We start from the raw sequence: 72,089 nt of genomic DNA, 5'->3' as shown, positions 1-72,089 counted from the left end.
TGAAATAGTAATTCCCAATAATGATGGTACTAAGCACATATGCTCTTACTTAGAAATTAAAATCATGGCAATTGAAAGAATGATAAATACACATATTGCTAATTCATGAAAAATATGACTGTGGAATGTGTTTAAAGTAGTTTTTCTTGCAATGAAAAGATAGCTAGAAAGCTTAGCAGCAGGATGTAATTGCAAAAAAACATTCAATGTGACTATTCTGCTGCAGGCAGCTCCCCTTCCTTACACACATGTATGACTTCCAACAATTCAAAATTTACTCTGATAAAGAAAAGAACATACGTATGTAAATTCTTCTTTCTTGTTGACAAAAAAGTCACAAATTTGATTTTTTAGTTTTAAAATTTTTAACTATTACTGTGATCAGAAATACAATAAATCTTCATGTTGAAGAAAAATATGATCAAATCAAATCAAATCAAAATACACATCGATATTCACAATAATTGGGAGAGTGAACACAACAATATCTTTCCATCAGTTAATGTACGGAGCCATAATTCCACTGTTATACCCCTTACTGGAATTAATTAGTGGATCTATTATTAGATATTATAAATAACTAAATTATTAATATGCTGTCAGTGAACTGAATATTAATGAGAAATCTCACATTGCTGTTTCAACGAGCAATTTGTCGAACTAAACAGTAATTATTACTGAAATGTCTTAGATAGCTCTTAATCAATGAGGCTGCTATTACTTTGATTGTTGAAACGAGTAGCATTCAGATATTTATAATGAGCATTGGCTGGAAATCAATGCTTTTTGATGTAGACCTGAAAGATTTTGTTATTGTAGTATTGGCAGTAAGAAATAATTGATTAAATTATGATGTGCATCTCACCTTACTGAATATTTTCAAGTTTTCTAAAAGGTTTCTGGTCCAGTCTTCAATTTAACAAGGGTAATTTTGGGTCAGCACATCAGTAACTGCAAACATTTTCGAAACATCTCCATCAAAGTTATTAATCTGATAATTCAGAACGAATATCATAAAAACTCTGTAAATTTAACTGACTATATTTTTAGATTGTAGTCAAGTTCGTTCTCTACTTATTTCCTTCCTATTTCTGACACCAGTGCCTCAATATTAATTAGATTAAGTGTCGTATGAGTTCGACGTTAGTTTTCTCTCAAAGATCTGTGCAGCACAGGAATTGGTCATTTGGCCCATAACGTTGTGTTGAACGTAATGCAAAAGAAACTCATCCCTTCTGCCTACTCTTGGTCCATATCCTACCAAATTATCGAAATGAACATTAAAGAGCCTTAATGTATCCGCTTTCAGCACCAACCCTGGAAGTTCATTCCAGACAGCTACCACTACCTGTGTAAAAACAAATTGCCCCTTACATGCCCCTTGAACATTCCCCCTAACCTTAAACGCATGTGACATAGTTTTTGATGTTTCAACTCTGGGAAAAAACTCTCTGACCGTCAACCCTATCTATGTATCTCATGATTGTACAGCTATCCATCAAGTATTCCCTCAGTTTCCGCCATTCCACAAAAAGGAATCTGAGTTTTTCTCGCCTCTCCGAATCCAGGCAGCATCCTGGTAAACGCCCTCTGTACCCTCTCCAAAGCCTCCATACCCTTCCTGTAATGTGGTGAACAGAAGTGAATACAATACTTCAAGTATGCCTTAACCAAAGTCTTATAAAGTTACAATATGTCTTCCTGACTCTTGTAACCAGTTTCCTAACCAATAAAGGCAAGCATGCCATTTGCCTTCCTAACCACCTAATTACTTGCATGGTCACTTTCAGGGAACCATGGTCTTGAACGCCAAGATCCCTTTGAATAATAAAGCTATTAGGGTCCTGCCATTAACTATCCGCTTTTCCTTAACATTTGAGCTTCCAAAGTGAAACACTTCACACTTGTATGGATTAAACTTCACCTTTAATTTATCTGGCCATATCTGCAATTTATCTTTTTCCTGCTCAACATTGTCCTCAACTACACTGAACGCTATATCATCTGCAAATTTATTAACTCCCCCAATTAGATTTTAATCCATTTCACTTCTATATATTTGTATTGCAAACAGAAGGGTTCCAGTACTGATACCTGTGGAAAAAAGGCATAAAATGAGGGAAATGCAGAATTCTTGAAGAAATGAGGTTATTTCAATGACAGAACAATTCTGATGAATAATCTTCAAAGGTGTGAGTTTTGGTTTTAAATTAACCCGATGTTTTAATTCTCAGTATACTGATCTTTATGGATATCAAGGACAAACTGCTTTGAATACATTGAATCATTTTAAGTGTTGAGTTCTAACATTAATTATTATTTAATTGTTATTTCAATTCACACACCATCATGAGATTAACACTTTTGTTGAATCCATTATTTCTTAGTGCCAGTATCGTAATGAAATATTAACATTCTTTTCAGGTCAACACACCTGCAATCAACCAAAGTTTTCTCATCCAACAATCATTCTAATTATCTCATTCGCTTTCATTTGAATTCTCATATTAATGGAAGGATCATTAATCAGTCTTATCAATTAAGAGATGGTGAATTATTTTCACATAAATACTTCTTTTTTTTCCTCAACATATTGCAGAATTACATTGCAATAAGGGTTTTCTCATCATTTACAAATTTGTTATGAGCCATTTTAAAACTAATTATTGACAATATCTAATCGGTAATCATTGTTGAAATCCAATATCTCCAGCTGTAGATGAGGAACTATGTCTCAGTACATCAACTGGTACAAACAATATTGCACTCTACAATCTCTTAAGCTTAGCAAAAATAATTTTAAGTGTGGAAGCTTAGCTGGATTGAATTGGTTGTGAGCAAAAATGCAGTCTGAGGAAAGGTAACTGGCCCAAAAGTATTAACACTTACTTCTTTCCACAGATGCTGCCAGATCTGCTGAGTTATTTTCCAGCAATTACTGATTTTGTTTGTGATTTTCACCATCCACAGTTTTGTTTACATTCTTGTATCGATTGTATTTCACTTCAATTCTAACATTTCTTTATTTCTGATTATTACAATAAGAACTCAGTATTTTTCATGTTAAACATTATTTAAATTTTACGAGATTCTTGTGTAAATAAACCAGAATTGACAAATGTTTGTTCTATGCTTTTACAATAGATCTTGAATTCTTAGAAATCACAATTTTTTGAAAATGAGGGAAGTTGTCTTTCGCTGAGTAGTCATATTGAATGACTAATGCTTTATTTCCAATTCATGTGCATTACAAAGCAGGTTAATTTTTATTTATGCAGATGAATAACTGCTTCAAACATATTGACTTACTTGATTATCATGAGATCTATGCTTATTTAAGATCATTGTTAACTCGTTCCTTCATTATTAGAAATGACTAATTCTTTATATCGGTACACTACACTATGGAACTGTCTAATGCAATCCTTGTCCAATTCGAACAATAAATATCTGAGTAGTTTTCCCTGTGAATAAACACAGTAAGTATGTGATTATACTCCTGCCCTTCCTGCAGGGGAATATTATGGAGGACTCCGGTAATATCTGTACTAGTAGACCAGGGGGCATGGATTCAATTCCCACCTTCAACAGCGATGTGTAAAAACACCTCAGAGTTGATCGAAAAATATCTAAGTGTCGATTGAATTGCTTTTCAGCCAACATTGTCTCAACTTGTAACTGTTGTTCATTATAATGATCACAACATCTTGAATTTCTTTGCTTCACATCACTGATTGAAGTATGAATGTTATGACGCTGCTTCTAAATACCTCTCAACTTTTAATAATTTTGCAGTTCTAAAGATTCTGCGGTGTAAATAATATTTAAGGTGAGGGGGAAAGATTTAAAAGGGGTCTGAGGGGAAACTTTTCCACACAGTGTGTTTCACATATTGGGATGAGTTGTGAGAGGAAGGGCAGTGGCTGGTACAATTACAACATCTAAAAGACTTTTGGACAGTTTATTGGATAGAAAACTTCCAAACGGGTATGGGGCAAACACAGGGAAATGGGACTAGTTTAGTTTAGGAAAACTGGCCGGAATGCTAAGTTGGGCTGAATGGTCTGTTTCTGTGCTGTGTCAGTCTAGCATTCTACAATTCAAACTTCACTGTGATTGGTAAAGGAAAGAACAAACGGGTGTTAATTGTATTTTGTGTCCATAAAAAAGTGACATGAATTTTAAATAATTTTGTCACATGAAATATTTCGCTCTTATTGTGATTAGAAGTACAATGAACGTGAGCATCGAAGTGAAATATAATTAAATCAATTCAACTGGTTCCATGGTTAAGATAAAAATTGATATTCACAATCATTGTGAGTTTGTACATTGCAATATCTTCACATTACTTCATGTACTGAGCCATTATTACACATTTATACCCCCTACTGAATTGCACAATACTTAGATATTAGCAACACTTAGATTTTCTAAAATCTATCAGTACACTTAGAAGGAGAAATCTAATTTTGCTGCATGACTGTGCAATGCGCAGACATGAACAGGAAGTATTGCAGAGAAAAGTAGTTACAGTTCTCTGAACTCATAAGGCTGAGACTACTGTGATTATTCAAATGAGCAAAAGTCAGTTTTCGAAGCGTGTTGGATGCAAAATGATTGATTCCATTGTGGGATAGTTGACCTGAAAACAATAAGATTGTTGCAATGGATTAAATTAAAATATGAAATTAAATAATATATGGATCTGATGATACACGTTAGAAAGCCAAATAACTTATTCAGCAATTATTAAAAGGATAATGAATTCCTAATAAATGTTATATTCTGAACAAATAAATTGACTCAGTATTTTAAAAACACTTTGCTCTAGTGTTGATTAGACGCACATTAAGATCTGCAAACTGAAGACTGAAATATAAAATCTAGATTGATGGATTGAGGACAATAAATCAGCCATTCATTAGTTTTTGAAAAGAATTTATTTTTTTGTCAAAATGCAGACAATACAGAAGTAATGTATTTCATTCAATTAGTTTACTTGTAGAAACATGTGTTTTTAATTTATGTAATTTTATTCTGATCGATGTTCAAACATTTGTGTCTGAATTAGGAAGCAAATAAAAAGATAATGAAAGTGAATATGATAGTGGCCACAAGATACAGTCCATGACATTTGATAGAAAAAGGAATTTGCATAATCTCATGACTATTTAATGTTCATAAATAATTAACTCCTCAGGTACTGAAGCAGTCCAAATCCAACTACAACAATATCTGGACAATATCCAGGCTTGGGCTGACAAAGGCTAAGTAACATACATGCCACACAAATGCAGGCTATGACCATCACGTATAAGAAATAACCTAACAACCATCCCTTGACATTCGATGGTGTTACCATCACTGAACACCCACTATCAACACTATCCTGGGGATAATCGTTGATCAGGAACTGAATTGGTCTCACCACATAAACACAGTGGCTACAAGAGTAATTCAAATCCTGGCTCTGAAATCCTGTCCAAACGCTACCAGGCACAAGTCAGGAGTATGTTGGAATACTCCTCACTTGCCTGGTTGAGTGCAGCCCTTACAACACTCAAGAAACTTGATACCACCCGGAATAAAGCAGCCCACTTGATTGGCACTGCGGCTACTGAGCATCAGTGGTGCAATCTCTACCTCTTCTTATTATCAAGGATAAAAGAATTTTACATTGTTCAACTTTCTCATCAAAACCGAGTACAGTATTCACCGCAGCCCTCTTTTATACTAACCAGCAGCATTTCCATCACCAATAGCAGCTCCTCTTAAAATATTTTGTCAGTAACTTGTAATTAACTGATTGCTACAATTACAACTGAAAGCGTGTTGCTGGAAAAGCGCAGCAGGTCAGGCGGTATCGAAGGAGGAGGAGAATCGACGTTTCGGGCATGAGCCCTTCTTCACGAAGGTCCTGAAGAAGCAGTGAACCAAATTTTGAAATGATCTTTCGGAACATAATATATATCAGGTTAAAACTGAAGTAGGTGTCTTACACAACTTGCTGCAAGGACACAGACAGTAGAATCTGAGGTGATCATGAGTATGTGGAGATGAATTTGGGAGACAAGCTGAGACTGTATTGGAGTAGTCACGGTGAGAGGGAACAAATGCTGGATGCAGGGTTTCAGCAGCTGATGGACTGACACTGAGGTGAGCCATCGGAAACTGAGCAAGTGACCACCATCTAATAGGACAGAGAAACTGATCCATCAGCCTGAAACTGACTGACCACGTGGCTGTCAGTGACTCCAACACAAGGGAATGGAAACATTGCTCAGAGCCTGTTACTGTAACATTCAACACAACCAGGAAATGGAAAGTGAATAATTAGCTGAAAACAAAGCCACTGCTCTGTTAGAGTCTAAACCATTCAATGTTCAGTTATTGAACAGTATTGATTCTCAGAATATTCTAACCTGCAGAATCACAGTAAAAGGGGAAAGTAAACAACATTCTTGGCAAAGACATAATGAACCAACTGCTTATATAAAAACAGCTCAGCAAAAAGGGCTGAATCCTCCACAAACTGACAAACAGTTACCATCAGATTTATAGATAGACAATGAAATTCTTCAGAAAATCACTTCCCTGCTTATGGTGTGTGGGAGAAACCATTCTCAGTGAGAACTGCCACTTATTTCCTTTGAAAAGAGTCTCATGTTCCCCTCAGAAAAGCAGGTGTGCCCCAAACTTACAGACTGACTTACAGACAAAGGAAACCTGATCAGGGACTCGCAGGTTAATTAAGCTATTAGTGAGAGTCCATTGCACACAACAAGAGCTTAGACCACAACAGATCCTAGTGAAACCAACAATGCAATGAAAAAGGTTTATTAGTCTTTATAATCATGCAGCCTCTCTCAATCAAATAATCCCAGTCAACTTCCAAACATTTTAAAACTATTAATACCAATGTATACATATTTATTTCCTTTCCTAATTTCCTCCAAAAAATATATCTGATTATTCTCTTCGAAGTATATTTTAAATGGTTAATTCATAATCACAATTCATTTCCAATTATTCTTAGAGCAAAACAACTTGCAAACTAAAATAGTTTTCATGTCAATAATGACACTGGAAACTTTGTTATGTAGTTTACCCATATTTCCAAATATTGTTTTGGTTCATTATTGCAGTGAAGCTAAAATTAAAGTCTACTTATTTTCTCTGATATCCTTCCATTACTTTATTCCCTAATAACAATGCCCATGGTGTAATGGGTTACAAGCATTGAATAAAATTGAATTTTCATTGCAAGAACTGGTACAAATAATCACATGTTGTCGTTGATTATCATTTATTTTCATTGTATGATCACATTAAATTCACTTAAATAATCACAGTACAATTCTCACCTCGATAGATATGTCGAGTGAATGTCAAATTATTCTTATTTCAAGTAAAACCAAATTACATTTTGCTCTGTTTTATTCCAGGAATGACGGAATATGTTGCATTATTATGATAAACAGGAACAGGTGAATGTAGTGGCTCTCAGACGTGAGGCCTTAAAGCCAAAGAACCAGGTGGTAGTTACAGTGGGGGAGGTACCGAGTGCCCCGCTCTCCTCAGAAGGCAGTGAGGATGGTGACACTGACTGGAACGGGTTAGATGACAAAGCGCACACGAATGGACAGAGAGACGGCAATGAGTGGGATCACCCATTGCCCTATAAGGTCCAAAAGGCCCTGTCTATGGCACCACTGGGCATCGTAGCTCAACTTGGACAGACAGTAGGGAGCAACAAACGGAACTGACAGAAACCAAACATGAACCGTTCATCTGCTGAATGACAGAAGTTGGTGAGTTAACACCCGGCCTGAGAGAGAAATGGTAATATTGGGCCTTATTGGGAGAATATGGATGAATTAATTGAGGTACAGTCTCACCGATGATGGTGTCAGGCCAAAAGCTCCTAGGCCAAGATGCCCCGACATGTACATCAGAACCTGTCTCTGCAATGAGAGGGTGCAGGTGCGAGCCGATTCCCCCCAGTTCCCAGCTGATCAGTGTCTCCAGGAATTTACAGATATTACAGGGACACACTGGGGACGGGACAGGCCGAATGGGCTAAAATAACCTGGTGTCTCAGGGAACCAAGGGTAATATCGAGGATCATACAGAGAGGAAGCCTGAGGTGTGTAAGGGCCACGGGGGATTACCAAATCCCAATCTGTGATGATGATATCAGTTTGTTGTTTTTAAACTGGGACCCCATTTAACTATAATTATAAACATGTGACTCCCAGTGGGAGATCATTCTAACCACCTTCTGAATTGGACCATGAGTGCTGAGACAAGTACAGAAACACAGTGGAATAGCTGCAGTACAGGGAGGGTAACCAGACTGGCAATTTTACAAGTGAAGCAGTAAAGGACATATTGCCAAGGAACGTAGGCAGAGAGAGGGAGATAGATATTCACATTGTGTGTGTGCATGTGTTCACCTAGGCACATGAATATTCTTTGATGCTGTGTTTGGGAACCAGCAGAGCATAATATTAATACAGGAGCATCTATATCAATTACCAGTATGGATTTGCCCCATATCACCTCAATTGCTAAAATGAGAGCAGTCGGAGAGGGAATCGAGGAAGCTGGATGAAATGAACCTCTCCCGACGCAGATCACGGATGTGGCAAAATATATTCAGATATGGGAGTGGGAAACTGAGGAAGGGACCATTCTGGGAGTTGCCAGTTTAGAACAGTTCGGACCAACTCTTGATGTCGAGACACAAACTGTAATATGGGAACAACCTGAACAGGCCTGGGACAGGAAGCAAAGGAAAGGCGACATCTGCAGAGTAGTTACCTTGCAGGGAGACTGGAACAGTCAGGGAATCTGGGGAGTTATAGCTAGGACCCAAACAGCAGTGTGGATAACTTAAACAGGAATGTGGGTTATTACCTGTAGATACTGTAAAGATCTAGGGCCCTCTCACACCCCACACAAACAGGATCTCATTAAAGCTGAGGAGGCAGTAATTGTGACAGTAACAGATTGACAGAAGCAGGGAATAGTCAGACGGACAGTATCCCAGACTAACTCACAGAAGCCGGACAGCTCATCCCACCTCACTATTTAGTATACCTCACTCAGTAAATCCGCCACTAAAGAGTATCCTACATTCGCGAACCCCACCACTGTATTTAATGGACTGAAATCGCAACAGTATATATATTCTCAGCCCTTGATATTGTGAATGGGTTCTGGTTCATACCTGTGGACCTGGAATCCCAGAATAAGCTGGCGTTTACTGGCTGAGGAAAACAGTACACCTGGATCCAGTTACCTCAGGGATCCCATAATATTCCACTATATCCCATGGTTGATGGAGTTAGTCACATTGATCCTACCAACACGTCATTACCTCAGTTGGTGAGAAAGAACATATCCAGATATTAAACAGAATATAGTGCCAGGTCAGGCAGGCCGGGCTTAAAATTAACCCACAGACAGTGGGAAGGTAGGGGACCTGGGACATCACATCAGGGAGATCAAATCAGGAAGGGAGAGAGGACAATCCCAGCGGAACGACAGACCATGATTTTAAAACTATCCACCCCCACAGCGTGAAGGGGGTAAGGCAAACATTAGGATTGTTTAATTACTGTGGGAATTTTGAGGAAAATTCTCCAGAATTGGCAGAATCATCGCAAACCCTGACAGAAGCACGGACATTAGCCAGGGGTCAGGGAGTCAACATCTACACACACAGTCAGCATGCCTTTGGTATTGTTCATGACCATGTGCTGGCCTGTGCTCGGTGAGGGTACATCACCCTGTCTGGGGGCCACATAGAGCACGAAGCACAGGTCAGATAGTTAGTGGGAGCAGTTAACTATCCCAGTGAAGCAGCAATAATGAAGATTAGAGCTCACAGGGAAGTAGAAACCCCACACCAACGGGGTAGTAAGTATGTGGGGAACACGAGTGAAATACTGACTGAAACAGGGCAGATATTTGGGGAAGTGGCAGTGGCAGTAACTGCAGAAGTGAGTAAGGAAAGTTTAAAGACCTTCGCAGATACAGCCCCACAACAGGAGAATGAGGAATGGGAAAAGGGTGGGGCAGTAATAGGACACGTCAGAGTCTGGATGACCCAGCAGTGCCACTACACTGCATAAGACAAACAGTATTAAAAACATATCATGGGCTGGCACATATTGGGGAGGATAAAATGCAATATCAGATGATCCACTACAATCCTTGCCTGGAACAGGAAGAAATACAGCAAGGTTTTGTCGAAGGTGTGTAGTCTGTTCACAGTGTGAGCCAGGGAAAGCAATCAGGATAAAATGGAGGCAGCAACAGGGACCCAGGGGCCCACGGGAACAAGTACAGATGGGTTTTACACACACACCCATCCCAATCCCAGGGAAGGAAGTCCTGCTGGGTTTTAATAAATAGGTTTACTCAGTGGGTGGAAGCATTCCCCTGCAGATTCTGACCAAGGGACACATGTTACAGGGAACATAGCTAAAGAGCTATGTGCTCTGTTTGATACTGAACAGAAATCCCATCACCATACCACCCCCAGAGCTCTGTGACAGTAGAAGGAATGACGCAGACACTTAAAGCTCGTCTGACTAAGGCTCTCTCAGAGACAGTACAGCGATGGGTTAGAGTACTCCCCACCAGCCTAATGAAACTGAGGACAAGCCCAGAAAAGGGGACGGGGCTGTCCCCCTTTGACTTAATAACTGGATGGATGATGCAGATGGCACAGTGTATAGTAGTGGGAGAACCGGAGATGTGTGGTAGTGGGAGGGCTGGAGATGTGCAATGATAAGGTTAGGGTTAAACCATTTGTGAAAGAGCTAACAAAGCAGCTGCATGAGCTGAGAGAATCAGACTGTGAAAGGGAACGCGGAAATATCGGAGCTGAAATTCCAAACCCTGGAGTTCAGGTCAGGGGGCAAATATTACTGGAATGTATGAAGTAAACACATCAAAATGCTGGACTTATCTGGGGGAGCCAGAGAGGGACCTCTCCCATCATGTATTAGTAAGGAGCTCTGAATAAACGTTGGTTGTGCTGCTCAACACAGAACTCAAGGCTCCTCTTTGATAATTCTCTCAGCAACAGTTGTGCAGGGGTATGTTGCTGGCTGGAGGTCTATGGCTAGTGCTGTTCCACAAGGATCAGAACTGGGACATCAGTTGTTTGTAATGTATATAAATGAAAAGTTTGAAAATGTAAATGATTTAATTAGCATGATTCGGAGATGCCGGTGTTGGACTGGGGTTTAATTAGCAAGTTTGGAGATGGCGCAAACTGTTGAAGTTGTGAATTGTGAAGAATGATGTCAAAGGATACAGCAAGAAAAAGGTGAGTCGGAAAGTTTTGTGGAGAAATTGCAGATATATGTTAATTCAGACAAGTGTGAGGTGATGCGTTTTGGAAGACACAAAGCAAGAGGAATGTATACAATAAACGGAAGGGTCCTGAGCAGCTCTGATATACAGAGTGATCTTCAGTTGCAAGCTGAAAGGTCCCTGAAAGTGGTGAAGGAGGTGAATGGCAGGCTTGCCTTCTTCTGTCAGGGGAGTGATAATAAAACTATAATCAGGCCACCTTTGGGGTATTGTGTGCCGTTTTGATCACCACATTATAGGTAAAATGTGAAGGCGTTTGGGAAGGTGGAAGCAAGTTTTCCAGGAGGTTTCCTGGATTGGGAGAGGTTGGAAAATCTTGGATTGTTGTCTTTGGAAAGTCAATGGCTGTGCGGTGACACAACTGGCACAGACAGAGTTTGTAAACCATGGTTTACTACAGAAATTGCATCCCTTGTTAAGAAGAAGAAAGAGGCTTCTGTGTTGATGAGGCAAAATGGTACAGATGAAGCAATAGAGATTACAGATCAGCTAGGAAGGATTTAAGGAGAGAGTTAAGGAAAGCAAAGGGAGGACACAAGCAGTCTTCAGCAAATAGAACAAAGGATAACCCTGAAATTTTCAATAGGTATGTGAAGAATAAAAGGATGTTTAGGTTAGGAATAGAGCTAATCAAAGACAGAAGTGAGAAGTTTTTATGTTTTTTATGTATTGTTATTTTTATGGGCGGCACGGTGGCACAGTGGTTCGCACTGTTGCCTCACAGCACCAGAGACCCGGGTTCAATTCCCGCCTCAGGCGACTGACTGTGTGGAGTTTACACATTCTCCCCGTGTCTGCGTGGGTTTCCTCCAGGTGCTCCGGTTTCCTCCCACAGTCCAAAAATATGCAGGTTAGGTGAATTGGCTCTGCTAAATTGCCCGTAGCGGTCGGTGAAGGGGTGAAATGTAGGGGAATGAGTCTGGGTGAGTTGCACTTCAGCGGGGTCGGTGTGGGCTTGTTGGGACGAAGGGCCTGTTTCCACACTGTAAGCAATCTAATCTCAAAGTTGAGTGTGGACCCTGCAGACATCAGAAAAGTGCTAAATGAACATTTCTCATTGGTGCTTACACAGGAAAAGGAGAATATTATAGAGGACAAAAATGACGTACGCGATACTAGACTAGAAAGGATTGAGGTTAGTTATGCACAGGTGCTATCAATTCTAGAAGGAGTGAAAGTAGACAAGTCCCCAGCCCGGATGGGGTTTATCCGTGGATTCTCTGCAAAGCTAGGGAAGAGATAGCAGAGCCTTTGGCTTTGGTATTTGAGTCATCATTGTCAATGGGTTTAGTACCCGAGGACAGGAGGATTGCAAGTGTTGTGTCCTTGTTCAAGAAGGGCAGCAGAGATGACCCAGGTCATTATAGACCAGTGAGCCTTAATTCCATTGTAGGAAATGTTTTGGAAAGGATTATAAGAGGTAACAGTTATAATCATCTAACAAGCAAAAATTTGATTTCAGATAGTCAACATAGTTTTGTCAAGGGCAGGTCGTGTCTCACAAACCTCGTTGAGTTTATTGAGAAGGTGACCAAGCATTTAGATGAGACTAGGGCAGTTGACGTGGTATACATGGACTTCAGTAAAGCCTTTGATAAGGTTCCACATGGTAGGTTGTTAGAGAAAATGCAGAGGTATGGAGTTGAGGGTGATTTAGCAGTTTGGATTAGAAACTGGCTTTCTGAAAGAAGGCAGCGAGTGGTGGTTGATGGAAAATATTCAGTCTGGAGCCCAGTTACTTGTGGTGTTCCACAAGGATCTGTTTTGGGACCACTGCTGTTTGTCATTTTTATAAATGACTTAGACGCAGGCATAGGTGGATGGATTAGTAAATTTGCAGACGACACTAAAGTCTGTGAAGTAGTAGACAGTTTGGAAGAATGTTACAGGTTGCAGGGGGATTTAGATAAACTGCAGAATTGGGCTGAGAGGTGCAAGTGGAGTTCAATGCAGCTAAATGTGAGGTGATGCACTTTGGGAGGAATAACAGGAAGGCAGAGTACTGGGCCATTGGAAAAATTCTTGGTAGTGTGGGTGTGCAGAGGGATCTTGGTGTCCATGTACATAGATCCCTGAAAGTTGCCACCTAGATTGATAGTACTGTTAAGGCGGCATACGGCGTGTTAGGTTTCATTGGGAGAGGGATTGAGTTCTGGAACCACAATATCATGCTGCAACTATACAAAATGCTGGTGCGGCCACAGTTTTAATATTGTGTACAGTTCTGGTCGCCCCATTACAAAAAATATGTGGAAGCATTGGAAAAGGTGCAGAGGAGATTTATCAGGATGGTGCCTGGTGTGGAGGGAATGTCTTAAGAGGAAAGGCTGAGAGACATGGATCTGTTCTCATTGGAAAGAAGGCGGCTAACGGGGAATTTGGTAGAGACATACAAGATGATCAGAGGATTAGATATGGAAGACAGTGAAAGTCTTTTTCTTAGGATGATGACGACAGCTTGTATGAGAGGTCATAACTACAAATTGAGGGGTGATAGATTTAAGTCAGAGACAAATTCTTTACACAAAGAGAATGGTAAGTGTGTGGAATGCCCTACCTGCTAAGGTAGTCAACTCAACCACATTAGGGAGCTTTAAACAATCCTCAAATAAGCTCATGGATGATGTTAGGATAGTGTAGGGGGACGAGTTGAGAAAATTCCACAGGTCGGCGCAACATTGAGGGCCGAAGGGACTGTTCTGCACTGTATTGTTCTATGCTCTATGTTCTATAATCTGAATCTTCTTCCAAGGTAGAAATGACAAATTCTAGAGGCCATAGATTTCAGGGGACAGGGGGAAAGTTAAAGAAAATCAAAACCGGGAGAACAGCAGATGCGGTAAATCAGAAACAAAAACAGAAGTGTCTGGAAATGCTCAACAAGTCTGGAAGCATCTGTAAAGAGAAATCAGAGGTCACATTTCTGAAGAAGGACCCGAAACATTAACGGATTTTTATTTTCACAGATGCTGCAAGACCTGCTGAGCATTTCCAACAACATGTGAAAGTTTAAAGGGAGTTATATCAGGCAAGTCTCGTATGCAAAAGGTGATAGATGACTGGAAATGTACTTTCCTGGGAGGTGGTAAATGCAGAAACAATCACAATGCTTAAGAGGCATTTGGGCAGGCACATAAGCGGACAGGGGTTGGCAGAGATATGGATCATGTCCAGGCAGGTGGAATTAGTTTGGAATGGCATCATGGTCTGCACAGACATAATGAGCCAATTATTCAGATGCTGTACTTTTCTGTTTTCCAGGGGGTACTGTGCATGGAGCGAGAGGTAATATTTTTTTCTAACACACAGTGAGTTGATACATTTTGAGAGAAGCAATGTAGAAAGGAAATATATATTTGGATAGCACAGACACGAAGAGTAGAGACTGAGGGAAGGGGGGTGGGTGGGTGGGGAGGAATGTGTACAATTCTTTAAAGGAGAGAAAACATAATCATAGTGTTTTGACCAAAACATATGGGAACCTGGGTTTCATTAATAAAGGGAATGAGAACAAATTCATGGAAACAATTTCATTGACTGATTAGGTCACAATCAATCATTGTATCCAATTCAGGTCAACAAATTCCTGCTCAGGAAGGATCTGAGTGATCTTCAGAGTGTGCAGTACAGACTTACTGGTGTGGTGCACTGATGAAGAAAATGCAGTCACTGGATTGATTTGGAAAAAAGATTGTTATTTTCTTTGAAGAAATCAAGTTGAATATATCTTGATAGATTAAAATGGATAAGATTATAACACACCTAGATAGAGCAGACAATAAAATAAATTGCACTCAATAGGTGATGGCTCAAAATTTAAGATCAAATATAATGTTTTGAGAAAGTGGAAGATTGCAATGTTCCGCTGACTGTATTGGCTGGAAATATGCAGAACGTGCTGCCTATTTTAGTGTTGCAATTAGATATGATCAAAGATGAACAAATACGATTATATCAGATCTGAGGGAAATAAACTTTCAGGGTTTTGAGGACAGTTGGAGAATGAGAATAAGGGATTCTGCTGCAGAGAGCCAGCTTGAATTTGATGGGCCCCTTTCTGTGCCATAACATTTTTTTTTGTTCTTGCTTACCTTGTTCTGGTTATTTGTCTTCAGGGGTTAAATTATCATTAAGGTAAATCTGCTCTGTGCTCATGCTCAGACCAACACAGGTTGTCCTTCCACAGCAGGAGATAATGTTTACTCCTTTATAATTGGTTCTGGGGGAGTCCCCAGGTAGGGTACCCAGAACTGAAAATCTGCTCCAGGGTGTTTTAGCCAGGATTGTGAATAACTTGGAACATCTAGTGCCACACCAATACCTGAAATACTTTCCGACTGACTGACTAAATGAAATATGTTCCTTCCACAACATGTTGGTGGCTGGAGTTCTGTGGTCAGTGTTGTTCCACAAGGATCAGAATTGGAACATCTATTGTCTGTAACATATATCAATGATTAGCATGGAAATGTAAACGATTTGATTAGCAGGTTTATAGATGGAAGAAATTGATGAAGTTGTGAATCGTGAAGAATGTTGTCAAAGGATACAGCAAGAAAGAGATCAGTTGGAAAACCTGTACGGAGATAGATTTTAATCCAGACAAGTGTGAGGTGATGTATTTTGTGAGGCTCATTGCAAGAGGAATGTATTCACTAAACTGAAGGGCTCTCAGCAGCATTGATGTACACAGGGATCTCCAGGGGCAAGTTCACAGCTCCCTGAAAGTGGTGAAGGAGGTGGATGGCATACTTGCCTTCTTGTGTCAGGGACTGAATATAAAACTGTCATTAGGCAACATTTGGAGTATTGTGTGCTGTTTTGATCACCACATAAAAAGGAGGATGTTGAGGCTTTGGACAGCGTGAAAACAGGTTTACCAGGATGTTGCTTGGATTGGGAGAGGTTGGAAAGACTTGGATTTTTGCGTTGGGAAAGTCAGTGGCTGTGGGTGATCCGAAAGGCTCAGACAGAGTGAATAATCTGAATCTTTTCCCAAGGTGAAAACGGCAAACTCTACAGGCCAGAGTTTTAAGGGGAGTGGGGGCAAGTTTAAAGGAAATGAAAACTGAACCAACTGCAGATGCTGTAAACCAGAAACAAAAACATTTTCTGGAAAAGTTCAGCAGGTCTAGCAGCTTCTATGAAGATAAATTAAAGTCAACGTTTCTGAGGAGGGGTGACCAGACCCGAAATATTAACTGATTTTTCTTCACAGATGCTGCATGATCTGCTGAGCATTTCCAACAACACCTGAGCAAGCTTAAAGGGAGTTGTGTCAGACAAGTTTCTTATGCAGAAGCTGGTAAGTGACAAGAATGTACTTTCCTGAGAGATGGGAAAAGCAGAAACAATCAGAATGTTTAAGAGACATTTGGACAGACAGATAAGCAGGCATGGATTGGCAGGGATATGGACAGGCAGATGGAATTAGTTTGGAATGGCATCATGGACCGCACAGACACGGTGGGCCAATTATTCCGGTGCTGTCCTGTTCTGTTTTCTAGCAGGTAGACTGTGTGGAGCGAGAGATAATATTTTGAGTGGAATATGTCTCTTCTTTAGAACACACAGTAAGTTGATACATTTTGAGAGAAGCAATGTAGAAAGGGAATATATATTTGAATGGCACAGACACAGAGAGCAGGACAGCAGGAATGGGGGACAATGTGTACCAATCCTTAAAGGAGAGAAAACATGTATTTTGGGTAAAACAAATGGGATGCTGGGCTTCATTAATGGAGGAATGATAACAAACTCACGGAAAAGATTCTGACCCTTGACAAAGCTTTGAGTTAGGTCACAGTCAATCATTGCATTCAATTCTGGTCAACAGATTCCTGGTCAGAATGAGGAAGTTAAAATACCATAGAGGGACCAGTTCCATACCTTTTGCTTCTCTTTCAGGACACCGTGGGGTCTCAAGGGTTAAACATTACCTTGCAAAAGGCCTTATTTGATCAACTGAAGGCCTGTACTCTTAGAATACAGACAGAACACCACAGAATGGTGGAGGCTGACAGTATCTCAAAATAGAACCTCTTGCAGCCAGACATGTGGATTGCCCCGTAATCCCAGACAGAGGAATTTGCCCTTTCCAGACGAGACTGGTAGCCCTGGGCACAACTCTGTTAAACTGCCTCCCACTCCCATTGTCTTACCTCCCCTCCATATTAGCATAGGTAAGTGATTCCCTTATTTACTGAAGGAAGAACCATTCTGCCTTAATCTCCTCCCATCAACATATAATCATGAACAATACGATCATCAGTTTCTGTAATCCATCACACGTTATCACAGGACATCGCCATTCATCAAGCTTTGTAAGGTCATAATTACCTACTTTAAACTATGTAATGACAATCGTCCATGTGACTGATATGCCTTTGTCTAATTCCTATTAAATATACTGTCTCTGTGGGTAAGGCAGAGATTTGTGAAGAAGAGTGTCTACAAGTAGACACTCAGCTACTTTCGAGACATTTTGAAACTCTCGCCGGCTGTCCAATAATAAAGTTACTGCTGTTGTGCATAAAACTTGCATCCTCTGGATTTGTGGAACAAAATAGCCATCAACAATGAAGGATATGAGTGATCTTCAGACTGTGGCGTACAGGCTTACTGGAGTGGCTCACTGATGAAGAAAATGCAGTCACTGGATTGATTTGAAAAAATTGCGATTTTCTTTGAAGTGAAAAAGTTGGATATATTTTTGATAAAGCTGCATAAGATTATAACAGACCTAATACAGCAGACAACAATATCTGCATTCGATAGGTGATGACACAAGAGTTAAGGTCAGATGTAAGGTTTTGAGACAGTGGGAGATGAGCAAGTGTTTCTGCTGACTGTATTGGCTGGAAATATGCAGAACATGTTGCCTATTATGGTGGTGCAAGTAGAGAAGATCAATGATTGATAAAAACAATTAGATCAGTTCTGAGGGAAATAAACTTGCTGAGTTTGGGGTACGTATGGGGAATGAGAGTATGGGATTCTGCTACAGAGAGCCAGCTTGGATTTGATGGGCGTCTTTCTACGCTATAATGCATTTTATTTGGACTTGCTTAACTTGCTCTGGTCACCGATTAAGTTGTCATTGAGGTAAATCTGCTCAGTGTTCCTACTCAGACCAATACCGGCTGTCCCTCCACAACAGGAGATAATGTTTACTGCTTTATACTGGGTTCTTGTGGTGGGGGGGGGGGGGGGCTATCGGTGTGTGTAACAGTCTGTCAGCACTTATCTGAAATGGCACAACACCAGTGCAGCCACACTAGGGATCGACTCTGGAAATGTGGGGAATGTCAGAAGGAAATTCTTTACCCATCCCACCTGGAAACTGGCCAAACCAGTCAGACTGGGGAGCTGTTCACCTGCTGTGTGTGTGTGTGGGGGGGGGGGTGGGGGAGTGGGGGGGTAGAGGAGGGATTCACTCAGGCATCCATCCTGCTGAGACACCAGTCAATTTACTGATAGCCACAGTTGAAGGATTTTTTCCTCTTTTTCACGCCAAATAATGAACAATGGTTTTGACAGCTCATAAAGTTGTGCACATAGAAATTAGCTTTGGAAATGTTCACAACATTGTTGAACATGCACAGATTCAGACTGGGTACAGACTTTTATTTTCCTTTATTCATTCACAGGATGAGGGTGTCGCTGGCCCGGCAGCATTTACTGCCCATCCCTAATTACCCAGGGGGCAGGTAAGAGTCAACCACATTGCTGTGGGTCTGAGGTCACAATGTTGGCCAGACCAGGTAAGGATGGCAGCTTCATTCCTGAAAGGGCATTAGTGAACCAGATGGGTTTTTCTGACAATCGATTAATGGTCATCATTAGACTCTAATTTCACAAGTTTTTTTTATTGAATTCAAATTCCCCCATCTGCTGCAATAGGCTTTGAACCCAGGTCTCCAGAACACTATCTGGGGTTTTAGATTAACTGTCTCGCGACAATACCACGAGACCAATACTTCCCCACATCGCTGTCCATCTGCACAGAGTGAGCAGTGATTTTCTCGTTCATCAGAACTGGGTAATCACACATATGTTTGCTCAATGATTGCAGGAGTTGGATGTTGATTGGCTATTGACATCCATTTCCGAACCATGTACTCTGGGGTTTGTTTCTGATGATGACTGGAAGCATCATCAGTCTTGTTATCTTTTGGGGATAAAAACAGTTTCAATTAGCTTTCTGCTAAATGCATGGCAATCAATTCTATCTCACAACTCTCAGGCAGATTAGTTTCTTTTGAAGGGCTCTCCATCTCCCCAACCTCCTTCATCCTCACCTCCAACAATACAATAATCTCACAGAGTCTCTTTGTGACTATGAATGAGACAATCTGATCAGCTGCTTCTTCCCCAACTCCTATGTCAAGTTGCATCTTAAACTCCCCTTACTGCAGTTGTGGTCCTGCATCATTGTACAGTGTTTCTTGTATTTCGTGTCTTGGCCTATCAGTGTTCATGATACTGCATGTATTATATGGGGCCAACAGTGTAAGAGTTTAGCTCACTCCTTCCAAGAACTGCAGTAGAATTGTACTCCAACAAATCTTATACAATCAGGGCTCCGCATATTCCCCAACTTGCCTTTTACCATCAAACCAGAGTATCAGTCCTCATTCAACTGAGAGAATTCAGGAAGGCATGTCGGTAAAAGCAGCATGAATACCTAAAAATGAGGTGTTAACCTGATGAAGTTCCCAAAGAGGACTAAAAGTGTGTCTAACAGCATAAGCAGCAAGTGATAGACAGAGTGAAGCAATCCGGGAAACAACAGAACAGATCTAAGATTTGCAGTCCAACCAAATGCAATTGTGAATGAAGTCAGAGCACAGCTGGAGTTCTGAGGACAGTTCTCTTCAAGATATTAACCAACAAGAATGTCAGACTGGATTAATTATCATAAAACTCAAGTCCATTTGATATTCATATATTTACAATCAGTGTTCAATTCACCAAATGTAGCTGAAGGTAAAGATAATCTTCAAGTAATTGTCACAGTGGAGACATCTGAATACTTGGTCAGCAACTTAAAGCCTGTTGTGTTTAGAAAGTAATATTTTTAAAGAGATTTTAAAAAGTAAGGAGATTTGAGTATAATGGAAGAAGTTGATTGGTAGTTAGCTGATAATGTTGTTTTAATCTGAAGTTAATTTAGGATGTGTTAACAAATAAACACATGGTAGGGAATCCCAGCCCCATGGAGTGCACATCCAGTTCCAAGTGGGAAAACCAGGACACGTCTTGTGTGAGCGACAACCACAAGAACACGGAGGTGACATGGGAAATATCAGCAACACTCATTTGACTGCAGTGAATGTACTGCACACACTTCTGATCCCCTTATTCCAGGGTTACTGTGATCACACCAGAGAGGATACACAGGAGATTGATCAGAATGTTTCTACAATTGGAGAATTTCTGCTCTGAGGAAAGGTTGGATAGGCTGGGGATGATTTCCGAGGAGGATGAGCTGAGATTTAATTGAAGTGATAAAATGCTGAGGAATCCAGATTGAGTGGAGAGGAAGGAGCTATTCATTAACTGAGAGGTCAGAAACTGGACGATTTAGATTGAAACAAATTCCCAGAAAGAAGGGGAGGGAAGAATTCATTTCACTCGGAGATGGTGGGGAGCAGGAACTCATTGATGGGGTGGCAGAGGCAGTAACCAGCATCACATTAGAATAAAAGGACATGGATGTAACTGCGATGCTGGAACATGCAGGGCTGCGGACTAAAGTCTGCAGAATGGGATCATTGTGATTTATTTAACATTTCTCCAGAATATTAAACTCAAGTCCAATTTGAGAATTTATGAACATCATCCGACCTGAATTCCAAATGTCAGAATAAATTTATCAGAAAGTTACAGCACAGATCGAGGCCACTTGGCCTATCCTGCATATGTTGGCTGAAATAGAATGACCCAGGCTTTACAGCGTTCTGTACTCACCAATGAGAGCAACAATTTCAGACTGCATACTCTGCCCTCTATGTTGTTATAATTTGCTTTTTCAATGTATTTCTTTGACAGCTGCTCACCTTGTTTCCTGGTTTCTTTCCCAGCTCTAACTCCATTCCCCATGGCCTTGAGGGACTACCATTTCTGTAATTTAATCTCTCCTGCCTTCCCCCGTGTGACAGATTGTCTTTTTGTCCTTGTCTCCCTCCCACCTTGCTCACAACTTGTTTCAGTTCTGATGGTTCCCAGACCTCTGTGACTTCACTGCGCCCCCGGGTCAGTGGCACGAGTTTTGAATTCTCTTCCTCATGAGATAATCGGAAATTTTTCTGGCTGCAGTTTCCCCCAAATTTTATTTTGAAAAAAAAGAGGATTTGCGTCAGAGTCAAGTATTTCTGAGCCTTCATCCCAAAATCGTGAGCACTTAGACATAATATGTGACCCTCCCACAGATGTGCAGGTTTGATGGATTGGCCGTGCTAACATGGCCAGTAGTGTGTAGGTTAGGTGGGTTGAGTTAGCCATGCTAAATGTGGGGTTATGGAGGTAGGGTAGGACAGCAAGTCATTGCAGACTCGATGGACCAAGTAGTCTCTTTGTGCGCCGAAGGGATTCTGTAATTCTAACTAGTTGTGATTGTTGTCACATTTTCCGAAGTCCAGGTTCATTCAACTCAGGTACACATGCTGCCTTTTGTGTTTCTGTGGGTGCTCACTCAATCCTTTCCTTCAGTTTTACATCAATTTCACACTGTATGAGAGGGTGGGAATGAATGTGTAAATATAAATACTCCAACCGAAACCCCTCACAAGTCAGGAACTGTTTCTGGTACTAGCATCACTCACAACAGGAAAATAAAGGTTCAGTCACAAATCTGACAGAAACACAGAGGTTATAATTACCAGGAAAAACTTAACAGCTTAAAACTCTTAAGAAAAGAGGAGGCTGAGAGACAACCTGGTACAAGTAGGAAGCTTTGTGTCTGTGTTTTCAGAGATTTGAGGTTGAAATCATTGGGTTGGAAGCATGTTTCATTGCCCCGGGTATTCAAAGGTGCTATCTAAATGTGCATCTTTCTTTCTGCCTATCTGTCTGAGTCAACAATCAGATGGATATGTCATTGTCTGAGTGTTTTCCCAAATCCCTGATTGAATCTACCTCCCCCCACAATCTCAGGTGCCAGCTGCCTCTAGTCCACCCACATGGGCATGTTGAAGAGCATGACAGGAGAATGGATTGAAACCGAGAGTTCAATGCCAGAATTAAATAGGAAGAAGGAAATAAACGGGAATTTTGGATCCCACGGGATACAGACTCCAGGATTAGTCCTTGTGGGCATTCCCACAGTAACACGAGACAGCACTCCATGATGAGAGTGAAATCAGAATGGCAGTGGAGGGAGCCACTGAACATGAGCAGGTTTCATTCGAACACAGGAGGTTTGTTCAGTCAGTAACAGTGTGTTAGACATGGAGGTGAAGTGAGCAGTGAGGGGAAATGTTACCACAAGCTGCAGATGGATAACTTTCATTGGAACAGGAGGAGGCCATTCAGCCCTTCAACCCTGCTCTGCCATTCAATAGATCATGGCTGATTTGTGGCCTATGTTGCACTGTTCAAAACCTCCAAACTCATCAATAAACTCCTCTGCAACAGACAAGATCAATATTAAAAAACGAAACATCTTCAAATGCTGGGAAATCAGGAACAAAAACAGAAAATGCTGGAAAAAAAATCAGCAGATCTGGCAGCATCAGTGGAAAGTGAACCTTTGGGTCCAGTGACCGGTCAGGTGACAACCTGCAGCTGACCATTCTGCCTTTTCTGTAACACTCTCTGGAGCAGTTTCTGGTGCGAGGGGAATGAGACTGTCAATAACAACTGAGAAAATATGAGGATGTGCTCAATCAGAATAAAACACATTTTGGTCTTTCACCTATAATTCAACTGCAAAAATTATTCATTATCATTTCGGAAATAAGATAATAGGCCAGAAATCATCTCTTCATGTCATTGGGTCTGAGAAACTGCTAATTCTGACCTGGTCCAGCCGACATGTGAATCTAGACACTGAATAACGTGGTTGAATCTGAACCATCTCCTGGGCCGTTAGAATGGATGACAAATGCTATGCCAGCAAGTGATGCCGTGATCCTACGAACAAACAAAACAAATCTGATCACTGTGGTTACTTGTGAACTCGCTGGTGTTATTCAAATAGGACGAATGGGAAGGTTTTTGGGTTAAAGGGAGAATAATAGCATTCAGTGAGGTGATCCTTTGGAGAGCTGATGAGCCAATCAGCCTCCTTTTGCACAGTAACAATTCTGTGAATATTTCATTCTGAGCCCTCCAAGGAAATATCAGGGCAGGGTTTGTAAAGAGGTCAGATTGAATGGGTGTCTTGGAGAACACAAGGGAGACACAGGTACAGAGAGCTTTTGGGATGGATTAAATTTTATTTTATACATTTGCATAGTCATCAACATTACAACAGTTAAAACTGGGAGTGTAATTAGAGCAGCAAATACATATTAAACTTTTATGCAGATAAAGGGGATGCTGGGTAAAGATACCGTAGTTAGTGTTTATTTTATTCCAGGCACACCAGCCTTGGAGCACATCCTTCCTGTATCTATCCTCTCGAGCTCTTGAAGATTTTTGTTCCTTCGAAGTGTTTCATGTTTAGATACTCCAGAGAGGATAGCTTCAAGCTCCTCAATCTCTCCTGCCAGGGCAATGCTGCTGTTGGAATTCAATTCACTGGTGCATGTTACTGGCTGCTTCATGGACTGGAACTGGCAATTGAGACTGAATGGTTACTGTATAAAATATCTTCAATGGTATTGCCAGACGTGAGTGGTTTTAGGAAAATGACCTTGGCTTACGGGCATTAAGTGTCAGAGCACTTCCTGTTGTGGGGCATCCTGTTTAGATTCAATCTATTGATAACTATTAGAACTGACTTGCACTGGCTCCGTCAAAGTGGTCAGAGCATTATGGCTGTCATCGAAGGTGGTAACAAACTTCCCATGGGTTAAAAATCGTAAATGATAGAGTAGGTACGAGGTCTGATGGCACTGTTGGAGTATTGATGTTGTTGCTAATCACATTAACTCGGCTGGAGTTGACTGAATTTATATTGTCTCTTTCTGAATCTCAGGATCTCTCTCTGGGCAATAAGTCTCCACAAACAGCAACGTGACAGTGAGCAGGGATCATGTTTTTTGATTTAAATTGTGACTGTAGCACTGCTATGGATCAGCCATGGTAAATACGGTGTTACAAGGGTGGAGTGCTCCAGGTGGGATGCACTTTGGATGGTTGGTGGAATTTGATGGGCCAATTCTCTCCTGCCACACAGTTGGGATTCTATTCTATGATTGAGGATAAAGCAGGGTGCCCTTGGAGAAGGAGCATGTGGTATGTATCAATGCTCTCGATGCCTTTAGATAGAGGTGGGCATCGCAGGGGACACAGTGCTTTATCTCCACTGCTGCCCCCTCCCCCCTAACTCTACTTTGATTTGGTCCCTTCCCAATCTGTCATTTGTAATGGTTTGCTTTGCCCGTAATGGGCTTTGTTTGTAAATATTCAATTGGTTACACGGGTGGTTTACTGCTGGTGATTATATATTGACAAAACCCAAAATGGTGTAATGATGAACGTGGGAAGGTTGCTCAGCTTGTGTGATAACATGTCTGGGTAGGAGAAATGGGGGGAAAAAGAACACTTCATAGCTCACAGAAGGAGAACTGAAAAGCAGTGAAATCAAACCAAAAGGTTCAGACAAGGAGGGAATATTTCCCTGGAGCTTGAGTAACTGGAAAGTGATGGTGTCCGGGAATGGACAGGATTTTGTTTTACAAGGCGTTTAATATTTTTAAAAACTGTTATATTCAGATAGTTTCATTTCTTTTAGTTTTATATATTGTGGAATAAATAGCTACAATATTCACAAACCTTGTGTTAAAGACAAGTGTTAAATAAAATCCATCAAACCATCTCTCTCTGAAAACTGATGTGGAGGTGCAATCTCCTGGAGAATCCCTGCCCCCTTCTTCCTACCTGGTAGATAGCAGCAGGAGGCCATTCAGCCTTTCAATCCTGCTCCACCATTCAAGGGGAAACAGCTAACCATGCAGCTCTATCTCCTGTTCCTGCTGTGTTCCAATCCTCTTTCATGACTTTAACTCGAAGAACTATATCCAAGTCCCCCTTTGGCTTCACTGCCTTTTGTTCCAGTGGTGTTGTGGTGTTACTGTGTGGGTGTAGGCAGGGGTAATGTGATGGTGCTGCCTCCTGGAGGATGCACTCAGCCTCCCTCTTCATCCTGTAGTAACAGCAATTGGGTTTCAGCAACGAGGGTTAGAAACCGTTTCCAGGATATGGGAATCACTGGCTCAGCCAGCATTTATTCCCCATCTCTCGTTACCCTTGAGAAGATGGTAGTGAGCTGCTGTCTTGTACCATTCACAGTCCGTTTGGCGCAGAGAGACCGACAATGCTGGGAGGAGAGTGTTGCAGGATTTTGGCCGAGTAATTCTCCATCTTTGGTTCTTCAAATTCTGGGTAACTTTATCATGATTGGCAAATGATGTTGAGATTTCAGTCTGCATATCTTCATCTAGCACCCTGTGTAAAGGAATATGTACAGATTAGAAATTCAGAACAGACTATTCTAGTTTCTCTGGAATACCCTTTTCCCCCTTTCTTCCCCCAAAGCTGTAACCCTCCAGCCCACTTACTGTCTCCCACCATTCTGATTCTACTACCCCCTCATGTACACCCTCCCCATTCTCATGGAGTTGTTGATAAACAGGTCTATGCCACCACTTCCCATCCTTGGTTAGACTCTGCACCCTTTCTGGGTTCATTTCCTTTCCCTTCAGTTGCTGCAAGTCAATAATGTAACAGCAGAATGAAACAAAAGGAAACAGAAAGGGAGGTGGCAGATCCTGGACAGAAGAGGAACTTTCAGTCTGGGAGAATTGGTCACATCCTTTGTTTCTCATTGGTAGATTCCAGTGTTATGACAAGTTGGGAATGTAACTTGTGGGTGTGGTGACACTTTGACCCTCCAACAGATCAATACTACAAGCAAATGCGTTCCTCCTCCAGACAATCAGAGTGTGAAATACTTTCCACTAGTTACCCCAAAGCACATGCTCGAAAGCTCACCCACATTCTGTACTTGTGCAGTGCCAGGCTTACCCACAGACGTGCGGTCCCTGCCTCGTAATTTGGGAGTTGCAGTCCTCATGCAGCCACTGGAGCCCTGTCTCTGGAACGTGAATGAAAAGTGTGAATGGAGGATGTTCTGTATCGGATCCCCATTCAGACACACAGGACATGTGGGCTGTCACTGGGATTTACTGAGACATCCGCTTAGACAACCTGATTTCTGATGTAAGGAATATAGATTCAGCCAACTGGGGGATAGGGAGGTTAATAAGGTGCAGTAGGTTTTAAGCAGAGGTGGCTCAGTGGCTAGCACTGCAGCCTCACAGCGTCAGCGACCTTAGGCGACTGTGTGGAGTTTACACATTCTCCCCATGTTTGCATGGTTTCGTGCAGTTGTCCAGTTTCCTCACACAGTCCAAAGATGTGCAGGTTAGATGGATTGTCCATGCTAAATTGCTTACAGTGTCTATGCACGTGCCGGTTAGACAATTAGCCATGGGAAATGCAGTGTTACAGGGAATGAGTGGGTCTGAATGGGATGTTCATCATAGGGTTGGTGTGGACTCGATGGATGAATACTGGATTAGTGGTGCTGGAAGAGCACAGCAGTTCAGGCAGCATCCAACGAGCAGCGAAATCAACGTTTCGGGCAAAAGCCCTTCATCAGGAATAAAGGCAGTGAGCCTGAAGCATGGAGAGATAAGCTAGACTGCCTTTATTCCCGATGAAGGGCTTTTGCCCGAAACGTTGATTTCGCTGCTCGTTGGATGCTGCCTGAACTGCTGTGCTCTTCCAGCACCACTAATCCAGTATTTGATTTTCAGCATCTGCAGTCATTGTTTTTACCTCGATGGATGAATACCCTGTTTCTGCACTATTGGGACTCTATTCTATTCTCATGAGGAAGAATGTACTTGTCTCGATGTGTTGTGAATCTGTGGAATTCCCTGTTCAAAATGCAGTGGATGCCAGGACAATGAGCAAATTTACTGAAGAGATACAGATGTTGAATTTGCAATGAGATGAAGGGTGAGAGAGAGCAGGCGGGAAAATCCAGTTGAAACCGAGCTGAGCTCAATCATCACCGTATTAAATGGTGGAGCTGGTTCGAAGGGCTGCATTGCCTCTCCTGTGCCCAGGGCTTATCTTCTTACAGTAATAACTGGAAAGATGAATCCAAAACTCACCACCTTCACCAAAGGAGATTTTCGGAAAATGACAGATAGTCAGGTGGATTAGCATTCCAAGCTTAGATAGTGAGGAAGCGTGTAGGAGATCATAATTTAGCAATTTTAAACAAAGGAGAGACAGTGATTTATGGTTTTAGACTGTGTCTTACATTCACACCGTCCAGAATACTCTGTTGTGATTACCTACCCTGTACTTTATTACAAAGCCAAGGTCTCTGACAATGAAAACCAAAACTCCCAGGAAACATCGCCTCCCCTCGTAATCTGATAAACAGACTTGATAAATCTGGTTGAATTTAGAACACAGATGGAAAGCTGGAAGATTAGATCCACTCCCAAGATCCAGTGCTTAAACAAAAGGAGACTACAATAGGATGAGGCAGGAGTTGGCTAATGTAGACTGGAAGCAAAGAGTTTAGGGTGGGACAGTTGACGGACAGTGCGAGAATATCAAAGACATTTTTTGAAGTGCTCAGCAAAAGTATATATCAGGGAAAAGGAAGGACTAAGGAAAAGAATAATCTGCCGTGGGTGGCTCAGGAAATAAGGGAGTCTAGCAAACTGAAATAGAATGCATACAGATTGGCAAAGACCAAGGAGACACTAGGAGATTAGAAAAACATTAAAGATCAACAGAAAGCGAGATAGGATTGGGGGAGAAAAGTGATGAGTAGCTATTCCCAGGGCCAGAATAGCAGTTTACACTGCTCGAGGGGAACCTATTGTGTGGAGAACACATGGCCTCTGTAATTGTTGAAGCACTTAACTGTTACCATAGAGATAATCCTGATCAGGTTAAAAATCACAGCACACTCCAAAAGCTTGTACTTCCAAATAAACCTGTTGGACTATAACCTGGTGTTGTGTGGTTTTTAAACCTTGTCCACCCCACCACCGGCTCCTCCACATCAGAATCCTGAGAGATACCCCACTGAAACTGAAGCACCTGTCAGATACTTGAGGGAGCCACGGGGGCATGGGGTAGGGGTGTGTGGTTTAACCACAAAGTGCTGAACTGAACTCGACTTTCTAACTGTCGTTGCCATAGAGATAATACTGAGAGACAGTCTCCATTCAAAGTCCCAAACCACAATGGGAGCTGTACATCGGACAGGCAGGGAGTTACCTGATGCTGCCTGGAGGTGTTCTTCATGTACACTATCCATGTAACTGCCATGTCTCATCAATAAAGACTCAAAGAAGACCTCTCCCAGTTCTGTGCCGAGTTATTCCTATCCAGCAGGGTTCAGAAATATGAGTACACAGCAGTCAGTCTTCACAGTGGAGGATACGAAGAGTATGGCTGTAATGGATAAGGAGACTGAGGAAGGTGAGGACCTAGATAATGACCATTATCGTGAAAGAGTTAGAACTGGATATGCTAATGGAGCTAAAGGTAGACAGGTCTCATTGCCCTGATGGAATACATCCCAGGATACCAGAGTTAGTGGGAGAAATAGCAGATGCACTTAGGAGTTGTAGAATCCTACAGCAGAGTCAGGCCCTTTGGCCCAAACTGGCCCATGCCGACCAGAATGTCCATCCACGCTAACCCCATTTCCCTGCACTTGGCCCATCTGCTTCTGACCCTTTCCTATCCATGTATTTGTCCAAATGTATTTTACCTGTTGAGAGTGTTCCTGCCTGAACCACTTCCACTGCCAGCTCAGTCCATATACATACCACCCTCTGTGTAAAACAGTTGCCCCCTCAGCTTCCCTTTTATTCTTTCTCCTCTAACCTTAAACTGATCCAATCAAGCCGTCCAATCCTTGAATTCCTGGGGAAAAGACTGATTGCATTCACCTTATCCATGCCTCTCATGGTCTTATACACTTCTAAAAAAGAACCCCCTCTGTTTCCTCTGCTCTAAACATAAAATCCTCACTTGTCCAACCTCTCCCTATAACTCAGACCCCTGAGCCCTGACAACATCCTTGTAAATTGTTCTGCACTTTTTACAGTTTAATAACTGAAACCTCCATTACATTCCTCATATTTCCAGTATTTCCCCGCGGGGCTGGAACCGACGGGACAATGCCAATGGATTACAATCCATGATCGAGAATGAACTCCTTTACAACAATCCCGTTTTCATAGTGTTTCCCATGGTGCAGGTATCCTTGTGTCTTTCTGGTTGTATGGTTAATTAAAGACTTGTCCTTCTACAAAGCAAAGTTGTGGCTTAATTGTTCCTGGGAAATGTGCCATGATTTTCTAGACTTACAAAAACAAATGAAATCTCTCTCCACACTCACCATGCTGACATGGACTTGGCTGTGTCTCAGTACTTTTGCAGTCACACCGAGATTTGAAATATTCGCCCACGGACAGAATACACACCTTTCCTTCCAGATGAAAAGGCCAATGATATTCAGATCGGCACCGATCAAGAAACTATCAGATCGGAACATGAAGTTCAATTTGTATTTCTCATCCGCAACTCCACCCTTTCAGTACCATACAACAGAGCACACAAGTTACCACTGTTAATACAGGATGGAAATTCATAAGATAATTGTAGTATTAAACTGTAGTTTCCTTGTTCCCCCAAAGCATTAAACCCCAGTCTCACAATTTCTCTCTTCTGTGAACTGAAATCCAAACCAATCCCCCCACTCCTTTCCTCCACACCCACTTCTCACACACTCTCTCTTCGAATTTAGTTTCCTCGTTCCTGATGAGAACCATCCTGCATACACTGCTTCCTGCACACTCTGGCCAAGACCCATCTGACTAAAATGAGCCAAACTGGAATTCTAACTGCAGGCCCATCCTTGTCCCTTTCCATAACAACCCTGAATCTTCACAAAAGAGTTCTGATAACTTTCTGCAAAACACTGCCCCACTGATAGTCTGATCACATGTCAGGGTAGCAAGAAAGGGGCCATTCCTCTGGGTCCTGCTCCTCGAGGGATGAAGCTGCTAATGATAGGTTAATCCCTCACACCCACAGCCTCCTTCCCAGGCACAGACCTATACTGCACATACTCCCACAGTTGGCCAGCACTGCACCCATGAACTGGTCTCCCCTCCTACATCTCGTGCTCCCGATCATACAAGAGTCCTGGTGATTGACAGTAGCTGCTGCCCAATATATCAGAATCCCTACCGTATGGAAACAGGCCCTTCGGCCAAACAAGTCCATACCGACCCTGCAAACAGTAACTTACACAGACCTATGCCCCCTAATGTAACCAATACTATGGGCAATTTAGAATGGCCAATTCACCTGCCCTGCACATCTTTGGATTGTGGGAGGAAACCTGCTCAGACACGGGGAGAATGCACAAACTCCACACAGACAGTCGCCACGGCCGGAATCGAACCCGGGTACCTGGTGCTGTGAGGTAGCAGTGCTAACCACTGAGCCGTCTCTGTCGACGGGAGGGGGCGGGGTGGGAGGACTGGGTGAATGGGATTGTGAACAGTGAATGAATGTGGAGGACACTGGGCGATGGACAGGTCAGTGAGGGACAGGAGCAGTGCAGCAGCAGGAGGGGATCCTGGACAAACTGAGCAATGGGAGAGTCTGACAGGAGAGAAACGACAGGAAGGTTCTGTTTGGAGGCTCAGGCAGGGACAGCTGGGAGACAGTATGGCCTGGTGGCTTGGGCAGGTTTACTAATCAGCCTCTTCAAAGATGCTGTTACTCAAATCTGAGCCTCATCCTCCTAGTCTAGAGGTAAGGACACTTACACTATTTCCTGGTGGGCAAGGGATACTGGGACTGCCTTTCAAAAGGAACTCCCCTGTGTTGGTGACATTAACAAGACTCAAGACAGACTCACTGACAAAATGCTGGTGTCCTTGAACTTCATTCAGAATATTAACACCTATAACTGGGCAACGCGGACCCCAATGTACAGAGTTAAATCCTGGATACTAATAACAGCTTTGTGCATGGGAAATCATCGCTCATGTATTTGACTCAGTTTTTTTGAAGAAGTAACAAAGAGGATTGCTGAGGTCAGAGCATGGACATGATCTACATGTACTTCAGTAAGGTGTTTGAAAAAGGTTCCTCATGGGAGACTGGTCAGCAAGGTTAGCTCGCATGGAGTACAGAACTGGCCCGAAGGTAGAAGGCAGAGGGGGCTTTTCAGGCTGGAGGCATGTGACCAGTGGAGTGTCACAAGGATCGGTGCTGGATCCACTAGTTTTCGCCATTTATATCCATGATTTGGATGTGAACATAAGAGGTATTGTAAGTAATTTGCAGATGACACCAAAATGGGAGGTGGAGTAGCAGGGAAAAAGATTACCTCAGAGTAGAAGAGGATCTGGATCAGATGGGTGAATGGACTGAGGAGTTCAGTTTAGAAAAATGCGAGCTGCTGTATATTTTGGAAAAGCAAACCTTAGCAGGACTGATACAGTTGTTGTGGTTCTGTTCGCCGAGCTGGGAATTTGTCTTGCAAACGTTTCGTCCCCTGTCTAGGTGACATCCTCAGTGTATGGGAGCCTCCTGTGAAGCGCTTCTGTGATGTTTCCTCCGGCATTTATAGTGGCCTGTCTCTGCCGCTTCCGGTTGTCAGTTCGAGCTGTCCACTGTAGTGGTCGGTATATTGGGTCCAAGTCGATGTGTTTGTTGATAGAGTCTGTGGATGAGTGCCACATGCAGTGGGGGGATAGAAAGGGGTGGCACAGAGACAGATGGGGACAGAAAGTGGGTTTAGAGAGGAGGGGAACAGACAGGGGGAACGGGGGGTGTGGGTAGAGACCGACAGAGGGAGGGGGGAGAGACAGACCGGCAGATAAATGGGGTGAGGGGGGGAGACAGACCAACAGGGGGGAGAAAGAGAACAGACCGTCGGGGGGTGGGGGTACAGAGCATGGGGAACAGACAGAGTGGGAAGATGGAGAGTTATTTTGTAGATCTAAAACTCAACCCGGTTCCTGTTTTCTCATCCTGACCTTAATTCCCTCTGAAAAGCTCAGAACAACTGCTTAGTTCTTGGAAAGTAGAGTTTCAGAGAGATCAGGTGCTGAACATGGCATATGGGATACTAACATTTAATGGAATGTGCTGACCAATAAATGGACTCCGGTTCGATTCCACTGTCTGGGTGGTGTTTGCACATTCTCCCTGTGTGTCTGCGTGGGCTTCCTCTGGGTGCTCTTAATTTCCTCCCACAAATCCAAAGACATGCAGGTTAGCTGGATGAGCTTTGGGTAATGGTAGGTTACAGAGTTAGGATGGAATGCTGTTCCGATGGTTGTTATGGTCTCACAGGCCGAAAGGCCTGTTTCCACACTGTGGGGATTCTGTCACTGAGTATCGGGATTAGGAGGTCACGTTGTGGCTGAGTAGGGCATTGGGGAGGCCAGTTTTAGAATACTGTATTCAATTGTGGTCTCCCTGATTTCAGAAAGATGTTACCAGAATAGGACTCAACCTCTTAATGACAAATTCCTGGGAAGTGTTGACAGACAAACAGACCATGCAGTGTGGGTTGATCGTTCCTTGAAAGTGTGGTTGAAGGTAGACAGGTCAGTGAAGGTGGTGTGCGGTATGCTTGCTGTTATTGGGCAGTGCATTGAGAATAGGAGTTGGGAGATCATGTTTACGTTGTACAGTTTATTGGCTCGGCCACTTTTGGAATCCCCAGACTGCTTTCAATTCCAGTCTCCCAGCTATAGGAAAGATGTTGGGAAACTTGCAAGAGTTCAGAATGGTTTTACTAGGGTGTTGCCAGTAGTGGAACACGTGAACCATAGGGAGAGGCTGAATAGGCTGAGGCTATTTCCCTACAGCACTGGACACTTTAGGTGGCTTTATTGAATTTTATAAAATTATGAGGAGCAATGAAAGTGTGACTAGTCATGGTTTCTTTTTTCCCAGGGTAGGGGAGTCCAAACAAATGTGAATCTTTTTTCCAAGGTGGAAATGACAAATTCTTGAAGAGAGATGGGCAAGTTTCAAGGATATGAAAACCGAACCAACTGAAGATGCTGTAAACCAGGAAGAGAAACAGAAGTTTCTGGAAAAGCTCAGCAGGTCTAGCAGCATCTGTGAAAAGAAATTAGGGTTAACGTATCTGAGGAAGGGTGTCCAGACCCGAAACTTTAATTGATTTTTCTTCACAGATGCTGCATGACCTTCTGCGCATTTCCAACAACATCTGTGTAAGTTTAAAGGGAGTTGTTTGGAGTATATACCTGAGAGGAACTTTATAAAGTGCGAGTGAGACCACACCTGGAGTAATGACAGAAGGTTTGGTCCCTTTATTTAAGGAAATACATCATTCCATCAGAGGCATTTCACAGACAATTGACTGGGATGAACCCTGGTTTGCAGGGATTATCTTTAAAGAAAAGGCTGAAGACGTTGGTATTCTACTCACTGGATTTGGGAAGAATGAGGGGATCTCATTGTAACATGTAGGATTCTTAAGGAGTTTGACAGGGTAAATACTGAGAGGAGGTTTGTCATCATGAGGGAGTCTGGAACCAGATTCTGGGTCAGTCACAGAATCACGGATTCTGTTTTGGATTCGTCAAGTTTAAGGCAACACCGACACAGGTGAGGGGTTTCAGTAGCAATGGAGCTGGGGTGAGGTGGAGACAAGCAACATTTAAGAGATTGGAATTCCTGGTGTTTGTAATTGTGTAGATGTCTGATCAGAAGGTCACCTTGGGGTCAGATATGAGAACAATATTGTCAAGAGTGTGGTTCTGTCTCAGACAGTTCCCAGGGAGAGGGAGGGGCTCAGCAGTCAGGGAAAGTGATTTGTAATAGCAACTGAAGGCAATGGATTTAACCATTGCAACGTTCCGTTGCAGGAAATTGCAGCCAATCGCGTAATGGGAGTGTGATGAGCAGTTTGATAACTGAGTAATGGAGAGGGATGGTGGGGAGGGAGAGCTGGGCATTGTCAGTGTACATGTGAAACCTAACACGGTGCTTTTGGACAATGTCACCTCCTGGCAGTATGTAGGTGAGAAACAGGAGGGACCAAGGAGAGATCCTTAAGGGACACCAAATACAAGGAAATCAGAAAGGAAAGGGAGAGTCGGGATGGAGTAGGTTTTTGCAACAACAGTGGGGTCAAATATTAGTTTGTAGCAGAATGAGAGAGAAGGACATAACCAGAAAAGACAGACAGGTAGAACAAGGAACAATATCTGTGAATTGGGGAGGGGGGGTGATGAGGAGGAGGAGCCCAACTCCAAAAGTACTATTCCTACATCAGTGACATCACCCAACTCCACCCTAGTCTCAGCTCATTTACAGAAATACTCGTCCATCCCTGTGTTATCTCCAGACTTCGTTATCCAAACACACTCCTGGCCAGCCTCCCACATTCAACTTCCATGTAATCTCAAGAGTATCTAAAACCCTACTGCCCAAGTGCTCACTTGTCCCAAAACTTGTTGATCCATCAAAAGGCTCCTATTAACAAGCAACAATTTAAAATTCTCACCCTTGATGTAATTCCTGGCTGTGAACACCCCTGTCTCCCTGCACCACACAACCTGTGAGACCCCGACAACTCATTTTCTTTCAGACTCCCAACAATGAGTTTATTCATTGCTTCACCTGTCTAGCTGTTTCTACTGTTGCCAAGGCAACATGGTCTGGAATTCCCACCCTAACCCCCTCAGACCGGAATTCCTTCTTTAAGGTATTCCTGAAAACCTGCTTATTTGGCAATTCTTTTGATCACGTGACCTAATATCCCCAGCTGTGGCCTTATGTCACAAGTTCTCAATCATATGTCTGTGGAATTATAAACATGATAAAAAAAACAAACTGTTGTTGATTTGCACACATATTGTCAACTCTTCACTGTCGCTGAGTGAATAATCTATAACAGCTCTTACCCAAACACATTGTGGGAGCACCTTCACCACACGAACTGCAGCTGTACAAGGAAGTCAAACATCACCTTCTCCACAGGCAGTGGGGCTTTGACATTGATCACTGGTATCTGTGGAGAGAGAAACACAGTTGATATTTCAGGGAGTGCAAAATGCATGATAGGGAGGGAAAATGGTGCAGAATTTGGGATTTTTAAATTTGTGTTTTACAATGTGCACTAAGTTCTGTAAAGCCTCTCATCCCATACCATGAAAATTTCCTTCTCTTCCTGGTCAATATGTCTTTCCTTCCCCCTGCCCTGCACATTCACACATTTCCAATGCCTTGGCCACAACAACACTGTGCTGTCAGTGAAGTTTATGACATGGTTGAGTATTGTCCCGCCCCTCATTCATTCCGATTGGTTGAAGGACCAACTAGCACCTCTCGCCCCCTTTCCCCCACTCTTATTGGTCCTGCGCTGACATCAATAATCCGAGGCCCATTGTGGGCTGGAGCATGCTCAGTGCTTCCTGCTTTTGCTGTTGTTCATCAGGTCTCAGAGAGAGAGAGGGCTCATCCCTGTTTCTCCTGATGTCAGACAATAACAACAACTACCTGCATTGTATGGAGCCTTTCACATTGACAAATCTCCTAAAATGCTTCACGAATGGTGGAAAGGTTGATTAAAGAGAACGATTTTTAGATACATCTTTAAGGCGGACAGAGGAGGTTAGGGAGGATATTCCAAAGGTTTGTGTCCTTGGCAGCTTCAAGCGTGGAGTGATATAGGTGGGGAACAGCTCACAATGGAGACAGTTAGTGCCTAACCATAAGTTGGATTAGTGGTGCTGGAAGAGCACAGCAGTTCAGGCAGCATCCAATGAGCAGCGAAATCGACGTTTCGCTGGTTGTTGGATGCTGCCTGAACTGCTGTGCTCTTCCAGCACCACTAATCCAGTATTTGCTTTCCAGCATCTGCAGTCATTCTTTTTACCTCATTGATGCTAACCATAAGTTAACAACCTCATGTCGTAGCCCCCTACCCCACACACCAGTTTTCTCAGTCTGCCATTACACACTACCTTTAGTTAGCCACTAACAGTCTCCATTAACAGCTAATCACCCTCCCCCAGCCCTTTACCCAACTGTTCTTCTCACTCTATCCCCACCTATCCTTTACTCCTTTTATCCTCCCCCCCACACTAACTTCTGCACATAAACTGACTTTTTTTCTCAGTAACATCTGTCCTAAGGAAGGGACACTGGGTCTGAAACTTTAACTCTGATTTCTCATCACAGATCCTGCCAGACCTGCTGAGCTTTTCCAGAACCTCCTGGTTGTTGTTTCTGATTTACATCTTCTGCAGTTCTTTTGGTTTTAATTTACCAGGAGTTTGTAATTCAGGTCCCACAGCCTCTGTCCCAGTCTCTGCTGTCTCTCCCGACCCCACCCAGTGACACGGCACCTGCACAGCTCATGGACAGGTGCTGTCTTGCTGGGCACACCCCTCACTCACTCCCATTGGCTGCAGGACCACACAGCCTCCTCCTATTGGTCTGGAGCTGCCGTTAATTAAGCTGGCACCGATTGAGAGGTGAGTGGTTGGCTCCTCCCTCTCTCTGCCCTGGGATGAGCTTCATCATTCACAGTGATTGGGGCAGTATCACAAAGCACAGGGGCTGGGGGCTATTCAGCCCATTGGGGCTGTACTCACTCCCACTGGAGATGCTGCAAATCTGTCCCAAGTCCCCTCCCATGTGCCCACGGCCCCCCAAATCTTACCTTAAAAAGTAAAATTCCAAGTCTGTTTCAGAAGACCTGCTGAATCTGCGACATTCAGACTGTTCCAGATGCTCAGCCCTTACTGAGGAAAATAGTGTTCACATTTTCACCTTGTATTATTTGCCAATTACTTGAAAGTAGTTACTAAAAATTGTGACAGTGTTAATAATTCCTCTCTCTCTCTCTCTCTCTGCAAATTCAAGACCTTGGAACCAAATCGGCACCAGATCAAAATCACTGCTTCACCTTCTCAGCTCCAAGGATAATTATCTGTGTTTCAGCTAGCTCACCACAAAAGAGAGGAATGCATCTTAATTTATTAAGATAAACGAAACAGACCTTCGGTCCAATTTGTCCGTGCCAACAAGGAATCCTAAACTAATGGATTCCCATTTACCAGCTATTGGCCTGTATCCATCGAAACCCTTCCTATTCATGTCCCCAATTAGAAGCCTTTTAAATGTTGTGATTTGATCAGCCTCCACTACTTCATCTGGTAGCCCCTCCCATACACACACCACACTCAGCTTGAAAACATTGCCATTTAGATCCCTTTTAAATGTTTCCCCTCTCAACTTAAACCCAGGTGCTCTAGTTTTGGACCCACCTAACCTGAGGAAATAGGACCCCGGCTGCTCACCTTATTCATACCCCTCGTGATTTCATAAATCTCCATGAAGTCACCTCTCAGTCTTTGACTCTCCAGAGAAAATAGCCCCAGCCTATTCAGCCTCTCCCTGGAGGCAAAATCCACAATCCTGGCAACGTTTTTGTAAATCTTGTCCAAACCTTTTCATATTTCACAACATCTTTCCCAGAACAGGGAAATTCAAACTGAAAACAGAATTCCAGAAGTGGCTTAATCAACATCCTGTCCAGCCACAATATGGCGCCCCAGCTTCTGTATTCAATGCATTGATCAATAACGGAGAGCGTTAATGGAGTCCCATTTGCCAGCGGTTCACCCTTATCCCTCTAAATCCTTCCTCTTCATGTACCCAATCAGATGACTTTTAAATGCTGCAATTGTACTAGCCTCCACCCCTTCCTCTGGCAGTTCATTCAATACTTGCAATGCCCTCAACATGAACAAGATGCCCCTTAGATCCCTTTGAAATCTTTTCCCTTTCACATTAAGCCTGTACCCTCTAGTTCTGGACCCACTGAACTTGGGAAAAAGTCCCTGACTGCTCACCTTATCCATGCCCTTCATGATTTTATATGATCACCTCTCAGTCTCCAACCCTCCAGGGAAAATATTCCCAGCCTATTCAGCCTTTTCCAATAGCTCAAACCGTCCAATCCTGGAAAAGTCCCTGCAAATGTTTTCTGAACCCTTTCAAGTTTCTCAACATTATTCCAAGAACAGGGAGATTGGAACTGAAAACAGAATTCCAGAAGAGCTGTAATCAGCGCCCTGTACAGTCACAATATTACATTACAACAGCTGCATTCACTACCCCGCCTACCTGTGACTCTACTTTCAAGGAACTATGAACCTGCACTCCAAGGTCCCTTTGTTCAGCAACGTTCCCCAAGACTTTACCATGAAGTGTATAAGTCCTGCCCTGATTTGCCTTTCCAAAATACAACAGCTCGCATATATCTAAATTGAACTCCGTCTGCCATTCCTTGCTCCAATGGCCCATCTGATCAAGATCCTGTGGTATTCTGAACTAACCTTCTTCACTGTCCACTACAGCTCCAATTTTGGTGTGTTCTGTAAACCTACTGACCATACCTCAAATATTCACATCCAAGTCATTTATTTAAGGGCCCAATATCCATCCTTGCAGCACATTGCTGCTCACAGGCCTCCAGTCTGCAAAGCAACTCTCCATCATCATCCTCTGTCTCCTACCTTCACGGCAGTTTTGTAATGGCTTGCTCTCCCTGCATCCCATGTTATCTAACCCTGCGAACCAGTCTGCTTTGTGGAACCTTGTTGAATGTCCATATAAACAACGTTCACCGCCTGGCTTAATCAATTTTCTTTGTCACTTCAAAACACTCAAGTTAGTGAGATACAACTGTGCATGTACAAAGCCACATTGACTCTCCCTGTCATTCCTTACCTTTCCAAATAGATGGATATCCTGTCCCTCAGAATCTCTTCCAACAACTTGCCTGCCACTGACTTCAGGCTCACTGTTTTCTTGTTCCATGGCCTCTCCTTACCACCTTTTAAAAATAATGGCACCTCACCTGTTGCTATCAACGATACAAATACCTCAGGAGAGGCCCAACAATCACTTCCCTAGATTTCCAGAAAGTTCCAGGATACATCTGATCAGGTTCCAGGGCTTTATCCATCTTGATGCAATTTAAGACATCCAGTACCACCTCCTCTGTAACATGGACACTTTTCCAGTTATCACTGTTTATTTCTCCAAACTCTCAAGCTTTCATATACTTGTCCAGCAAAAAATGACATGAAATATTTGCATATCGTTCGCAGCCCCTGTGTTCCACAGACAGCCTTGTTGACTTTTCAGGGGTCCTATTCTCTGGTCCATTTAATCTTTTGTCTGTGATATATTTGTTTAATCTCTTTGGATTCTATTCCAGGACATCCCAGAAAGGCCGACTTCAAGGACCGTAATCTTCCTCTGACTTGATCAACAATGCCCTCCAACACATACACTCCACTTCCCACACCTCCGCCTTTAAACCTCCAGCCACAACGAAGAATATAACCCTGCGGTCTTCACCTTCCACCCCACTAATCTCCAGATACAGCACATTAACCTCTGTTATTTCTGCTACCTCAAGCCAGACCCCACCACCAGAGACATATTTCCCTCCCCACCTCTATCTGTGTTCCGCAGAGACCATTCCCGCTGCGCCTTCCTTGTTCGGTCCACACCCTCCCACCAACCCACGCTCCACACCCTTGACCCTCCCTTGCCGCCACGGGAATGTAAAACGTGCGGCCACACCTCCCTCTGACCTCTGTCCAAGACCCCAAAAGGATCTTTTCACATCAGGCAGAGATTTGCCTGCACATCCCAAAACCTCATATACTGCATCTAGACACTATGGGAAATTTAACATGGTTCATCCAACTAACCTACACATCTTTGGACTGTGGGAGCAAACTGGAACACCCGAAGGAAACCCTTACAGATACTGGGGAGAATGTGCCAACTTGAACACAGGCAGTCACCTGAGGCTGGAATCAAACCCAGGTCCCTGGTGCTGAGGCAGCAGCGCTCACCACTGAGCCACAATACTGTGGGATCTTTGGTGCTGATGTGCTGCCCCACTGATACCTCGGTCACTCACCCTGCATCATTTCCTAAGAGGCAGTGATGACGGAGTGAAATTGTTGCTAGACAGATAATTCAGAGACCCAGATAACGTTCTGAGGATCCGGGTTTGAATCCCATCACGGCAGATTTTGGAACATAAATTCAATAAATATCCAGAAAAAATAATCTAGTGACGACAAGGAATCCATTGTCAATTGTTGGAAAAACCAATGTGGTTCACTCATGACCTTTAGGGAAGGAAAATGCCATCCTTACCTGGTCTGGTCTGCATGGGACTCCAGACCTATAGCAACGTGGTTGACTCTTAACTGCCCTCTGGGTAAACGCCGCAATAAATGCTGGCCGAGCCAGTGACAGCCTCATCCTGTGAATGAAGAAAGAAAACAGGTCAGGTTTTGTTCCTTCTCTAGTAGGTACAACCTACAAACTGAATCTGAAATGTTCTCGTACACACTGAACAAATACCTTTCCATCCAAGCCCTTAACACTACAGCACTCATAGGCCATGTTGGTAAAGTTAAAACCCCTGATCATTGCAACCATATTATTCTTGCAGATAACTGAGGTCTCCTGGTAAAAGTGTATCTCAATTCCCTGCTGAGTATTGGGAGAGAGTCTATAATACAATCCCAGTAAGATGGTCATCATTTTCTTATTTCTCAGTACCACACAAATAACTTGCCTGGATGTACTCCCAGGAATATCCTCCCGAAGTCCAGCCATAATGTTATCCCTAATCAAAAACACCTCTCTCCCTGCTCTGTTGGCCCCTTTCTATCCTTGCGAAAGCATCTATATCCTGGAACATAAATCTGCTAGTCCTATCCATCCCTGAGTGATGCCTCTGTAATTGCTGTAATATCCCAGTGCCATGTTCCAAACCATACCCTGAGCCCACCTGCCTGACCTGTCAGGCCTCTCGCACTGAAATAAATGCAGTGCAACTGGTCCGTCGCATCTCATTCTGTGACTTGCTTTTGCCTGCCTTGACAGTCTGACTGGTGAACCGTACCAGTCTCAGACTCACCTCTTTTCTCACTATCTCTTTAGGTTTACCCCGACTCCCTCACTGGATTAATGCCTCCCGAGTGGCACTAGCAAATCTCCCTGCTCGTCAGGACCCCATGCTTTCCCCTTCCTATGCCATTGGTACCAATGTATAATGTCCTCCCACTGGTTATTTTCCCTTTTGAGAATATTCTGCTCCCTCAGAGACATCCTTGACACTGGCACAAATGCAGCATCACCCCATTCTGATGTCTCACTGTCAGCTGCAGAAACGGCAGACTGTGCCCCTGACTAGAGAGTCCCCTATCACCATCGATCGTGTGGAACTGGATATACCTCACATTGTGTTAGAAACCAGTCTCAGTCACAGTAACTTGACTGTCAGTGCTACATTCCCCTGAAAGTCTATTACCACCTACATTTTCCAAAACAGAAAACTTGTCTTAGATGGGGATAGCCACAGGAGACTCCTGCAGTACCAACCTACCCCTCCTCGCTTTCCTGGCAGTAAACCATCTACCTGACTGTATCTGCAGTATCCTGCATTCCTGAGACTGATACCTATCACACCCAACCCCCCCCCACCCTCCCCCACCGGCTCCTGTCAATTCCTCACTGCCTTTAATCACTCCTCCACCAATCAATGCGTTCCAATATGATTTGCAATCACACTTCCTGCAGACAATCATCAGGATCATTGAAACTCTGAGGTAAAAACAATAACTGCAGATGCTGAAAACCAAATACTGGATTAGTGGTGCTGGAAGAGCACAGCAGTTCAGGCAGCATCCAAGGAGCAGCGAAATCGACGTTTCGGGCAAAAGCCCTTCATCAGGATGAAGGGCTTTTGCCCGAAACGTCGATTTCGCTGCTCCTTGGATTCTGCCTGAACTGCTGTGCTCTTCCAGCACCACAAATCCATCATTGAAACTCTCCCTAATCTCCCGCATCCGACAGGAACAGCACGCCACTCTACAACAGGCCATCTCTCCGCCTTAACAATCCACAGACCAAGACAAAGGCACAGTCTTACTGCTCAAAAAATACTGCCTGAGAATAACTTAATGCTTACGTTTCATATCTTAAACATTTCATCAAGAGACCCTAAGACATTAAAAATAAATCCTCACCTTACTCATTATTGTAGATTTAATAAAATTAAACCGACTAAGATTGATATTTGAAGAGACTGAAACTCACTGAGCTGATCCCCGGCTCTGAGTACTTCCAAGGGTGAGGTCTCTCTGAGGGCAGCTGTGAAATGTCACTGTTTCTCTTCTCTGCCCACTCCATTTCCAGAGAGGTTTTTTACTTCACAGCAAGTCAGCTCAGAGAGGTCACGGCTAGGTTTTATTCACTGGGGGTTGCCTTTGATGCCCAGACCAGTATTTATTGGCCACCTTTACTTGTCTTGGAGAAAGTGGTGGTTAACCCCCTCCCTGAAATGCTACAGTCCATGTACACCACAGTGATGTTTGGACAACAATCCCCCTCTAGCCCCAGAACCCTCCCTGTCTCTGTAATCCCCCTCCGGCTTCAGAAATTACATGTCTGTGGCATAAGATTTTTATTTAGATTCATTTTTGTTCAATAAACTGGCCCAAAAAAGTGAAATATTTCACCCCCAAACAAATTTCTGTTGATTGATCTTTTGGAGAGGCTGACACATGGACGTTGCAGTGTTTTATCTCAAATTGTACACGTAGAATGATGGAACTTTCTTTTAAACATTGCTAAAAAGGGAGGCAATGGCTTAATGGTATTCCTGCCAGATGAGTGATATGTACAGTGTTCCGAGGATTAGGGTTAGAATCCCAACATGACTGATGGTGGCATCGGAATTCAATACAATCTAGAATGGAAAGGCGAATGATGACCATGAAACTATTGTCGATTGTTAGAAAACCCATCTGGTTCACTAATGTCCTGGAGGGAAGGAAACGGTCATCCTCACCTGGTCTGACCTACATGTGACTCCAGACCCACAGCAATGTGGTTAACTCTCAACTGCCCTCACCAAAAATACTTTAAAAACTGTTAACAAATACTCCGCAGGTATCACTTAAAAACTGGCTGTTCCCATTGGGACTGTGAATTTCTGAACGGCCTGAACTAAAACGGAGTTTCATAGAACATAGAACATAGAACAATACAGCACAGAACAGGCCCTTCGGCCCACGATGTTGTGCCGAACTTCTATCCTAGATTAAGCACCCATCCATGTACCTATCCAAATGCCGCTTAAAGGTCGCCAATGAATCTGACTCTACCACTCCCACGGGCAGCGCATTCCATGCCCCCACCACTCTCTGGGTGAAGAACCCACCCCTGACATCTCCCCTATACCTTCCACCCTTCACCTTAAATTTATGTCCCCTTGTAACACTCTGTTGTACCCGGGGAAAAAGTTTCTGACTGTCTACTCTATCTATTCCTCTGATCATCTTATAAACCTCTATCAAGTCACCCCTCATCCTTCGCCGTTCCAACGAGAAAAGGCCGAGAACTCTCAACCTATCCTCGTATGACCTACTCTCCATTCCAGGCAACATCCTGGTAAATCTTCTCTGCACCCTCTCCAAAGCTTCCACATCTTTCCTAAAGTGAGGCGACCAGAACTGCACACAGTACTCCAAATGTGGCCTAACCAAAGTCCTGTACAGCTGCAACATCACCTCACGACTCTTGAATTCAATCCCTCTGCTAATGAACGATAATACTCCATAGGCCTTCTTACAAACTCTATCCACCTGAGTGGCAACCTTCAAAGATCTATGTACATAGACCCCAAGATCCCTCTGTTCCTCCACCTGACCAAGAACCCTACCATTAACCCTGTATTCCGCATTCTTATTTGTTCTTCCAAAATGGACAACTTCACACTTGGCAGGGTTGAACTCCATCTGCCACTCCTCAGCCCAGCTCTGCATCATATCTAAGTCCCTCTGCAGCCGACAACAGCCCTCCTCACTGTCCACAACTCCACCTTCTCCCTGTCTCCCCTCACTCTGTTTACACCCAACTCCAGAACACTCTCATTGAGCCAAGCAGCCCTCACAGTGCAGCCCTGTCATTTTCATTGTCTGCTCATACCTACACTGCCCTCAGCCTCCTGTACTGTTCCAATGCATCTCAATGGGAGCTCAGGGACAGCACCTCATCTTTCAATTCAGCCCTTTGTAACCCCAGAGTCAACATGGACCTCAGCAGTTTCTGGATGAACAGACAGTTGTCAGAAGCTGGAACATTCCACCTGAAAAGGTACTGGAATTTGAGTCCAAAAGGACTTTTAATGGGAAGTTTGCAGGTAATTGAAAATATGAAGTTTACAGGTTAACATCATGAAGTGGGTGATTGTAAGAACTCTCAGATTTAGACCCAAAGAGACGAGGTGTAATCTGGATAAATCTGTGCTCCCTCTCAGGCCAATATCTCCTTCCTCTGTTGCAGGGCCTGGAACAGAGCACACACCCAAAGGGTGACCCAACCATGAATTTGTACACCTTTCTGCTTAACAAAAATATTGGAGATATTTTCCCACAAACAGAACAGACAAACCTTTCTCCTTCCACAGTTAAATGCCAATAATATTCAGATCCTGATGACTCCATTGACTGTAAAAACTTGCTTTTGAGATCCCAGCCTCAATTATTCTGATTTAATATCCTATGAAATGAATTCACAACACAAAACTCACAGTCAGTGCAGGAAGAATATAAAGACATACTTTTCTCTTGGTATGTGCTTGATGTGTAAATGCCTCTCTTCAAATCGCACCCCCCATCCTAGGAAGGGGACATGCACATGCGCCTCACCTGTACATTACCCCCAATAAAAATGGTGGCCATATCCCAGGGCCTGTCACTGCCTAAAGGCTGCAGCCAATATCCCATCTGTTGCAAATGTGGGACTAAGAGTTTCTAATTCAGACTTACGAACCGCACACAGAGTGGAATAAAAACTTCCCAGTCTAAAGTGACTCATTATCTCCCTGTCCCCGAGGCCACTCTCCCCTTTCCTGTTTGCGTCTCCCACATTCACCAACTGACGTGTCACGTGGCACTGCGTTGGCAGAGTTACTGGTGATGTATCATCCCACTGGCCACGCCCCTCATTCACTCCCATTGTCTGGATGACCAGCTGGTTCCACTTGGTCCACCAGTCCCACCACCTTTTCCTATTGGTCTGAAGCTGCCATCAATCAGCTGGACCCCATTGTGAGGTCAGTGGTGGGATCCTCCCCCTGTCTGAATTAAACCCGGAAGGTGTATGGATGGTGTCAATCAGGAACAACAAGCAGAAGGTGCTGGGAAATCTCAGCAGGTCTGGCAGCATCTGGGAACAGAAATCTGTCCAGTGGCCCTTCCTCAGAACCATGGGAGCTGGGAAAATTAGAATCCTGACAGCATGGAAACAGGCTATTCGGCCCAAAACGTCCACAGCGTCCCTCCGAAGGGTATCCCACCAAAACTCTTTCCCCTACCCTACTACTGTATATTTCTCCTGACTAATGCATCTAACCTACACATCCCTGAGCATTATGGGAAATTTAGCTTGGCCAATTCAACTCACCTGCAGATCTTTGTACTGCAGGAGATTGGGGTTAAAGAGTAAATAATAGGCAGGGACAGAACCCAAAGAGAGACCAGAACATTTGGAAAGACAAAGGAGTGGATTACGATCTGGCTGGGAGTGTGCATAGCTGTTAATGGAGGGGACAGGAACCTGTGTCTGGCAGCATCTCAGTGGAGGTGGCGAAAATGGCGACTGATGATCTACATTCTGCTGCAAAAACAGACCCCAAGCTTCCAGCTGCCTGTCATTTTAACACACGAGCCTGTTCCCTGGCCAACATCTCTATCTCATGCTTACTGCTGTGTTCCAGTGAAGCCAGAACATACCAAATGGCCCCGAAATTTCAAGGACTGCAATTTCCCCTCCCATGTGGTCAATACCATCCAATGTATCTCTTCCACTTCCTGCACCTCTGCCTTTGAAACCCACACCTCCAACTGCAACAATGATAGAACACCCCCCCCGCGCCAAGTCCTTACCTTCCACCCAGATACAACACATCATCCTCTGTCATTTCCACCACCTACAATCAGACCGCACCACCAGATTCTTAAGGGGTTTGACAGAATAAATACTGATGTGCCTGAGGGTAAATACTGAGAGGGGAGTTTTAAACCAGATTCTCAGCCAGTCACAGAATCAAGGGTTCTGCTTTGGATTCGTCAAGTTTAAGGCAACACAGACACAGGTAAGGGGTTTCAGTAGCAATGGAGCTGGGGTGAAGAGGAGATAAGCAACAGTTTAGAGATTGGAATTCCTGGTGTTTGGGATTGTGTAGATGTCTAATCAGAAGGTCAGCTTCGCGTCAGATATAACAGCAGTATTGTGAAGAGTCTAGTTCTGCTGCATAGTTCCCAGTGAGAGGGAGAGGCTCAGCAGTTAGGGAAAGGAAGTTGGAAGGCAACGGGTTGAACCATTACAATGTTTCATTGGAGGAAACGGCACCTAATCGAGTAGTGGGAATGTGGTAAGCAGTTTGATAACTGAGTAACAGTGGAGTAATGGAGAGGGATGATGGGGAGGGAGAGCTGGGCATCGTCAGTGTACATGTGAAACCCAACATGGTACTTTCGCACAATGTCACCTCCTGGCAGTATGTAGGTGAGAGACAGGAGGTGCCAAGGGTAGATCCATGAGGGACACCAAATGCAAGGAATTCAAAAAGGAAATGTCAGTTTTTCACAGAACGGGAGAGAAGGACATAACCAGAAAAGACAGAACAAGGAACAATGTCTGTGAATCGGTGAGGGGGACTGATGAGGAGGAGGAGAAAAGAGAGTTGGAAAGGCTATGGTTTAGTGAGATTAGGGTAAAGGGTCAAGATGAGCTCGGATAAGGCTTGACATGAGATGAGATTGGAGAAAGACACAAGTTGGGACAAAAACCGGGTTCACCACGTGAGGCAGTTTGACTCAGTGGGCTAGTGGGAGGGAGGGAAGCAGCAGGTTGGATTGTCTCAGTCTTAGTGACAGAGAAACTCCATGTGCTCCAAACTCTTGTTGTTGGAGAGAAGGATGGAGGAGACAGGATGATGGTCAGTGTTTGACAAAGAAACAAAACCTGGGTAAGTGATATTTAAAATGAATGATCAAACCTAATGTATTTAAATTTTATCCAAAATATTAAAACGAATGACTGAAGTCCTGGTTCGAATCCCATCTTGGCAGATGGTGGAATCTGAATTCAAGAAAAAAAACAACGTATTAGGAATCTCCTGATCTCCATGAAACCATTTGTCATTGGCGAAAAAAGTCCTGCCAACCTGACAGCGGCCCAGCCAGCTACTCACTGTATTAATCACTGCAAAGTCTCAACAAAGGAATGAAACTGGATGGACAACTCGGCATCTAAGAAGGCACCATTTAATACAACCACAGAATCAGCCCTCTCGATGGTGCAATGTCCTCCAGACTAACATCTGGATTTTGGGGCCAAAATGTGCAGAGCTGTCTCACAGACCAATCAAGGAACAGCCTGACATAGTCATACTCATGAAATCAACCCTTACAGACAATGACCAGACACCACCATCACCATCCCAAGATATTGAGATTGTGGTGATGGAAAAGCGCAACAGGTCAGGCAGCATCCGGGGAGAAGGAGAATCGATGTTTCGAGCCTAAGCCCATCATCAGCCTGACCTGCTGTGCTTTTCCAGTACCAGACTCTTGACTCTGATCTCCAGCATCTGCAGTCTTCACTTTCTCCTGAAATCTCTGGATATGTCCTGCCCCACTGACAGGACAGACCAGGCAGAGGTGGTGGTACAGACAGGGAGGATTTACCCTGGGAGTACTCAGCATTGGCTCCGGAGACCAGGAAGTCTCATGGCTCCTGCTGATTACCACATACCATCCTCCCTCGGCTGATAAATCATTTCTCCTTCATGTTGAACAACATTTGAAGGAAGCACTGAGGTAGTAAAATGGTGTCAAACGTACTCTGGGTACAGGATTTCAATGTCCACTATCGAGACTAACTCTGTAACAGAATTACTGACTGAGCTGGCCAGGTCCTAAAGGATATAGCTGCTCAACTGAGTCTGCAGCGGGTGGTGAGGGAACCAAGAGTGTAAAACATACTTGATCTCATTGTTATGAATTGACCAGCTTCAGATACATCTGGCCATGACAGTATCGGTAGGAGCGACCATCACACATTCCTTTTGGAGACAAAGTCTTGGCTTAAAGTTAAGAAAAACCTCCATTGTGTTGAGTGGCACCATTACCGTTCTAAATGGGACAACTTTGAAGAGATGTCGGATCTCAAACTGGGTATCTCTGAGGCACTGTGGGACATCAACAGCAGAACTGTACTCCAGCACAATCTGTAATCTCATGGGTTTGTAAATCCTGCTCTCACCCATCACAATGGACAGTAAAGGAGGGCATGCCAAGAGCAGCATCAGGCATAATTAAAAATGAAGTGCCAACCTGGTGAATCTACCAAACAGGACCATCTGCATTTCAAAACAGCATCAGCAGCAAGTGATAGAGCTAAACGATCCCTCAACCAATAGATCAAATCGGAGCTCTGCAGTTCTCCCACACCCAGTTGTGAACGGTGATGGATAATTAAACAACTCACTGGAGGAAGCATCACAGATATCCCCACCCTTACTGATGGAGGGGCCTCACACACTCACGCACCATTTAAGACAACAGCATTTGCTGCAATCTTCAGCCGGAAGTGCAAAGTGGGATGATCCATCTCAGCCGTCTCCAGTGGTGTCTAACATCATAGAGGTGAGTTTTAAGCCAGTTCGGTTCAGTTTGAATAACATCAAGAAATGGTTAAGTAGTGCAAAGGCTACGGGCCCTGCCAACATTCTGGCAATAATACTGATGGTTTGTGCTCCAGAACTTGCCACCCACCAAGTCACGTACCACTCCAGCACTGGCATCTACCGACAATGTGGAACATTGCCCAGGGATGTTCAACACAAAAACACAGTGCAATCCAATCCAGGCAATTTCCATCTATCAGTCCACACTCGATCAGCAGTAAAGTGATGGAAGATGTTATCAACAGGGCTACCAAGCAGCAGCTGCTCAGCAACAGCCAGCTGAGTGACACTCATTTTAGGCTCCACCAGGGCCACTCAGCTCCCGATTGTGTTACCGCCCTGATTCACAATCTGGAAACCAACTGAATCCTAGAGGTGAGGTGAGAGTGACAGCCCGGTCTCACTACAAGATCACTAATTCTAGCTGAATCCACCCTTCTCTCAGCTTATACACTTCATCCATCTTGTGTTATCTCCAGACTTCAGTATCCAAACATACCCCTGGCCAGCTTGCCACATTCAACCTCCCTGTAATCTCAAGAAAAACTAAATCTCTAGATTAGATTACATTACAGTGTGGAAACAGGCCCTTCGACCCAACAAGTCCACACCGCCCCGCTGAAGCACAACCCACCCATATCCCTACATCTACCCCTTACCTAACACTACGGGCAATTTAGCATGGCCAATTCACCTGACCTGCACATTTTTGGACTGTGGGAGGAAACCGGAGCACCCGGAGGAAACCCACGCAGACACGGGGAGAACGTGCAAACTCCACACAGTCAGTCGCCTGAGGCGGGAATTGAACCCGGGTTTCTGGTGCTGCGAGGCAGCAGTGCTAACCACTGTGCCGCTCTACTGTCCAAGTACTCCCTCGTACCAAAACTTGTTGATCCATCAAAAGGCTGTATTCATAATCAACAACATAGAGCCACAGGGATGTACAGCATGGAAACAGACCCTTCAATCCAACCCGTCCATGCCGACCAGATATCCCAACTCAATCTAGTCTCACCTGCCAGCATCCAGCCCACATCCATCAATTTAAAATTCTCACCCTTGATTTAATTCCTGATTGTGATCATCCCAAGCTCGCTGCATCTCACACCCTTTGAGACCTCGACAACCCATTCTGTTTGAGACTCCCAATGATCTGTTAATTCATTACTTCACCTATGTGGCTGCTTTTACAGTTGTCAAAGCAACAAGGTCTGAAATTCGCAGTCAAAACCTCACAGGTCTGCTTTCCTCCTTTAAGACATTCCTCAAAACCTGCTTACTTGGCAATGCTTTTGGTCACCTGACCTAATATCACCATCTCTGGCATTATGTTTAAAATTCTCAATAATATTTTTGTGGAATTATAAGCATAATAACAAAAATAGAAACTGTTGTTGATTTGGACATTATCTTTACTGTTGCTGAATGAGTAATCTGTAATGTCTCTTACCCAACCATATTGTGGGAGCACCTCCACCACACAAACTGCAGCTGTACAAGAAAGTCAAACATCACCCTCTCCACAGGCAACAGGGTTTTGGCATTAATCACTGGTATCTGTGGAAGGAGAAACACAGTTGATGTTTCAGGGAGTGCAAAATGGATTACAGGGAATGAAAATGGTGCAGAATTTGAAAGTCAGAAATGGAAGGAAGATAGACTTGCTTATTGGAAAAAGGAATTCTTGACTGTTAAAGATTTTCCAGAAAATATTGATAAGCAGCACATGGTCAGGGACTGTGCGGCAGTGAAAAATTAACTTACAATAATGTCTGTAAAAATAATAGTAAAATATCAAACAGACCAAAAATACACCCATTGTTCGAGACTGAGGAAGCTCGATATTGACAAAGTGGTCATGAGGGAGCCCAGAGATGAAGCAGAACAGTATAAGCTGTTATGATCCCACAGTCATAGAGATGTATAGCACCGACACAGACCCTTCAGTCTAACTCATCCTTGCCAAACAGGTATCCGAACCTAATCTATTCCCATTTGCCAGCACATCGCCCATATCCCTGTAAATGCTTCCTAATCATATCATGTGTCTATTTAAATGCCTTTAACATGTTTTAATTGGACTAGCCTCCACCACTTCCTCTGGCAGCTTATTCCACCCACTGCATGAAAGAGTTGTCCTTTAGGCCCCTTTGAAATTTTATCTGTTTACCCTAAAGCAATGCCCTCTACTTCTGGAGACCACCACTCCAGGGAAAACAGCTTGTTCATTTACTCTGTTCATGCCCCTCATGATTGTATAAACCTCCATAACATCACCGCTCAGCTTATGGCACTCCAGGGAAAACAGCCCCAGCCTTTTACGCCTCACCCTGTAGCTCAAATCCTCCAACCCTAACAACATCCTTGTCAGTCTTTTTTGAAACCTTTCAAGTTTCACAGCACCGTTCTGATAGGAGGCAGGCCAGAACTGCACACACTATTCCAAAAGTGGCCTAACAAATGTCCTGTACAGCAACATGACCTCCCACATCCTATACTCAATGCTCGAACCAATAAAGGAAAATATACTGAACACCTTCTTCATCATCCTATCATTGACTTGCAAGGACTATGAACCTGCAGTCCAAGGTCTCTTTGTTCCACAAACGTCTCCAGGGCCTTGTCATTCAGTGTATAAGTCCTGCCCTGATTTGCTTTTCCAAAATGCAGCACCTCACATTTATCTAAATTAAACCCCATCTGATCAATATCTCATTGTTATCTGAGGTAACGTTCTTGATTATCCACAACACCTCCAATTTTGTATGACCTGCAAACTCATTTATGATACCAAATCATTTACTGAATGACGAAACAAATCCAGGGGGGGGGGGGGGGGGGAAATAACAAATAGACTCGTGAAAATTCACTAAAATTTGGTGGATTCTGGGATGGATTTGACAGACTGGAAGCTGCAAACGTGGTGCCACTATTTTTCAAAAGGACCCGTTAGCTTAACTTCTGTAATGGAGAAAATGCTTGAACCTCTCAAGGAAGTAGTGGTGAGATATCTGGGTAGAAATTGTCTCATTGAGCAGACACAGCATGGATTCAGGAAAGACAGGTCATGTAGAACGCATTTACTGGAATTATTTGAGGATACGACGAGTGCGTTAGACAAGGCACACTCGGTGGATGTGGTGTACCTGGATTTCCAGAAGGTATCCGATAAGTTGCCACACAAAAGGCTGCTGAATAAGGTAAAGATGCACAGCATTATGGGTAATTATCATTGATACAGGATTGGTTAACCAGCAAAAAATAATGAATGGGGATGAACGGGTGTTTGGATTAGTGTTGGCACTACAACTGTTTGCAATTTACACAAATGTTTTGGAGTTGAGGACCAAGTGTACGGTGTCAGAGTTCACATTTGATACAAAGATGAGGTAAAGCAATGTCTGCAGAGGCCACTGTAAGTCTGCACAGGGATACAGATCAGTTACGTGAGTGGGTAAGGGTCTGGCAGATGGAGTTCAATGTTGGGAAATGTGAGGTCATCCATTTTGGTCGTATGAACAGAAAACTGGATGACGAAATGGTGAAAACTTGCAGCGAGAGCTGGGTGTTCTTGTGCATGAATCACAGGAAGTTGGTTTGCAGGTGCAGCAGGTAATTATGGCAGTGAAGGGAATATTGTCCTTCATTGCTAGAGGGATGGTTATGCTGCAGCTGTACAGGGTGCTGGGGAGGCCACACCTGGAGTACTGTGTACAGGTTTGGTCCCCTTACGTTAGCAAGGATGTACTGGTACTGTAGGGAGTACAGAGGAGGTTCACTAGTTTGAGTTGGGAGTTGAGAGGATTGGTGTATGTGGAGAGATTGAGAAAACTGGTTCTATAGTCATTGTAATTTAGAAGAATGGGAGGTTGCATCAGAAAAAATAAAATTATGAAGGGAGTAGATAAGACAGAAGCAGGGAGGCTATTTCCACTGGGGGCTGGTCAAACTACAGAGCATAACCTCAAAATAAGGGGGAGCAGATTTAGGACTGAGTTCAGGAGGAGCTTCTTCAGCTAAAGGGTTGTGAATCTGTGGAATTCCCTGCCGAGTGCAGCATTTGACATTATCAACTTGAATGCCTTTAAGGCAAAATGTAGATTTGTGAACAGGAAAAGAATTAAGGGTTTATGATGAGAGAGCAGGAATGTGGAGCTGAGGCCATGAAAAGATCAGCCTGATCTTATTGAATGGCAGAGCAGGCTTGAGGGGCCAGATGAATGTTCTTGCCTTGTGCCATCAAAATTGGCCTTTGTCCAATTCAGAACCTTAACGTTTAGATCTGGTATATTATGTTCTGTAACTATTTTAAAAATAGAATTATCAGAGAATCCCAAGTGTGGAAACAGGTCATTCAGCCCATCACATTGATACTGACCCTGAAAGCCTCTAAACCTGCCCCTGTAACATTGCATTTCCCAGAGCCACCCAACCTCCACATCCCTGAACATTATGGGCAATTCAGCCTGGATAATCCACCCAACCTACACATCTTTGGACTGTGGGAGGAAACCAGAGGGCCCAGACGAAATCCATGCAGAAAACCCCAATAAGGTGATCATCCCTTTCTCATTTCCCAGTTCCACCTAAATAACTTCACTGACCATACTCCCAGGAATATCCTCCCTAAGCAAAAACATAATGCTATTTCGAATCAAAAATGCCACTCCCCCTCCTCTCTTATCCCCCTTTCTATCCTTGCTATAGCATCTATACCCTGGAACATTAAGCTGCCAGGCCTATCCATCACTGAGTGATGCCTCTGTAATTGCTATAATATCCCAGTGCCATGTTCAAAACCACACACTGAGCTCATCTGCTTTCCCTGTCAGGCGTCTTCTATTGAAGTAAATGCAGTGCAACTGCTCAGTCCGTCTTCATTCTGTGCCTTGCCCTTGCCTGCCTTGACTATTTGACTTCTGAACTGTACCAGCCTCAGACATACCTCTTTTCTCACTATCTTCTTGGGTTTACACCCACTCCCTCACTGGTTTAATGCCTCCCGAGTATCACTGGCAAGTCTCCCTCCCTTCCAATTCATGTACAATCCATCCTTCTTATGCAGGTCAACTCTACTCCAGAGGAGATCACAACGATCCATAAAACGTGAATCCTTTTCCGCTGCACCAGCTCCTTAGCCACTCATCCAGCACCTCCTCCTCTGTAATATGGACATTTTTCAAGATGTCACCATTTATTTCCCCACATTCTATATCTCCCATGTACTTCTTCACAGTAAACACTAATGCAAAATATTTGTTTCCTATCTCACCCATCGCCTGCAGCTCCACACAATGGCTGCCTTGCTGATCTTTGAGGGTCTCGATTTTCTCCCTAGTTAGCCTTTTTTTCTTCATGTATTTACAAAAGCCCTTCGGATTATCCTTAACCCTATTTGCCAAAGCTATCTCACGTCCCTTTTTTGCCTCCTGATTTCCCTCTTAATTATACTCCTACTGCCTTTATACTCAAAAATTTTTTTGATTGGAATAAATGCAAAATATAACATCTTGACAAAACAAACGAGGGCAGGACTTACACTCAATAAAAGTAGGGCCTTGAGTAGTGATATGGTGACAAAGCGACCGAGGGCTTCAGGTCTTTGAAATTTGTGTTACATGTAGACAGGGTGGTTAAGAAGGTGCTTAGCAAACTTACCTTTATTTTTCAGAACTTTGAGTCCAGGAGTTGGGACGTTATGTTGAGGATGTACAGGACGTTGGGGAGGCCTCTTCTGGAATACTCTGTCCAGTTCTGGTTGTGCTGTTATAGGAAGGATATTATTAAATTGGAGCAGGTTCAGAAGAGATTTACCAGCATGTTGCCATGAATGGAGGGATTGTGTTCTGAGGAGAGGCTGGATAGGCTGGGAATTTTTTTCACTGGCGTGCACAAGGTTGAAGGGTGACCTTATTAGAGGTTTGCAAAATCAGAAAGAGTGTAGATAAGGTGAATGGCTGGGGGAGAGGGGGATTCAAAACTCCGGTGCATTCATTTCGAGAAGAAATTAGAAAGATTTGAGGAAAGACATTAGGGTTTTTAAAAAAAATTACACACGTGGAATGAACTTCCAGAGGAAGTGGTAGCTGTGAATACAATTACAATATTTAAAAGACATTCAGATAAGTACATAAATAGGAAATATTTGGATGGATGTGGACCAAGCGGAGGCAGGTACAATTAGTTCAGTTTGGAATTATGGTTGGCATGGACTGGTTGGACCACAGGGCCTGTTTCCTTGCTGTATAACATTATGACTCTAATCCTCACTAACTCTAAATTCCTCCATCCTCACAACTCTCCCGATCACTGTCACTTCATCCAGCTTCACAACTCTTCCTTATTTATATAATTCCTCACCAGCCACAGAACGCTCCCTATCTCATGTCCTCCAGTTTCTCAGATCTCTGTGATATGTGCCTTTCTTTAGTTCCAGCCTTGAGGATGTCCTCATTCACTCAAATTGGTTGGAGGACAAACTGGTACAACCTGGTCCTCCAGTACTGCCCTCTGCCCCCTATTGGCCTGCGCTGACATCAATCATCGAGGCCCATTGTGAGGTGAGTGGTGGGATCCTCCCTCTCTCTGCCCTGGGACGAGCTTCAACATTCACAGTCAATGGGCCAGTATCACAGAGCACAGAGGCTGGGGCTATTCAGCCCATTTAGGATGTACCCTCTCCCTCTGGAGATGCTGCAAATCTGTCCCAATTCCCTTCCCATTTGCCCATAGACCCCCAAATTTTCCCTTAAAAAGTAAGATTCCAAATCTGTTTATGAATAACTGCTGAGTCTGTCTCCAGCTGCCATTCAGACTGTTCCAGATACTCAGAACTTACTGAATAAAATAATGTTCACATATTCACATTATTTGCCAATTACCTGAAAATAGTTATTAAAATTGTGACTTTGTTAACAATTCCCCTCTCTCTGCAGATTAGAGATCCTAGAAACAAATTTGCACCTGGTCAAAATCACTGCTTAACCTTCTCAGCTCCAAGGACAATTATCTGTGCTTCTGCTAGCTCTCCACAAAAGAGGAACACATCTTATTTTCATTTATTAGTGTCATAGAGATGTACAGCACAGAAACAGACCTTTGGTCCAATTTGTCCATGACAACGAGGAATCCTCAACAAATGGAGCCCCATTTGCCAGCTATTGGTCCATATCATTGGAAACTCTTCCTATTCACGTACCCAATCAGATGCCTTTCAAATGTTGTAATTGTATCAGCCTCCACTACTTCATCTGGCAGCTCATTCCACACAAACACCACACACAGCTTGAAAACTTTGCCCCTTCGATCCGTTTTTAATCTTTGCCCTCTCAACTTAAGCCCATGTGATCTTATTTTGAACCCACCTAACTAGGGGGAAAAGACCCTGGCTGTTCACCTTATCCATGCCCTTCATGACTTTATAAATCTCCATGAAGTCACCTCTCAGTCTTTGACTCTCCAGGGAAATTAACCCCTAGCCTATTCAGCCTCTCCCTGAAGCCCAAATCCTCCAACCCGAGCAAAGTCTTTGTAAATCTTGTCTGAACTCTTTCAAGATTCACAACATCCTTTCCAGAACAGGGAATTTCAAACTTAAAACATAATTCCTGAAATGGCTTAATCGATGTCCTGTCCAACCACAATTTGACGTCCCAGCTTCTGAACTCAAAGCATTGACCAATAAATATAAGCATACCAAACACCACCTTCACTAGTCTGCCGACCTGCGACTCTACTTTCAAGGAACAATGAACCTGCACTCCATGGTCTCTATGTTCAGCAACATTCCCAAGGACTTTACCATTAAGTGTACAAGTCCTGCTCTGATTTGCCTTTCCAAAATCCAACAGCTTACATTTGTCTAAATTGAACCCAGTCTGCCATTCCTCGCTCCAATGGCCCATCTGGTCAAGACTCTGTTGCATTCTGAACTAACCTTCTTCATTGTCCACTACACCACCAATTTTGGTGTCTTCTGTAAACCCACTGACCATATCTCATATATGAACATCCAAGTCACTTATTCAAGGACCCAATATCCATTCCTGCAGGACAACGCTGCTCAGAGGCCTCCAGTCCGCAAAGCAACCCTCCATCACCACCCTCTGCCTCCTACCTTCAAGCCAGTTTTGTATCCAAATGTCTGGTTCTCCCAACATTTCATGTTATCTAACCTTGCTAACCAGTCTGCTATGTGGAACATCGTTCAGGGTCCATATAGACAACGTCCACGGTCTGCCTTCATCAATCATCTTTGCCACATCTTCAAAGAAACTCAATCAAGTTAGAGAGAGAGAATTTCCCACACACAAAGTCATGATGACTATCCCTAATCAATCCTTGTCTTTCCAAATACATGTAAATCCTGTTCCTCAGAATCCCTTCCAACAACTTACCTACCACTGACGTTAGGTTGACTGTTCTCTTGTTCCCTGGCCTTTCCCTTTCCTTACCACCTTTTTAAAATAATGGCACCCATCTTCCAGCACCTCACCTGTCACAAACAATGATATAAATACCTCAGGGAGGGGCACTGCCATCACCTTCCTAGCTTTCCACAAATTTCTGGGATAACCTGATCAGGTCCCAGGGATTTATCCACCTTGCTACTGTTTAAGACATCCAGGACTTCCTCCTCTGTAATATAGACACTTTTCAAGTTATCACTATTTATTTCTCCAAACTCTCTGGAATAGAATAGCATAGTATTTCTCCCAACACCTGTTGTTACATAGATGGCCTTGTTGATCTTTAAGGGGTCCTGTTCTCTGTCTGCTTATTATTTTATCCTCAATGTATTTGTAGAATCTCTTTGGATTCTCCTTAAACTATTTCCTAGAGATATTTCAAGTCCCCTTTTTGCTCTCCTGATTACCCTCGAGTATATTCCTGTAAAAACGTGATCCTGTACTCCCAATTCCTCTGTCCCTGCCATATCTGCTCCCAGGAGAAGCAATTCCACTCCAGGACATCCCAGAAAGGTTTCCTCTTTCAAGGACCGCATTTCCCTCCCACTTGATCAACAATGCACCCCAACGCATATCCTCCACTTCCTGTACCTCTATCTTCCCCCCACCCTCCAACCACAATAAGAATGTAATCCCCGTGTCCTCATTTGCCACCCACTAATCTCCATTAACCTCTGCTATGTCCACTACCTACAGTCAGACCCCACCACCAGGGATATAGCTCCTTCCCCAACCCTTTCTATCTTCCACAGAGACCATAGGATCTTTGGTGCTGATGTGCTGCCCCACGGATATCTCAGTCACTCACCCTGCCAAATGGCCAAGTGAGATTATCACTAGATGGATAACCCAGACACCCAGATAACATTCTGGGGCCCAGGGTTTGGATCCCGTCACGGCAGACAGTGGACTGTGAGTTCAATAAAAATTTGGAATGAAGAATCTATTAAAGACCATGAATCCATTGTTGATTATTGCGAAGAAAAACCTCATCAGATTCGCTAATATCCTTCAGGGAAGGAATCTGCCATCCTTACCTGGTCTGGCCGACATGTGACTCCAGACCTACAGCAATGTGGTTGACTCTTTACTGCCCTTTGGGCCCAGGCAGTGACACCCTCATCCTGTGAATGAATAATAAAGAAAGTCAAGTCTTGTACACAACCATACTATTCTTACAGATAAGTGATCTCTTAGTAAATTTGCTTCTCAACTCCCTGCTGACTATTGGGGAAGTGGGGGCCGGTCAATAGTACCATCCCAATAAGGAGATCATCCCTTTCTTATTTCTAAGTTCCACTTGTATAACCTGCCTGGATGTCCTCCCAGGAATACCCTCTTGAAGCCCAGCTGTAATGTTATCCCTTATCAAAAATACCTCTCCCCCCCTGCTCTGTTGCCCCCTTTCTATCTTTGCTATAGCATCTGTACACTGGAACATTAAGCTGCTGGTCCTATCCATCATTACGTCATGCCTCTGTAATTGCTATAATATCCCAGTGCGATGTTCAAAACCATACCCTGAGCTCCTCTGCCCGACCTATCAGGCCTCCTGCATTGAAATAAATGCAGTGTAACTGCTCATTCTGTGCCTTGCCCTTGTCTGCCTTGACTGTTTGACGTCTGAACTGTACCAGCGTCAGACTGAGCTCTTCCCTCACTCTCTCTCTGGGTTTACCCACATTCCTTCACTGGTTTAATGCCTCCTGAATAGCACTAGCAACTGTTCCCTTCCAGTACCAGCACAATCCATCCTTCTGATGGAGGGCAATTCTACCCCACAAGAGATTCCAATGATCCAACAATGTGAACTCTTCTATTCCTATGTCATTGATACCAATAAACAACAGCCTCCCCTCAAAATGGCTATTCTCCCCTTTAAGAATATTCTGCTCCCTCTCTGAGAAATCCTTAAACAAAAATTACACATTCGAATAAAATACCTTACACTCATCAGGTCATCATAAAAGGATTACAGGACACATTGAAGGTTTGGGGAGACCTTTTGAGAGAATGCGATGATTCAAAGGAGAATTTTTAAGCAGCAAATGGGATTGATCTGGAACACAATACTCACACACACACAATGCGAATATCCAGATCCTGATATACTGAGTAATTCAATTAGAGTTTAGCAGAATATTTACTGAGATCATCATCTGAATGTCCACCTGTAATATCCCGTAATACAAGTTTATAAAATCTGTCACTATCAGTTTAAGTTAGAAACTCACAGCATCCCCTCCTCGTGGCCCAGGATTACTGTACATATTACCCTTGAGGACATCAGCAGTCAACTCAGAGGGACATCTGTGGGTTTCTAGGAGATTCCAACTTGAGATCTCATGTGACTGAACACAGCAGTTCTTTGACACATTGGAGAAAATGATCCAAGCGTCAGTGAGTTATGGGGAACAAGAATTACTTTCTTTTCTTTCATTCCGTGCTGCCGCTCTGCCTCATCAATAAGACATGGGTGTGAAAGGCTAATGCCTAACGATGGGCAAGTTGTCTCCATCCTGACCAATGGGTAGGAAGATCCTCCCAATCACTCCAAAGGGTATCCCTAAAAAGATAGCAACTCTGTCTGCTTCCCACTGCCCAGTGCTCCCAGTAAATGTTTGCAAGAATGGGAAGGGGGGATATCTCCTAGAAAAGGCATAACTGTAAAGGTCTAAGAGGATTATGAAAAGAGAGAGATGCACAGGAGAAGGGGGCAACAAGTTGCCAGATGGGGTGTAACTTGGGAAAAATGGGAAGTTGCTCATTTTGGAGGAGATAATAAAGAACAAAGTACTATTTAAATGGTGGAAACTGTAGAAAGCTGCACCACAAAGGGACCAGGGGTAATTGTTCAGGAAACACAGAAAGCTACCATACAGTTACAACAGGGAATCAGGAAGGGGAATTGAATGTTTTGTTTCAAAGCTTTTCAGTATTAGAGTTTGGAGTATATACCTGACAGTAACGTGTGGAAGTGCTGGTGAGACCACCATATCTGCAGGAATGAGAGCAGTTTTGGTCCCTTTAGATAAGGAAATGTCTCACTTTATTGGAGGCATTTCAGGGAAGATTCAATGAGATGATCCCTGGTTTGGAGGGATTATCTTTTAAATAAAGGCTGAAAAGGTTGGGACTCTACTCACTGGATTTTGGAGAAAGAGAGGTGATCTCATTGAGACAGATGGGATTCTTAAGGGGTTTGACAGGATAAATACTGAGAGGATGTGTCTGAGGGTAAATACTGAGAGGGGAGTCTGAAACCAGATTCTGAGTCACAGAATCAAGGGTTCTGCTTTGGATTCAAGTTTAAGGCAACACAGACGTGGGTAAGGGGTTTCAGTAGCAATGGAGCTGGGGTGAGGTGGAGAAAAGCAATGTTTAAGAGATTGGATTTCCTGGTGTTGTGATTGTGTGGATGTCTGATCAGAAGGTCACCTTGGGGTCAGATATAACAGCAATATTGTGAAGAGTGTCGTTCTGCTTCAGAGAGTTCCCAGTGAGAGGGAGGGGCTCAGCAGAAAGGTAAAGGTAAGGCAATGGGTTTAACCATGACAATGTTTCATTGGCTGAAATTGCAGCTAATTGAGTAGTGGGAATGTGACAAGCAGTTTGCTAACTGAGTAACAGTGGAGTAATGGAGAGGGATAATGGGGAGGGAGAGCTGGGCATCGTCAGTGTACATGTCAAACCTAACACAGTGTTTTTGGATGATATCACCTCCTGGCACTATGTACGTGAGATACAGGAGAGACCAAGGATAGATCGTTGAGGGACGCCAAATGCAAGGAATTCAGAAAGGAAAAGGAGAGTGGAGATGGAGCAGGATTTTCCAACAACGGTGAGGTCAAATATTAGTTTTTCACAAAATGGGAGAGAAGGACATAACCAAAAAAAGACCAACAGACAGAACAAGGAACAATATCTATGAATTGGCGAAGGGGGAGAGATGAGGCGGCAGGGGAGGAAAGAGAGTTGGAAAGTGAGTTTAGTGAGATTAGGGTAAAGGGTCAAGGTGAGCTCTGATAAGGCTTGATAAGACACTGGAGAAAGATGTAGGTTTAGGACAAAAACCAGGAACACCACGTGAGTCAGTTTGGCTCAGTAGGCTAGTGGGAGGGAGAGAAACAGCAGATCGGATTATCTCAGTCTTAGTGACAGAGGAAACTCCATGTGCTCCTCACTCGTTGTTGGAGGGGAGGATGGAGGAGACAGGACGATGGACAAAGAAACAAAACCAGGATTAGTGATATTTAAAATGAGTGAACAAACCTGATGTATTTAGCTTTTATCCAGAATATTAAAACAAACGACTGAAGTCCTGGTTCGAATCCCATCTTGGCAGATGGTGGAATCTGAATTCAAGAAAAAAAACAACGTATTAGGAATCTGCTGATCTCCATGAAACCATTGTCAATGGCGAAAAAAATCCTGCCAACCTGACAGCGGCCCAGCCAGCTACTCACTGTATTAATCACTGCAAAGTCACAACACAGGAATGAAACTGGATGGACCAGTTGGCAACTAACAAAGCACCAGAAATTACAACCACAGAATCAGCTCTCTCGATAGTGCAACGTCCTCCTCACTAACATATGGTTTTTGGTGCCAAAATGCGGAGAGCTGTCTCACAGACTAGTCAAGGAACAGCCTGACAGTCATACTCACGCAATTATCCCTTACAAACAATGACCAGACACCACCATCACCATCTCAAGATATCGAGAGTGTGGTGCTGGAAAAGCACAGCAGTCAGGCAGCATCCGAGGAGCAGGAGAATCGACGTTTCAAGCCTAAGCCCGTTATCAGCCTGACCTGCTGTGCTTTTCCAGCACCAGACTCTTGACTCTGACCTCCAGCATCTGCAGTCTTCACTTTCTCCTGAAATCTCTGGATATGTCCTGTCCCACTGGCAGGACAGACCAGGCAGAGGTGGTGGCACAGACAGGGAGGATTTGCCCTGGGAGTACACAGCATTGGCTCTGGAGTCCAGGAAGTCTCATGGCTCCTGCTGATTACCACGTACCGTCCTCCCTTGGAGGATGAATCACTTCTCCTTCATGTTGAACAACATTTGGAGGAAGCACTGAGGCAATAAAATGGTATCAAACGTACTCTGGGTACAAGGTTTCAATGTCCACAATCGAGACTAGCTCTGCAACAGAATTACTGACTGAGCTGGTCAGGTCCTAAAGGATATAGCTGCTCAACTGAGTCTGCAGCGGGTGGTGAGGGAACCAAAAAGAGTGTAAAACATACTCGATCTCATTGTTATGAATTGACCAGCGGCAGATCGAATCTGGCCATGACAGTATCAGTACGAGCGACCATCACACATTCCTTTTGGAGACACAAGTCTTAGCTTAAGGTTGAGAAAAACCTCCATTGTGTTGAGTGACACTATCACCGTTCTAAATGGGATAGACTTCGAAGAGATGTAGGATCTCAAACTGGGTATCTCTGAGGCACTGTGGGACATCAACAGCAGCAGAACTGTACTCTCGCACAATCTGTAATCTCATGGGTTTGTAAATCCCACTCTCAACCATCACAATGGACAGGAAAGGAGGGCATACCATGAGCAGCACCAGGCATACCTAAAAATGAAGTGCCAACCTGGTGAAGCAATCAAACAGGACCATCTGCATTTCAAACAGCATCAGCAGCAAGCAACAGAGCTAAGTGATCCGACATCCAATGGAACAGATCGGAGCTCTGCAGTTCTGCCACACCCAGTTGTGAACGGTGATGGGCAATTAAACAACTCACTGGAGGAAGCATCTTAGATATGCTCACCCTTATTGATGGAGGGGCCTCACACATCCATGCACCAGATAAGATGACAGCATTTGCAGCAATCTGCAGCCAGAAGTGTAAAGTGTGATGATCCATCTCAGCCTTCTCCAGTGGTTTCCAACATCACAGATGTGAGTTTTAGGCCTGTTCGATTCAGTTTGAATAACATCAAGAAATAGTTAAGTAGTGCAAAGGCTACGGGCCCTGCAAATATTCTGGCAATAATACTGATGGCTTGTGCTCCAGAACTTGCCACCCACCAAGCCAAGTACCGCTCCAGCACTGGCATCTACCGACAATGTGGAACATTGCCCAGGGATGTTCAACACAAAAACACAGGGCAATCCAACCCAGGCAATTTCCATCTATCAGTCCACACTCGATCAGCAGTAAAGTGATGGAAGATGTCATCAACAGGGCGACCAAACAGCAGCTGCTCAGCAACAGCCAGCTGAGCGACACTCATTTTAGGCTCCATCAGGGCCACTCAGCTCCCGATTGTGTTACCGCCCTGATTCACAACCTGACAACCAGCTGAATCCCAGAGGTGAGGTGAGTGTGATAACTCAGTCCCATTCCAAGATCACTAATTCTAGCTGATTCCACCCTCATCTCAGCTCATATACTAAAACTCTCATCCATTGTGTGTTATCTCCAGACTTCATTTTCACACTCAGGACCAGCTTCCCACATTCAACCTCCCTGTAATCTCAAGAAAGTCTAAATCTCTGCTTGTTGATTTATCAAAAGGCTCCTAATTATAATCAACAGCATACTGCCATAGAGATGTACAGCAAGGAAACAGACCCTTCGGTCCAACCTGTCCATGCCGACCAGATACCCCAACCCAATCTAGTCTCACCTGCCAGCACCTAGCCAATATCCCTCAATTTAAAATTCTCACACTTGATTTAATTCCTGGCTGTGATCATCCGTAGCTCCCTGCACCACACACACTTTGAGACCTCGACAACCCATTTTCTTCGAGACTCCCAACCATTTGTTAATTCATCACTTCAACTGTGTGGCTGTTTCTACAGTTGCTGAAGCAGCTTGGTCTGAAATTCGCAGCCAAAACCTCACAGGTCTGCCTTTAAGACATCCCTCAAAACCTGCTTTTTTGGCAATGCTTTTAGTCACCTGACCTAATATCTCCATCTCTGGCCTTATGTCTAAAGTTCTCAACAGTATTTTTGCGAAATTATAAGCATGATAATAAAAATACAAACTATTGTTGATTTGGACATTATTCTCAAATCATCACTGTTGCTGAATGAATAATCTATAATGCCACTTACCCAACCACATTGTAGGAGCACCTTCACCACACAAACTGCAGCTGTGCAAGAAAGTCAAACATCACCCTCTCCACAAGCAACAGGGCTTTGGCATTAATCACTGGTATCTGTGGAAGGAGAAACACAGTTGATGTTTCAGGGAGTGCAAAATGGATTACAGGGAATGAAAATGGTGCAGAATTTGATCGTCAGAAATGGAAGGAAAATACACTTGCTTATTGGAAAAAAGAATCTTGACTGTCAAAAATATTCAAGAAAAAAGTAATCTGATAATAGAGCAGTACATGGTCAGGGGCTGGGCCGCAGTGAAAAACTCATTTACAAAGGGTCTATAAAAGTAAGAATACAGGAGTAAACAGACCAAAAATACACCCATGTTTCGATACTGAGGAAGCTAGATATTGACAAAGTGGTCATGAGGGAGCCCAGAGGTGAATCAGAGCAGTATTGGCTGTTGTGATCACAATGACTCTATACTAGAGAAAGGCTGCACATGCGCCTGGCTGCACCTTGCCCCCTACAAAGATGGCGGCTCCGCACGTTGTCCCGAATAAAGATGGCGGCGCTCACTCAGGTCTGCAGCCGCGCTGAGGCCATTCCGAATTTACTGCAAACTGAGACATTCAAGTTTGTGTTTTCCGACGTGCACAACTTGTTTGTAAAACATCTCCGCTCATAGCAACACCGTCTTTCTCCCGTTTCCCTGTTTATTTCTTTCATTACCGTATCCTTTCTCTCCAAAACTTGCCGAGCATTCATTACGGCGACTCTGCGCCGCGCGCGAGGGTGATCACATGGTTTAGTTTAGCTCCGCCCTTCATTTACTTTGATTGGCTGGAGGACCAACATCCCGCTAGGTCATCCAGCTCCGCCCACCGTCCTTTCATTGGTCCGGTGCTGACATCAGTCATCCGCGGGTCATTTTGTTGGCTAAAGCATGCGCAGTGCGGCCTGCTTTTGCTGATATGTTGGGTAATGTGATGGGTGAGTTTACTGAGGCTAAGAATTCCCTGTGTGTGAGCTCTGCAGTAGATTTCCTTTATTCATGGAGGGAATTCCCTTCCCACTCATGACTGTATAGCTGTGATTTATGAATCAAGGCCATCTGAATCAGTACATAAACACTCCATTTTCACAACATCTGAGATCTTTAGCACATTGTATTACGTTCTTCTTTGGAAACAAAAAAAAACATGAAACGGAGCCTCAAGGAATCGGAGCAGGAGTAGGGCATTCATCGCCTTCAGCTTGTTCCCCCATTCTATCAGATCATGGCTGGGTCAACCCAGATCTCAACACCTCTTTTATGCTTGATCCGCATAGCCCTCAACTGCTCAATATTTCAAAAATCTATCTGCCCTCTTTTAAAATAATTTGAGACAGAATCACAGATTCCCTACTATGTGGAAACAGGCCCTTCAACCCAACAAGCCAGAACAACCCTCCAAAGAGTAACCCAACTATTCCCCTCCCACATTTAACTTTCACAATTGTTTGGGCGAGAAAATTCTCGCCATTCACTGAGAAAAACAAATTATTTCCTTTTTCTAAAATGAATGTTCCCTTATGTAATGTTCCCTGGTTTGAGACTTCACTGGTGCTAGAAGATCTACTCAACATCTACCCTGTCAAGCTCCTCAGAATCTTGTTTCCATAAGATCACCCCTGCTTATCTATTCTTGACAGGTCAACCCTTTTGTCCTCAAAGCAGCGAAGTGAATCTTTTTTGAATGGTCTCCAATGTTAGTTTATCCTTTATTAAATATGGGAGCTAACACTGTATACAGTACTCCAAGTGAGGACTCAACAACAGCCAGTGTGGTTAACCAATCCTCAGTCCATGCTAATACATTTCGCCGATACGATGAGCTCCTAAATTGTGCAATTAACTTTTATGTAGCACCTTATCATTTGCATTTTTAAAATCCAAATACAGGACATCATTGGCTTGCCCTTTATTAGCCCTGTTTGTTATCTCCTCAATGAACTGTCGCAAATTTGTCAAATATAGTTTCTCTTTCACAAAACCCAGTCTACCATGTTTAATGATCAGCTTTTCTAAATATCCTGCAATTTCTTTCTTTAATATTCGACTCTGTAGATTCTTTCAGTAGATTTGCTAAGTATGATTCCCCTCTCTTAAATCCATGTGGACTCTGTCCAATCCTGTCACTGTTCAGTAAGAAACTTGACTGTACTCCAATATACTTAGTAAATGTATCTGTATTTATTTTTTAAAATTGATTACTTATAAATGCTGGACCCATGCAATATCAATGAATTAGTGACTCTGAATTTGGGTTATACTGTTTTTTCTATTAATTCCTTTTCGTACTGTGTTATGCAGACAGCACCAAGTGATCACTCTTAATTGTGAGTAACTTTGAAAATAATATATTTTAAAAATGACATCCCAAAATGCTGCCTCATTATTGTGCAAGGAGGATTTCGCATTCAATAGTTTGCAGATAAAATTGAACAGATTTTTGCTGCAATTTGGCCAGACTGCAGGTAACACCAAAGTGGCAACTCTGCTCTCAAATTCTTACTTGACACTGCCCAAGGCGATACTGATGGGACTTCACTTTGCCATTCTTGTTCACCAGCTTTATTTCCAGTTTTAATCCTATAATCATCCTAGAGCTTGTAATTTTAGACAACTTCTCTTTTAGGTACATATGTAAATATCATACTGAAATGTTGCACTGAATGGTACCAAATCTGAAATTAGTCTCTAATCTGACCCTTCCACATATGTATTGGCATAAGTCTATGCGAGTTATTTTTCTGAAGCCTGTGATTCCTGATGAAGGGCTTATGCCTGAAACATCAACTCTCCTGCTTCTCGCATGCTGCCTGACTTGCTGTGCTTTTCCAGCATGACACTTTTCGACTCTGATATCCAGCTTCTTTGGTCGTCACTTTTTCTTTTGAGAAGTTTAAACCAAGAATAATTTTTGTTGATCAAAATGCAATAGGAACCAATTCATGAAATTCAGATATCCCACATTTACCTTAAGTATGGGAAGGCTAAGACATTACTAAATTATAGTCAGTAATTGAAACCGTGCTGACAAACTTGTGCAGCATCAGTGCCTCACCTTTACAGTGTTCCCAGATATCGCACAGCTGCAGTATTTTGTTTTGCACTGAGCTATATGTTGTTTTCACTTATTTCTTTGTGAAAGATTACAAAATTAACTTGGATGAATGAACTTATAATTTCTTTAACCAATGTTGGGAGAAAAAAAATGTCAGTATTTCAAGTGCTGATAAAGTAAAATAAACTGAATCAGTAGAAAGGGTTTAAGATGGATATGGACCAAATGCTGGCAAATGGGACTAGATTAATTTTGGATATCTGGTCAGCATGGGCAAGTTGGACTGAAGGGTCTGATTTTGTGTTGCACAACTGTGACTTCATTCTCAATTATTCAAGAAGTTGAATACTTCGAGGAGGAAAAGGAGAATTTATTCAGAGAATGCACGTGAAATGATTGAGGTATATCAAACTCACATTGTTTCATGACCTTTTCCTCTGGGTTCTTCAATGAACAAACTTGTTTTGTTACCTGAATAACTATGTATCATGTGATTTGTTTCACATAAAAGATTTCATTAGGATCTTGCGAACTATTAAGAAGTGTTCATTTTTTAAAATTTAGGTAGCTTGATTATTAAGCAAGAAAAGGTTAGCGTTTTACTCCCACTGAATCATTCCTCTATAAAAGGTAACAAGCTTTTTATTTTTTCTGGACTTTGAAGAAATGGAAGTCAATTCTGAACGAAAAAAATCCTCGTCGGTAATGTTCCCACATATGTGGAGTAATTGCTTCTGGTCAGTCTTCAGGTAATAGAGGCTCGGAAAGAAATGAGTTGGCCAAAGGAAGCAACATCATTTGGATGGACTATGCACATTGGGGAAACTTGCAGGATCTGTAGAAGGAACACGTGTTTCAGAGTGTATGCAATAAACCTGAACATTGTTATTTTTTCACAGAGCTTGTGACCCGACTGGAGTAGCAATGAAGCTCGAATTGTTTTTTAAATTTCCGAGCTTGCCAAATTATTGTTGGTAAATGCAGGTGACTTTATCAAAGCACATTTCACACTCCCCAGCCAGGAATTTGATCCCAATTCTGTCAGTCCATCCATTCCTATGGATAACAGGTATTTTAAATGTGAGCACTCCATTTAACTATTTTGAATTGAATACTTCAGTGGTTACATCCTCTTGGATTCTTAATTTCAAATTACTCAATGTGATTTTTTTGTCCCCCCTGAATTTGCCAAGCACTGGGCAATTCTGGAATATTCCAAATATTTACAATAGATGCATTCACACTATTGAAGGCAACCTGGCAGATTTGAATACCATTCAGGTAGTCAACAACAATACATAAGTAACTTTATGAATTGCTTACTGGACACCAACAACGCAAGCCAAGTATTAGTGAAACCACAGATTGTCTCCCAAGGATTCCAAAATCTAAACAGTGCATTCCAGATATGCTCACTATCACCATCTGGGAGCAGTCTCCCAAAGTGCTCCCAGAATTTAGAAAGCACATACACTACCCTCCAAAGATAAATCTGCTGTCACAGGCTTCACTCTTATTGTATACAATGACATTTATTGTTCAGTTCTTTAATGTGACAAATGATTTTACAAACAATTTATAAAATACTTTAAATCCTGAAGAAATGTGATGTCAGCCCTTTGTAGAAGTGAATGGAAAGTGTGATGTTTGCTTGACCTTTGGCTCTATGTATCAGACTGAACAGAACCTTTAACAAGATGTGGGATGTTTCCCACACACTTTGTTTAAAAGAGCAAAGATTATGCTCTGAGATTTAAATGTTCAATCAGGTTTAATAAAAATCCTTCCAAAAACTGAGTTTGACTTCAGCTCCTTTAAAGAGACATGCTCTTGGCCTTCAATTTTGTGACATGTGATCATTCTTTGGTAAAGGTGGCTGTGTGTAACACTGCAGGATGTTGTACTGAAGTGCCTCATTGGTGGAGGAGCTTTATTACTGGTGTAATTTGGCTAATTTTGAGATAGAATATTATTGAGAGTTAAATCTTGTTTTTAAACCGAGACGTGCTTGTGTAACTCAAGTGTGGAAACTATGCTCATGTTTGCAATGAACCTTTCACTTTTGGAGATGAGTATTTTTCTGATCGGTTTTGTAAATAAAATTCACTATAGAAAGCACAGTGCTGGAGAACTGCAGGTCCAGCAGCATCTCAGAGGGGAATTAAACATTGGAAGCTCCAAGTCTCATGACGATTTGTCCGTTCAGACAAAGAGTCACTGAAATTGAAATGTAACATTATTTTTCTCTTCACCGATGCCCTCAGAACTGCTGAGTTTCTCCAGCACTTTGTTTCTGGGATTCAGATCTCCAGCACCTGCAGTTTATTGTTTTGTTATAGATCCTATGATTTGACTTGGGGAGCGAGAGGCAGCAACTGTGATCAACGAGGATAAAACTCCCCAACCATGGAAAACAAACACATAGTTCTTTATACTTTGCAAAACACGACTGTAAATAAGAAATGCAATTAAGCTAAGTGCAAGGCGGCATACCACTGGCCTTGTCTCAAACTTGCTACTCATCTTTGAGAACTAATCTGTCAGAATTGTGTTTGCTTGCTTCCTTTGAGATCACAGTCCACAAATGTCCCAGTTCGAATTCCTGGGCCGGGCCTGGTGACCACATTGCAGCGGGGTGGGGTGCTTTGTGTCAGCCTGAAGTTTTTGTTAAGAGCAACATTGCAGGTTGAAGGTGACGGTTTTGACGAATATTGCGTCATCAAACTTGGAGGAAACCCTTCCGAATGTATTGATATAACTGGACTGAGCCCGTTTACATGCTGCCCTGTTAGTAGTGCTGTAATATTCTCACTTCATAATCACACAACACCAGGTTATAGTCCAACAGGTTTAATTGGAAGCACTAGCTTTCGGAGCACCGCTCCTTCATCAGGTGATTGTGGAGGGCACAATTCTAAGGCACAGAATTTATAGCAAAAATTTAGTGTGATGTAACTGAAATTATCCATTGAAAAATACCTTGATTGTTGAGTCTTTCATCTGTTCGAATACCATGATAGTTTCACTTCTTTCATGTGTAAATCACAAAACCTTTTTTTAAAAGTTGCATTCCTGACAGTGGCCCACCAAATCACTCATTGTATTAATCACTGTACAGTCTCAACAAAGGAATGAAACTGGATGGACCACATTACATCTACCAATGCACTGGAAAATACAACACAATCAGCCCTCTTGACCCTTCTGTCTCACTGTGGGCCAAAACAGCAGCAGAACTGTACTCCAGCCCAATCTGAAATCTCATGACCTGGTATACTCGCCACTCAACCATTAACATCAAGCCAGGGGATCAACCCTAGTTCAATGGAGAGTTCCGCAGGGCATGCCAGGAGCAATACCAGGCATACCTAAAAATGTGGTGCCAACCTGGTGAAGCTACCCAACCTGCATGCCAAACAGCGCAAGCAACACCAAATAGAACGACGTGATCCAACAACTAATGGATCAGATCTGAGCTCTGCAGTTCTGCCACACCTAGTCAGGAATGGTGATGGACAATTAAACAACTCACTGCAGGAAGCATCACAGATATCCCCACCCTTACAGATGGAGGGGTCTCACACATCCATGCAACAGACAAGACAACAGCATTTGCAGCAATCTTCAGCCAGCAGTGCCAAGTGGATGAGCCTTCTACATTGGTCCCTGACATCACAGACGTGAATCAACTTGGTTGAAAACTTATTTCAAATCAGATCAAGAAATGGAGAAGTAGTGTAAAGACTGTCAGCCCTACCAAAATTGTGGCAATAATACTGATGGCTGTGCTCCAGAAATTGCTGCCCACCAAGACAAGTCCAGCACTGGCACCTACTGACATTATGGAACATTTCTCAAGGATGTTCAACACAAAAACGCAGGACAGAGCCAACTCAGCCAATTTCCCTCCATCAGTCGACACTCGCTCAGCAGTGAAGTGATG

General features: G+C 43.2%; 1 long non-coding RNA gene across 1 annotated transcript; it reads right to left on the bottom strand.

The window, feature by feature from the left end:
* Positions 1-24,880: 24,880 nt before the first annotated feature.
* Positions 24,881-65,859, bottom strand: LOC140484534 (uncharacterized). Its single transcript, XR_011962240.1, has 12 exons — positions 65,769-65,859; positions 65,046-65,152; positions 62,224-62,306; positions 55,142-55,246; positions 50,934-51,040; positions 45,178-45,285; positions 40,867-40,975; positions 37,340-37,421; positions 35,577-35,683; positions 30,008-30,199; positions 26,590-26,659; positions 24,881-26,010 (listed from the first exon to the last, which is right to left on the bottom strand). It is a non-coding gene; the product is annotated as an uncharacterized lncRNA (long non-coding RNA).
* Positions 65,860-72,089: the final 6,230 nt, after the last annotated feature.

The sequence above is a fragment of the Chiloscyllium punctatum genome, chromosome 13 (genome assembly GCF_047496795.1).
Source record: "Chiloscyllium punctatum isolate Juve2018m chromosome 13, sChiPun1.3, whole genome shotgun sequence".
NCBI classification, from domain to species: domain Eukaryota; kingdom Metazoa; phylum Chordata; class Chondrichthyes; order Orectolobiformes; family Hemiscylliidae; genus Chiloscyllium; species Chiloscyllium punctatum.
The sequence above is the reverse complement of the archived record's forward strand: the minus strand, read 5'-3'. Positions and strand labels throughout refer to the sequence as shown.